The sequence below is a fragment of the Nicotiana tabacum genome, chromosome 2, assembly GCF_000715075.1.
Source record: "Nicotiana tabacum cultivar K326 chromosome 2, ASM71507v2, whole genome shotgun sequence".
In the NCBI taxonomy this organism is placed as follows: Eukaryota; Viridiplantae; Streptophyta; class Magnoliopsida; order Solanales; family Solanaceae; genus Nicotiana; species Nicotiana tabacum.
Window position 1 is genome coordinate 126,424,151 of NC_134081.1, and position 72,089 is coordinate 126,496,239.

A 72,089-nucleotide genomic window follows, 5' to 3' on the forward strand; every position below is an offset into this window, starting at 1 on the left:
TGTTCGATCAGAAAAGGTTGTTACATTGTCTGCAGAGACAACTCCAAAATGTGAAGGAGGAAGGTTTATGAGAACAAAAACAAGAGCCTTGAAAATTTATGGTGACTTGAAAAAGGTGAAACAACCTATTTCACCAGGTGGGAAAATAGCAAACTTCTTGAATTCGATATTCAATTCAAGAAATATGAAGAAAAACCACCACCACCACCACCACCACAACCAACAAGGTATGGAAGATTGGAGTTCGGTGAGGAAATCAAGATCTGTGAATGACTTAAGTAGTACTGTGACATGTTCATTGGCTTCAAGTTCTTCTTGCTTAAACAAAAGTACCCCTTCTTCGACGAGAGGTAAATCGAAAAGATCAGTTAGATTTTGCCCTGTTAGTGTAATTGTTGATGAAGATTGTCAACCTTGTGGACACAAGAGTATATACAAGAATGAGGAACCAAGAAATTGGCATGTTCCTAAAGTAGGGAGCTTCAGAAACTTCGAGGGAAAACACATAAACAAGAATCAATACAGAGGATTTTACGAAAGTGAAGAGGAAGAAGATGATGATGGTAGGAGTTGTGCAAGTTCTGATTTGTTTGAACTTGAGAATATTGGCATGATTAGTCATGTTCATGCAACTAGAAATGAGTTGCCTGTGTATGGAACTACTAGTTTGAAAATGAATCAAGCAATTGCTAGGGGTTTAGTTATGTGAGGTAATATTTCATTAGATCATCAATGTAAACACTTAAAAATGAGTGATTTGTCTTCTTGTACTAGGTTTTTCTCCAAGATTAATTTGTATCATATTTCAGATTACTCTGCCTTATTTTCTTACTTTTCCAACTATGGTTCAGAACTATGGCTTTACTAACATAAAATGCTAATTGATATGGTAATGAAGGGCACACAAACTAACAGCAAGAGGCAAATCTAAAATTGGGTTTTGAATGAGTAGTCGTAGGGGTCATTTGGTATGATGGATAAGCAAAAATTATCCTGAGATACAAATTTAGTACCGTCTTATCCCTTGTTTGGTCAGGGGCCATTATTAAAAATAGTATCGGGATAATTTATAGCTTCTAGAGGGTGGAATGTTAATCCTGGGATAAGTTATCCCAGGATAAATCAGTAAAATTGACAATTTTAGGATTAATACAACATATCAAACAGTCAATAAGAAACAATACGGGGTCGTTTGAACTCGCAGAACTCGCTCTAGATCCACTCCGGCATTATTATCTAACCGAGAGTAGTTTGATATCGAGTCTTAGCCCTATCATTAGATTTTGAGCATTCTAAATGAGTGCAATCTTAGTACTATATGTTAAAATTTTAATTTTTTAATATAAATTTACATACTTCGAGCTGAAAGTGATGTGTTTAGTTTGAACTCACGGAACTCGCTCTAAATTCACCTTTGCCTACAGTATCGTGCGTACACACTAGTCTATGAAACTCTATGGTTCTAAAGAATAGTTCCAAATGGAGTCTTAGCCCTATCATTAGATTTTGAGCATTAAATCCACCAGATTAGCTTACTTTCAGTAGAAACTAACCTTGATATGCAAATTAACTGTTAAATCAAAATCATTAAGAGAACATGTCCTAATTAAGCTCGTCTGAAGGTGATTATTAAGTTCCTTACTGTAAAATACTTCCTAGTCGAGTGTCACGAGATGTAATGATTGTGATTAGGATATGTATCTTTAAGTTGAAGAAAAATGATTTCATTTCTTCACTTTTTGAGATGTTACATTTGGACATTACTGTATTAATTAGGCCAGGGTACCCCAAAATATTATTAATTTAATCTTACCTTGAGCATATGTCACTGTTTTGAAATGATTAAAAATGTTTGAATTGCCAAAATGTCACATTTTCACAGTGTGTTTACAACTTTTGGATTCCCTCAAGAAATAGAAGAGAAGTCCAAAAGTGACATCTTTCAAAGAAAGAGCAAGAAAGATCCTTGATAACAAAGTAGAAAGTATTTTATGATGTTGTCGTCTTTAGAATTTTTGGGAGATGAGTAGGTGTGGAAAATTGAGTCGTTAATAAGAGCACACCAAATATGATCAAGTGGAAAATTATTTTATAAACAAGCATATATTGATGATATCAAATAGATAGATAAGTTAAGGGATTAGGTTCAACAGAGTTTGTTACATTGAACTGATCCAAGATAACGCTGTCAATATCAATTATTGCCAACAAAAATAGTGTAATAAGAACAAGAATAAATAGATTATATTCACAAAAATGTAGAGCAGTTAGGTGGTATTAGTAGCTGTTAAGGTATGTCTGTTTATGCCCAACAACAAGAGAAAGAAGAAAGAAACTGTTGTCGCTAGTCCTAGAGAAGCAAATGACACGAAAAATTAATAAAAATGAATGATCGTACAAAAATTCAGAATTTAAATTTTATGATTCATACTGTAATTTTAAATTAATAGTGTACAATAATTATTGAATTTACTCTCAAATATTTATAGATATTTAATTAATTTTTACATAAACAAGTCCTTGAAAAAACTACTAATTTCAAGTGAAAGTATATGCTACATCAAGAATCCGCCCGTGTGTATCGGTTAAGTCAAACCCTTTTTTAATATGGGATATAAATATAATAGAAATTATTAAAATTGGAAATCATGCGGAATTCTAGTTTTATGACCCTAAAATGTCAAAAAACGAGTAACAGTCACGGAGAAACGATGACTATTGTTCATTAGTTTGTTTTTGATGGTCCGAATTTTTTTCAGGCGAATCGGGTCCGGTCGCCCGGATGCATGCAGATGGTGTGGGCTATAGCACACGAAAATCTAGGAATCAGGATAAATTCTAGTTGTATGGCCCTAAATCACCAAAAAAGAGAAACATTCATGGCGAAGCGATGCTTATTGTACATTAGGTCATTTTTTATGGTCTGGCAAAATTTTAGGCGATTCGGGTTCAGTCGCACGGATGCATCCAGATCGCTTGTATAACACAAGAAAATTTAGGAATCAGGTGAAATTCCAATTTTATGACCCTAGAATACCAAAAAATGAGGAACGACTTTTAATAAATATTTTATTTTAAAAAATTTAAAATTAATTTTATTAAATTTAATTCTGAATCCGTCTCCCGACGGGATAGTGGTTATGAAAGAGGTCCCACAGAGGAATTTGAGAAGTCAAAATAGAGAACAGGATCAAGCATTATGGCGCACATGCAAAACTAGAACTTTTGCAAGCAAAGTTAAAAAGTAGATCTTCAAAACTTTTGCTTTTTTCAATATCCCACCACTCTCACACCAATTTGCCTCAATTCGTCCTTTTTAAGTATTGGGGGTAGTTCACCTTTTTGAAAAAATATAATTATGGGTGGCATGTCACTGTTTTCTCACTTGTTTCTCTCTTATGAGTAGAGATGGATTCACATTTAATAAAATCAATAAGTTGGAGTGAGTATCATATTATCACTTATGGTCCGCTCTCTCTCATCTGTGGGGTAAACATACCCAAATCTCTCTCTTTAACACACACACACACACACACATATATATATATATATATATATATATATATATATATATAAGTGATATTTGATTTGTATACACAATTAATATATGTCTTTAGGAAGTTCGTTGACAAGGTTAATTAGCTGATACAGTCAAACCTCTTTATAATAGACTCGTTTGTTTAGATATTTTTTTGTTGCTATAGTGAAATGTTGTTATAGAGGACATATATTATAACATAACAAAATCGATTTTAAAAAAATTTGACTTTTATAGTGAATAATTGTTATATATAGCTGTTATAAAAAGGTTTGACTGTAGTTTTATAACTTTGCACGGTAATTCATAGTGTTCTGCGTTAAGGAGTTGTTAAAGTTCAACTCTCCCCTTCTCAAAAAGTAATGTATTTGTTTTCAAGATTTTAAAGGGAAACAAATTTTAAGAAAAAATGTGGATCAGATATAGGGGTGTTCAAAATCGAACCGAAACCGAAAATCGAATCGCAAAAGTAACTTAATGGCTTATTGGTATCAGGTTAATGACTTAACGGCTTATTGGGGACGTATTATCCATTTTCTTAACGGATAATCCGTTAACCCGTTATATATATATATATATATATATATATATATATATATATATATTTTTTATCCATATGTATATTAAATAATAAAAATCCCTTCCACACTTTCACTTCCTCTATTAAACACTTAGACATTAGAAACCCTAACATCTAAAAGTCTTAATTTCATCTAGCAGCCATAGCAGTAGACTTGCTGTCTCCCTCTCGAGTCTCGCTGACTCGCATCCCCCTCTCGCCGACTCGCTTCTCCCACTTGTCATAGCCAGAGCAGCAGATGGTAAGTTTCATTTCTTATTGATGTCTTCAGAATATTCGGTCATCACTGTTGTTTACACTTTTAAAATCAGAGAGTATCTTAAAGTATTCAGCCATTTCACGGATCTCCAATCACTGAGATTTCTTCTGAAATTGATATTCCAACTATTGCCTTCTCTGCCTTGTGCTATTTTGAGATCGATTTTAACAGTTTCTGTTTAAATATCCGTTAAGGAACTTGATATTTTCATTCCTTTTCTTTTCTTGTTGCAGTGACTCATAGCATGGATGAAAATATACAAAGTGATAAGGTGATGGGTGAAAGTGGGGCTTCTAATTCAAATGCAATAAGTTAAGCTGAAACATCAGAGTCAAATATAACCAAAAAAGGAAAAAAAAGGTCTGTTGTATGGGATTATTTTACAGAAATTATTACTTCCGAAGGGAGTACAAAAGCAAAATATGACTATTGCTTTATTGAGTATTGTTTTAAGACCAAAGACGGTACGTCGACACTTCTTTCTCATATGTTTAAGTGTCCTAAACGCCCTGCTATTGTTGATAAAAAATAATCAAATTTAGACTTTCAATTTGTTCCGGGGGTAGTCAGGGTGACGTAGCTGTTGTTACTTGGAAATTTGATCAAGAAGAGTGTAGGAAGGCGTTATGTCGTATGGTAATAGTTGATGAGCTTCCTTTCAGCTTTGCTGAGAAAGAAGGTTTTAGAAACTTTATGAAAGTGGCGCAACCTTATTTTCGGATCCCTTCCCATAGTACTCTAACTAGAGATTGTTTTGATCTTTTTAATGAAGAAAAGTAAAAGTTGAAGAGGTCTTTTATAGAAACGAAACAAAGAGTATATATTACCATTGATACGTAGACTTCTATACAAAGAATCAATTACATGTGTATCACTGCCTATTGGATTGATAGTGAATGGAATATGCATAAGAGAGTAATTAATTTTTGTCCTATTATTAGTCATAAAGGCGAAGACATGGCAAATGGTATTGGTAGGTGCTTATGTGAGTGGGGGATAAATAAGATCTTCACTATCACAGTTGATAATGCAAGCTCAAATGATGTGACAGTAAAAGAATTATCTAAGCAATTAACAAAAATGGGAACTAATTTGATGAACGGTAATCACCTTCACGTGGGATGTATGGCTCACATCATGAATCTTGTGGTCCGGGATGGTTTAAAAGAATCTTCAGTGTCTATTGAACGTGTTAGGCATGCAGTGAGATATGTTAGGCCGTCTCCTGCGAGGTTGAAGAGATTTCAAGAATGTTTTGATGATGAACAACTCAATTGTAAAAAAACGTTTATGCTTGGATGTACCAACTAGGTGGAATTCCACCTACTTGATGTTGCGCAGGGCTATTGAATTTGACAGTGCATTTTCATATTATGCTTCTAGTGAAATTGGCCTGAGACATTATCTTGAGCATTCTTATATTGAAGTTGGAATTCCTGCAGGTGAACTTTTGAGTAGTGATTGGGAGAATGTAAAAAGAATTACAAAGTTTCTTGAAATTTTTTATCTTCTTACTTTAAAAATATCTGGATCACGTTATGTTACATCGAATATTCATTTTCTTGAAATTTGTGCGGTTGCTATTTATTTGAAGCAATTGATAGCAAATGAAGATACAGTTTTAAGTGAAATGGCAAAGAAGATGAAAGAAAAATTTGATAAGTATTGGGGTGATCCAGGAAAAATGAGAAAGATAATTTTCATCTCATGTATTTTGGATCCACGTTACAAGCTTGAATCAGTTGGCTATGCACTTGTAAAAATGTTTGGTGAAGATCCGGGGGCAACTATACAAACAGAAGTGGAGAAGTACATGACTTCATTATTAAGTGAGTATGTAAAGTCCAGCTCAAAAGGTGTCGTGCTTGCTTCATCTTCAGATTGTTCTTCATTGGACACTTCTACTTCCGGGCTTTCCGGCAGTCAAGTAAGCACCCAAAATACAGGACTTTTAGAATCACTCATGCAAGATATAAAAAAATATATAAGTAGGAGTGGAGGTGTGGATACTAGAACAGTGTTAGATAAATATTTTGGTGAAGAAACTGAGGATGACACTAAAGAATTTGATGTTCTTCTCTGGTGAAAATTAAACTCAGCTAGATTTTCTATTCTTGCGGAGATGGCTAGTGATGTATTAGCTGTTCCGGTTTCAAGTGTGGCATCCGAATGTGCATTTAGTACGGGAGGACGTCTTCTTGATTCATTTAGGAGTTCATTAACTCCTAAATTGGTGCAAGCTCTAGTGTGTCTTCAAGATTGGCTTCGAAATGAAAAATTAAAACAACCTGTTAGTATTGAGGAAGATCTTGATAAAATCGAGCAGCTTGAACAAGGTAATAATATTGTTACTATATTTGTTGTATATAAGTGTTGTGGATATACTTATATTTATCGCACGACTCCTTATTTTAATTTTTTTTCTTCAGATTTAGCCAGCGATGGAAAAGACCCTTCCGTAATTGACGTGTAGTGTTAATATATCTGGTAAGAATTCGAATTGTAATATAGTATTAATAAATCTGTTAATATATTTATCGCATGACTCATGTTTGTGCATAATTTTAATTCTGTTACAAGAAATCTTTTTCTAAAGTATCTTTGTGTATGTCCTAGAGCTTTTTGGCAGTTATCTATTGGTGAAGTGGAGAGCTTGTCACCCAGTCCCGTCAGTGGTGATGCTTCAGTGATAAAGAAAAGGTGTGCTTGGGTGACCCCAACTACTGGTATGTCCACTTCTATAATGTTGCAATTTCATTTGTTGAATACGTCTTCTTACAGTGTTTTTGATAAGGCAAAGGCACTGCTAAGTGTCTTACATAATTGTTTTTTTCTTAAGTTTCTTATATAATCTTGGGATAGCATTCCTGACACTGTTGTTCTTGGTTCATCTATAAGTCCTTCTAGTTAATCTTGGTTTCTGTAAATTCGATTTAGACTTAATGAAAGATACTATGCTGGTCATTAGCATATTGTTGACTTAAGGCAAAATACCAATAGCCTCAAAGAGTTTCTTCTTTATTATTTCCTCTACTAGTTGCATAATTATAATGAGGAATTCTTTACTGCACTGTAATCATTAGTCCTTCTAGTAGCAGAAAATGGAAATATGTAGGTCTTTTCTAGTATATGAATATTCATCTTTAAATGTACTACTGAAGTATGTAAAAGTGTCGATGGGCTTGGATCTCATTGTTTTATTGGGACAAAAAAAATAATGGAATAAATAGTTCAGTCGCCATTCAAAGCTGGGCTAGTTCTGCATTCAGCTGAGTTCAGGAGACTCAGTCGACTTTTGGGTATTAGCAAACTCATTGATCTCATTTTGAAAAGCCGTGTGCCCTCAAGCTGTCATATTTCAAGCCTGCTACCATCTGAGTTTTATAGTGTTAGGCTGTTGGATGTTAGCAGTTTGTTATATATTGAATGTTATTAATAATGTAAATGGTTCTACCATTGTAGAGTGATTCCAAACACTCTTATGCTGCTGTTTGAACTTTGAAGCTGCAGAAATTAGAGCACTGTTAGGCGTTAGCTGCAACAGTTGTATTTTTGATATCTCCAATTGTTCTAGATTTTATGTCTAAATTTCCATTTTATCTATAGTTGTGGACTCATTTTGACTAGGGGCATTCAAAACCGAACTGAAACCGAAAATCGAACCACAAAAGTGGCTTAATGGCTTATTGGTATCGGGTTAACGACTTAACGGATGGGGAACAGATTGAAATTTTTTTATTAACGGCTTATCGGTTTGGGGGTAGATTATTTAATTTTCTTAACGGATAATCCGTTAACCCGTTAAGAATATAATTTAATATGTATATTAAATAATAAAAATTCCTTCTTCCTCTTCCAGTACTCTATTAAACACTTAGACATTAGAAACCCTAACATCTAAAAGTCTTAATTTCACTCAGCGGTCAGAGAAGCAGACTCACTGTCTCCCTCTCGAGTCTCATCGACTCGCCTCTCAATCTCGCCGACTCGCCTCTTCCTCTCGTCGACTCGCCTCTCCCTCTTGCCGACTCGCCGTCTCGACTCTCTCTCTCGCCATAGCTAGAGCAACAGATGGTAAGTTTCTTTTCTTGTTGATGTCTTTAGAATATTCGGTCCTCACTGTTGTTTACACCTTTAAAATCAGAGAGCATCTCAAAGTATTCAGCCATTTCACAGATCTCCAATCACTGAGATTTCTTCTGAAATTGACATTCCAACTGTTGCCTTCTCTGCCTTGTGCTATTTTGAGATCGATTTTGACAGTTTCTGTTTAAATATCCGTTAAGAAACTTGTTATTTTCATTCCTTTTCTTTTCTTGTTGCAGTGACTCATAGCATGGCTGAAAATATACAAAGTTATAAGGTGATGGGTGAAAGTGGGGCTTCTAATTCAAATGCAATAAGTCAAGCTGAAACAACAGAGTCAAATATAACCAAAAAAGGAAAAATAAGGTATGTTGTGTGGGATCATTTTACAGAAATTATTACTTCCGAAGGGAGTACAAAAGCAAAATGTGACTATTGCTTTATTGAGTATTGTTTTAAGACCAAAGACGGTACGTCGACACTTCTTTCTTATATGTTTAAGTGTCCTAAACGCCCTCTATTGTTGATAAGAAATAATCAAATTTAGGCTTTCAATCTGTTCCGGGGGTAGTCAGGGTGACATAGCTGTTGTTACTTGGAAATTTGATCAAGAAGAGTGTAAGAAGGCATTATGTCGTATGGTAATAGTTGATGAGCTTCCTTTCAGATTTGTTGAGAAAGAAGGTTTTAGAGACTTTATGAAAGTAGTTATTATATATGGATAGTAAATTGGTGATTAATAAGCATATGTAAATATTTGTATAAAGTTTTGTACTCTTTGTTATCTCTGTGTATGGATTAATCAGGTACTAGCAAATAGTGATTTAAGCATGTGTAAATTAAATATATTTACAGCTTTGGATCTTTTTTATATATTATATATTGACGATAATTGATTTGATCTTTATGGAAATGGTATGTGCGTCATGTGCAATTGCAGCCATTGCTCCAATATCTGTAGTATGAACTAAAAGCAGCGTCAGTGGGCACTAGCAAATTTCTCTAGTATTTGGAGGTGTCAATTTTGGTGTAACAACTAATAGGCTGTAACATAAAGGACCAAAATAGTCCTCTGTAATACAGATTGAACTAGACCGATAAACCGCCCGATAATAGCTAAACTGATACCAATCCACCCGATATCTTATCGGGTGGCTAGCAGATTAATACATTTAAAAGCCGATAACTGATAAGACGAACCGTTAAGAGTAAATAACCGCCCGATCCGCCCAATAAGCAGCCCTAATCAGATATGCATCTTAATTACGAATTAGTACTTGAATGTTTTATTTCATTATGGGAACAAATCACTCTTACTAAAATTTTCGATGCAGAAGTACACATCTTCTAGTAGCTTGAAGATCAATAATCTTAGGAGTTAGGACCCATTTGTTCATAGATTTATTTTTCTTTTTTTCGATTTAATTTTTAAAAACATATTTGTTCATGAAATTTTGTAAGTTTTTGGAGATTTTTCGAAAATAAGTTTTTCAAAAACTAATTTTTTCAAAATTTTGGAAAAACATTTTCCCCACTCACACAACTACAATATATTTTCAAGTGAAATGTATGTCCAAATATAATTTCAAATTTCAAATATCATTTTTTTTAACTTAACTCCAAATACTAGTATTTTTTTCTAAAAATTATAATTTTTATGTCGAAACACCTACTTAGTTAATGCTAGACCAAACATCTTCTATTTATAAAGATCAGTATAGATTGACGCAATTAACAAAAGAAGACATTCTATTGAGGTAGAACGAGTATTGAGTACCAACAGCCACCCACCATTGTGACGTCCCTTTCACTGTCGTCGGACAACTCACCGATATCATGTCTGGAGGTGACACTACAAGGCCAAGGCCTAGCCTACAATTTCACCCTGGGGAACCAATCGGTCACCCTAATCGTTCAAAACCCTGTGCATCTGGCGAGGTTAATGGTGGAGGCCCTAAACAAGGCCTTGGCAGCCTTTGGCCCAAGCCTCTGGCAGGCAATGACTCTCAACGGAAACATGCAACCCAATCTTGACCCAACAATGATCAATACCTTAATCTCTCAAGCTTTCTAATCAATCCCCTTCTTCCCAGACCCAGTAGCGGAGGACCCAACAACGTCTCCACTGTTTGTGACTATCGAGCCCTAATCCCAACAAACTCCATCGTCTTCTGTACCAGTCGATAAGAACCAGGTGCCGCCCCTAGGAAACATTACAAGAGAGATCAACAAAGCCCTAGAGCTCCTGAAAAGGAAAAGCCCTTTTGAAGTGGAGGGAACATCATATGGCCCTCTACGCACAAACTCCCTCTTACAGGACTCAGTCAGAGCAATCGAGTTCAATATGGAAAGCAGCGAGGTTCTTGTGCTCCTGTGTCCCAGGGCCCTGACCAAATGTGGACTAAGCCTAGTCTCCCACAACAGTCAAGGTGTGACTAAACCACTCCTCAATCTGACTCGAGTATTGAATATGAAGAGCAGGAACCAAAAAGAATCAATGACGCCTCCCTAAGTCATGAAGAAGGCCCACAGACTACCAGTCCCTCACACGCCAACCACCCGTAATGAATTACATCATATGGAATGTTAGGAGTGGAAATAATGTGGAGTTCAGGAGACACTGCCTTGACATGGTGCAACTCTACAAACCAGCAATGTTGGTTTTGTTTGAAACAAAGATGGCTGACCATAAGAAATTGACTGAGGATTTGTATTTTGACATGCTCATCCAGTCTCCGGCAGTGGGGTTGTCAGGTGGGATTGTTATGATGTGGAAAGAGGATTGCGTCAAAGTTGATGAGGTATCTACTACCCCTCAAGGCATCCATGCCATAGTGAAGGTACTCACATCCCATACTCCCTGGTTATTTTCAGCTATTTATGCTAGCACCATATTAGCTGATAGGAATTGTTATGGGAGTTACTATCTCTAAAAATAATATTGGGAACATGTTTGAAGTCTTAAAAAGCTAGGGATAAGTTTGGGGGTAACCCTATTAACTCAAACCACAACAACCTATTTTGGAACTGGCTCAATGAATGCAAGTTAGTTGACTTAAGATACAAAGGCAATAAGTACACTTGGACAAATAAAAGATACAAAAATAGGAGTAGTCTAATCTTAGAAAGGATAGATAGATGCTTTGCTAGTGATTGTTGGATTTCTCAGTACCCTGAGGCTAGTGTTAACCATCTTCCTAGGACCCACTCAGACCACTACCCTATACAAATAATGCTAAAAGGGGATACTATCACTAACTCTAATAGGCTCTTCAGGTTTGAATCAATGTGGACTAGCCACCCTTCCTTTCCTAGCATCATCAATGAGGCCTTCACCCCTAACTCCTCTCTAATCCAAAACACCTTCAAAAACCTAGTGACCTAGTGGAACAGGCATACCTTTGGTAACAACTTCCACAAAAAAAGAAGGATCTTGGCTAGAATTACTGGAATCCAAAAATCCCCCAATTACCAATTTAGCAATTTCATGCTGAATCTAGAAAGTAGCCTAACTAGAGAACTTGACTCCATCCTCAAGAATGAGGAAGACTTCTGTAAACTCAAGTCAAGGGTCAGTTGGCTAACTGAAGGCGATGCCAATACCAGGTTGTTTCATACCTCTACCCTCACTAGGAGAATGAGGAACATGATCTTGTCCCTCAAAGAGGACAGTGGGAACTGGCTCTATGACCAAGGGGACATTAAGACCTACATAATGCACTTCTTCAAGAGCCTTTACACTTTCTCCCACACTCAAGCACCCATTCTCACTATCAGTCATCTGGACATGACCCACACTCTCTCAAATTGTCAAAAAGATAGCTTAGAAAAGCCTTTAGAGGATAGAGAAATCAAACTGGCTATCTTCTCCTTTAAACTTTTTAAGTCTCCTGGCCCTGACGGGCTTCACCTATTCTCTTACCAAAGGTACTGGAGCATTGTGGAAAAATCAGTAGTTGACTTCTGCAAGTCATGTTTTGACACACACTCCATGGATGAGACTATGAACCAAACTCTTTTTTGTCTCATCCCCAAGTGTCCTCAATCCACTATGCTCAAAAATTTCAGACCAATAGGGATTTGTAACACCATCTACAAGACTATCACAAGGATCATTGTCAATATAATCAAGCCTCTTCTCCCGGCCATAATTGGCCCTAGCTAGGCCAGTTTCTTATCTAATAGAATAGTCTCAGACAATGCCATCATTGTCCAAGAATACATCTCCCACTTTGGGAAAATAAAAAAGAACCAGGCTCACATGATTCTCAAAATCAACTTAGAGAAAGCCTTTGACAGGCTGGAGTGGTCCTTCATTAGAGACACTCTACGAGCCTTCAACTTCCCTCCTGGGCTAACTAAATTAATCTTATCCTACATTAGCTCATCAAACATCTCCATCCTAGTTAATGGTGGCAAAATCGACACCTTCAAGCCTTCTAGGGAAATCAGGCAAGGGGACCCAATTTCCCCTTACCTGTTGCTTCCAATTAGTATCAGTAGGTCTGGCCCAAAGATTTGTTATCTCTTCATTACTGATGACCTTACATTATTTGCAAAGGCAAACATCAGAATCAATAACACAATCTACTATATCCTGCAGTCCTTCAACGAGGCTTCTGGGCAAAAAATCAATCTAACTAAGTCCAGGGTTCTCTTTTCCTCTAACATAAAGCCTGACACTATGGAGAACCTTACAAATACCCTTTCAATCCAAACTACTATATATTTTGGCAAGTATCTTGGGTTCCCAATGTTACATAAGAGGCCCACCAATAGTGACTTCTAGTTCATACTAGACAATATGCAATCCAAGCTAGCTAGCTGAAAAACAAATTACCTAAATATGACTGGTAGAATCATTCTGTCCAAAGACTCCATCAATAACATCCCAAGCCATGTGATGCAATACATCAAATTGCCCACCAAGACTACCAACCAAATTGATAAAATTGAAAGGAATTTTATCTGGGATACTACTGAAAATAAGAAAAAAATGTACTTGGTTAACTAGGACAAAGTCACTGGGCAGAAATCACATGGTGGGTTGGGTCTGCAGAAAGTTGATTACAAGAATAAAGCCTCACATGCTGGTCTAGCCTGGAGGATTTACCATAACAGTTTCAGTTTATGGGCTACAGTTCTTATCTCTAAGCACTGTAACTAGAACCATACCCCCAAGGAGCTCAAATCACCAATCTGGCAATCTATACTCAAAGGCTGGGATACATGCAACAAGGCCAGTAGATCGGTTGTCCACAAAGGGAACATGGTGAGCTTCATCAATGATGTCTGGATCCCAAACCACCCAGCCATTAGGGACATGATTGAGGGCCCACTCACCCTAAATGACATGGCTACCAAAGTAGACATTATCTATAGTTCAGGGAACTGGGATACCTCACCCATCTCCATAAACATTCCCCAAAATATCACTAACTTAATCAAATTAACCTTCATCCCTACTAACTCTGCCAAGGAAGGCATGCTAATTTGGGGGCTGACTCCAAACAGGTCTTTTACTACCAAACCACCCTACACCTTCCCTAGCAACAACAATAAGACTCTGATGAATGAGGAAGAAGGTAACTTCAGTTGGATTTGGATATTAAAAGTCCCCAACAAGATAAAAAAAAAAAAACTTCATCTGGCTGCTTGCGCAGGACAGGCTCCCACTGGAGCTTTCCTGCACAAAATTGGAGTTAATTGTAACCCTGAATGCTGTTTTGCTCAACCATACCTGAAACCAGTGACCACATCTTTTTCGAATGCCTCAATGCAACCCAATTCTGGCATGAACTAATATCCAAAGGAACTATTGAAAGCTAGCAGTTGAATCCTATATTCTCAACACAACTTTGGCCAACCACTTGGAGTAAGCTAAAAAAGTTGTCCTTTAACAATGTTATCCCTTGGGAAAATATCCTTCCCTTTTGCTTCTGGCATATCTGGCTAGCTAGAAATCATAATTTCTTCAATAATAAGAAAGATAACATCTCGGTTAACAACACCATTGCCAAATCAACTGAGTACTATACTTTGGCACAAAAAGGTGTGATGAGGAACCCCTTCCATGCCAGAGTTAAATGGGAGCCCCCATTGGGGGGGGGGAGGGGGTACTATAAACTCAACACGGATGGGGCAGCCAAGGGCAACCCAGGCATTGGGGAAATTGGTGGAGTATTTCAGAATCATAATGGGGACTGGATTATGGGGTATATGGAGAACATACCACGTACCACTAACACTATGGCAGAATTAAAAGCTTTGCTAAAAGGCCTCCAAATTGCTAAACAAAATGGATGGGTTCCGCTAGAAATAGCTACAAATTCGGCTGAGGTAATAAAAATGCTACTCACCGGCAATATAACTTATGATCCTATGATTTGTGAATAGAGGTTATTGATCCAAAGGATAGACAGGGTGGTGGTGAGACACAGTTACAGGGAACGGAATATAGTGGCTGATGCACTGGCAAAGGAAGCAGCAAATTCAATATTTTGGGGAAGAACTACCACGCTAGCAGTTCCTACGATATTTGCAAATAATGTATTTTGTGTAGACATCCTAGGAACGGAAGTAGTTAGAAAACTTTTGGCATGTAATATGGATACACTCAACAAAACATGTCTGTTTAGGGAATTGCAGTACCCCATCTAACCAGTACTGTGCAATGTAGTTTCTATTTATATATATATAATTTTCCGTTGACCAAAAAAAAAAAGGTAATTATTACGCTTTACTTTTTGCTTCTTGACTTGTTCCTCATCCTATTACCTTTAGAAAGGTTTTCTATTTACATCTCGATTCAATTACTGTGCCGTAAAATATGAAATATTTATCTGTACCGATATTTACAATTAAGCCAATAAATATAAGAAATAGATCGTTCATGTACATATTTATTACAGTATTAATTATCATTTTAATCGTTAACCTGTAAGGTTGATTACTTGATTTTGGTGTAAACATCAAATTTGGTTAAATATTTACATGTATATTTTTAGTGCACCTGATTTCAAACACAAATAACTAACCCGTTATAGCTAGCTATTAGCTACCCTTATTTTTCTGTCTTCCATAAATACTTTGTGTTCTTCTTCATCAGTTAAGAGAACTATCCCAAAAGCGTATCAATGTTGTTGCTTATGTTTGTTTTAAAAGTTTTGAGGATCACATGGCAAAAAACCAAGTGTTTAAACATTGGGATTTAGCTATCCTAAATAATTATAAACTTGTCGGATTAACTCCCAGCTAATATGTGTTAAGCTTATGTGGTCATGTTCAACACCAACCTAGCACCGTCTCCTGCATATAACCTAAAGAAATATTAGTAATTTTGTTGCTATTTTCAAATAATGGAAAATTTGTTAAGGAAATGTAGTCCATATAATGAAAACATGTTATGCCAGTCCATATAATTCATATTATTTAGTGTTAGATCCAATAGGTATATAGTGACGGAGTCGGGAATTGAACCAAGATGAGAAGGAACAGCTTATTTAAATAATAGGATACGATAAATTTTAGATAAAACAATAGTGTTCACATTTTGAAGGGATAGATAAACCCCCTTAGCCTTAAAAGTCACACTACTAGAAATTCGTATTTTTTGACGAATATTTTGATCAAACGGCTATCTTTTTAAATGAAAAAAATTTCCCAATGGCATGATTAAATTTCAGTTAATTCCTAAAACTTCTTGGGATTGATTTGAATTATTAGAACTTTAAAAGTGTACTGTGAAGATATTGTAAAGATTAGGAGTGTACATGGACCGGGTTGATTCGATTTTTATTAAAATCAAACCAAAGTAACTATATCGATTTGGATTTGTTCGGTTTTGTCGGATTTTTTGGATTTTCCGGGTTGTTTTGTCACATGAATAATATGTCAATCTTACTTTATTAAATTTTTTATAAGTAAATATATGTTTAATAAAAATTTAAAAAATTGACGAACATATGATCTATTAAAATATTCTTTTGAGAGAATTTTCTTAGTAGCACACGATCTATTTTTTTGTTGTTCGACAATAACTTTTCGTTGATGTACAATTTCAAGGTTAACCGGATTTAATAATTATATATAAAAATCAATATGATGCCTAAATAATGATATGTTCTATTTAATTTTCAATTATCGAAATATCACTTCAAATTCGAAAAAGATATAAGAATTTAATTGATCTTGACGTATGACTATGGAAGAACAAAGAGATTGACGCATTTCAATAACACTTGATAAGAAAGTGATCATACAACACATTATTTAAAGTTAATAAAAATAGAACACTTCATATTCTATTAAATATTACATCACATAAGAGAATCCCAAATATTTCTAGATATTTTTTTAAAGAAAATTCTATATAAAGTCTTAAAAGTATATATAAAAATTATATATTTATATGTCGGTTTGGTTCGTTTTTTTTACTCAATACCAAACCAAATCACATCAATTTTTTTAATCGATTTGGTTTGACTTTTCGGTTTGGTGCAGTTTTTCGGGTCGGTTTATACATTCCTAGTGAAGATAAAATCCTTAACATACATTCTTGACTTGTGCATGTTTCTGATTTACGGCAGGTAAAATTTTCAAACTGGATTAAAATGGGGAAAATTTTGCGAAGCAAGGTAAAATGTGAATGATATTGGTAACTATAGGGACCAAGATACGAACAATCATTGTAATTATTTTACTGAGGATATAAAGTGGGGGTTGAAATGACAGATGTTTATATCTAACTCACACAATAATTAACAATCAAGTGCACATATAATATGGAGTCATTTTCACCATTATGTTAATCCTCCCCCCCCCCCTCCTTAAATTACCCCACCCTCCAGAGGAAAAAAAGAAGTTAAAATTGGAAGAAGAACATTAAAAAAAAAGTGATAAAGAATAAAGGTTTTGGTTACACCAACTTGTTTAATTAGGTGCCGTAACTGCGTAACATGTGGAATATATGGTTTCTAAAATCAGGAAAAGTACACACACACACACACTTTTACCTTTCAAAGTAGTAGATTGTTTCTCTCTAGCCTCTTCGCTCAAAAATAATTGATAATAACGGATTGAAAAAAAATATTAAATTAAAGAGGAGCATTGAAGTAGCGGTAAAATTATCTTTATGTGACCTATAGGAAAATGCGAAGTCAGAATTTGAAGTTTATGAATTCTGAACTTATCATCGAACTCATAACACGTCGTAGTTACTCGTTTCACAATTAAATAGTTATACATATTTAATAACTTTTTTTCAAAACAAACCCGTAAGTAGTACTCTACCTTCGTCGCTGCCTATATGTTATGAGTTCGAACCGTGAAAGGAATCACTAATACATGCATTATGATAAATTGTCTATATCATATTTTTTAGGATGCGATCCTTCCTCTAACTCTGCGTGAAAATATAATACCTCGGCTATCCTTTTTAATAGTTTGAAAAACAATTAAAAATTTAAAAAGAAAAGAAAAGGAAGTAGTAAGAAGGAATAAATGCATGGGGTGGGGCTTGCACGTGAGCAATCGAGTTGGAGAAATTAAAGCAGGTGCAGCAATATATAGCATGCCTCCAAAAAGACAAGAGAGAGCTGCTGCTCTTCGGAGACAGAACCGCACGAGCACCACTTGGCTTGTCTCTATTTGTACTAACCACAGTCCACAGGAGGTTCCCCACGTGCGCTCGTGTGTAAATTACTGTACAACTATATTAATCTTCACTCCCTTTTTGTCCGAATAATTACATGTTCGAGTCGCAAAAACAGTCACAAATGCTTACATTCGAATAGATTATCTACATTATATCGTTTTGGTAGAAGCGAATCCAAGATTTAAAGTTAATTGATTCTTACAATAATCTCAAATTAATATACAATAGTTTATGAGTTCATAATATAATATTTATAAATATTTAATCGGAAAATGTCCAAATATGCCTTTGTACTATACGAAATTGAGCACATTTACCCTTCGTTAATACTTTAGCTCAAATATACCCTTACCGTCACATAGTTGGTCCATATATGCTCTTAGAGTTACACAGTTGGCCCATATATGCCCTTTTCGAAACGGAATCAACCCAAACTAATTAGCTCTTTCGTTAATTGTATTAAAGTGTATTACAAACATTATTTCCTTTTTATTAGTACTTTTTTCTGTACCTTTCTCTTTTCTTTCTTCATTTTTCTTTTCTTCTCTTTTTTTTCCTTTTTTTCCTCCCTTATCCGATTTCCTCCATTACTGATGTCTTCTCCATTTTCGTCACCAATTTTACTTGACAAAACTCATGAATTCCAATTACTAAGAAAATTCTCCCATAAGAATATTTTTATAGATCATATGTTTGTCAATTTTTTAATTGTTACTGAACATATATTTAGTTCTAAAAATTTTAACAAAGTAAGATTGAAATAATATTTATGTAACAAAAAATCCGAAAAATCCAACAAAACCGAACAATCCAAACCGATATAATTGATTTGGTTTGGTTTTGATAAAAACCGAACCAACCCGTTCCATGTACATCCCTAATTTACATAGTTAATTAAAAAATAAAAAATGTCCAGTTGAAAAAAGATGAAAAAAGACTAACAACTAAAATTTATAACACTACAACTTGAATTCTGGCTTTTAATCATTAAATTATCTTTCCGAAAATAATTTAAATATTTTGGTCTTTTGAGTATTGTTAAAGGTTGAGATATTTTTATTATGCTAAAATTTAAACCATAATTTTTTGAACAATTTAATTTCGTTTATTTAGAGGACCGGTGAAATTGGAACTTGATTATCTTATGAGAGAATTTTCTTAGTTATTGGAATTCATAAGTTTTGTCAAGTGAAATTGGTGACGAAAATGGAGAAGACATCAGTAATGGAGGAAACGGATAAGGGAGAAAGAAAAAGGAAAAAAAAAGAGAAGAAAAGAAAAAAGAAGAAAGAAAAGAGAAAGGTAAAGAAAAAAGTACTAATAAAAAGGAAATAGTGTTTGTAATACATTTTAATACTATTAACGAAAGAGTTAATTAGTTTGGGTGAATTTCGTTTCGAAAAGGGCATATATGGGCCAACTGTGTAACTCTAAGGGCATATATATGGATCAACTATGTGACGGTAAGGGCATATTTGAGCTAAAGTATTAACGAATGGCAAATGTGCTCAATTTCGTATAGTATAAGAGCATATTTGAACCTTTGCCCATATTTAATTAATTTCTTAGTATATATATACAAGATATGAACATAAGTTATTGGCTTATGGTGATATGAACCCGGTTTTCATGCTCTAGATGTGCCCCTGTGCTTAGGGTGCGGCCGATGCATTATACATCGACTGCCTTTTTTCTTTTTTTCTGCTTTATTTCGCAGAAACAAATTACTACACAGCTAACGCAGCTTTCACAATGCAAATTCCCACAAAGAGAGAGAAAAAAAAGAAGAAGGGTGGTTTTCCTAACGAAGCTCTTTGTCATTGCCAAAAGGCTGCTCTACTAAAATAGTTAAACAAAGTTAAGTACGTCATTTTTTACAAAGTATGATAAAGATTGCTCGACTATTACATTGTTAAAAATTGGTGCGAGTGCACCCACTTTATTACTTGGTTCAAATTATATTTACACAAATAGAGAGACAGAGAAAGTTAAAAAAATTCTAACATACATATTTTTGCGTCGTCTACATCTATTGTAAACAACGAATAAGCTGCAGTGGTAGAATGCGTTAAATAAGGTAAAGCACTCGCTTTAGAAATTAGGTTTTTGTAATTACAAATGTTCTAGTTAATACACAGGAACAAATGCTACACTTATGCTATATTTGAAACAAAAGGCCGATTGAGAAAGGTGCAAGTGTAGTACTAGAGAGTAGTTGTCATTATGGTGTTCGACAATTCAAAAGAGAAATAAAAAAGAACACATTTCACTATATGTTTGAAAGAGAATCCGAAAGAAATTGCTATAAAAAAATGAGTTTAAGTTTTTTATATACTCATAGTGTAAAAAATATATAGAATAAGACATGTTTAAGATAAGTATAAGTCATTTTTGGAATAGAGATGTTGAAAAGCTAGTAGTATCTCAAAAGGAAATGTTCATTATTTGTTTGAATTTTTTTTTTTTTGAAATATTACTTTTACACTTACTTATTATTTAGTAAATTATTTAATCTTATATTTAATGGAGTCAAACTAACCATTATTTAACTAGATATTGGGACAACACCTATATATACTTAGTACTTTGCTGAATTAAGGGTTCCGACTCTCCTTTTTATTTTTCTTCCTTGAAAGCTGAATTTCTTTCTTGAATGTTTTGCTAGTTCTGTTCTCAATTTATAATCGGACAAACTTATTGAATCCTGAGAAATACACCTAATTTTATTCTTCACTATGTGGCTGAAATATCCTCAAGGACAACGTCCTTGACACGCCTCAAGCTTTGCTATATATTCCTATTCTCTATAATTAATTTTTCCAAACAGAGATTAATTAGTAAAGATAGTAATCAATATGCTATATAATTTAAACTACACTATAACGTAAAAAGGAATTAAAACTAGTAATACATATATCTTTAAATCCAAGAAATGTTGCTTTATCAAGGAGACACGAAAGGATAGCTTATCCCAAGTGTAATTCCCGCTTCATGGACTCCTCTTGGGTAGAAATATTCCAAATTCTTTCAGCCCATTTTGGCGTAAGTTATGTGAAAGATTGGTTACATCGAAGGAGGAGGTAGAAATGACACTAGGTAGCCATTCTAAAGGATTACTATTAAGGAATTAGTCAGCGCATCCTGAATTTTAATTTTTCAGTTTTAAATTTTTCTGGACAAAAATATCTTGAATTTAAGATTTTTAGTTTAATATTTCGGGATAAAATAAGTACTGACTAATTTCTAAATAGCGTCCACTAAAATGGTTATATGTGCACTTGCCCTGAAGGAGACACAAATGGGCCACGAGATCCATTAATTTGGAACCTAGTCCAGGGCCCACCTAAAGCCCATCTCCCATACACCAGGGTAAAATTCAAAAATAGCCAGATTTACATGTGGTAATTGAAAAATAGCCACAGTTTCAAAAGTAATCGAAATTTAGTCACTTTTCATGTAAAGATAAATCTGGAAAAAAAAATACTGTTCTAAATCCGAAAAATATTCCAACATAATATACTGGAGTCCGAATTTTTTACATGTGAACTTTCAGCATAATATACTGGTCCAGTATAATATGGTGGAGTTCCAGCATAATATGCTGAAAGTTCATACTCAGGTGCACTAATCTCCAGTATATTATGTTGGAACTTTTCATGTTACAGCAAAATAGTGGTTATTTTTGAATGACTTTACAAACGTTGACTATTTTTTAATTACCGGTACGAAAACTTGCTATTTTTACTCGGTCAAAAGAATACATTCGGATTCTATAAACCACTTTGCCGCGTAGTCTGCAACTCTTCCCACCCAAAGGCCAAAAACCTCAGCTTTACCCTTCGTTTGTTTATTCCCCCCCCCCCTCTTCCATAACCACTTTGCCGCGAAGGAAGAGGAATAACTTTTAAATCATACTTATATTCAAGAGCTGTTGTGGACTGATCGATCAGCCATGAGTTTCCTTTTCGGCAAGAGAAAAACTCCCGCAGGTTCGTAGTTCTCTTAATTATTAATCAAATTTGATATCTTTTCGGTAATTTCAATTTATTTATCGCGTGAATTTTATTTGTTACTGTCTAACTTTGATGATGTACTGTGAATTGTGATTACCTGTGTTAACTAACTCGAGATCACCTCAAAATTTATAAATATGGTTAGGATTGATATATACACTTGTAATTGCACATTCTGTTTCTTTTGGCTTATTAGGTTTAGTTAAAAAGGAAATGAGGAACAATTACTGAATAAAACATTCAGCTAATGGTTCAGTATCAGGATAATGAAATAAGATACATTATTTGGCATTTGCTAATTGATGAGGTTGAAAAAATTAAGGCTCCTTTAATACAAGTATAGAATTATCCCACTAAATCATCTCTTTTTAGCATAAAGTTTGAATTTTTCACCAGTTTAAGACTGTAAGTACTGAATGACTCGTTACATGGACGTGTCGTTGGTGTTCCTGCTTGTATAATAGTGAAAGCTTCACACCTTCAACATGCCTAAATAGCAATTGTAATCCTACATTGTGTGTCAGGCATTTGCATATTGATAAATCATTATCTTGTTGTTTTTCTGGGTTGTGAACAAATCTTATTAGTTCAGTTAACTTGGAAAAGTTTTTAATAATTATTGTTGTTGTTGTTGTTGTTGTTGTAACTTGTTGTTCATGCTGCCTTTTTCTTCCAAGCATTAATTTTTGCTAAGATAACTTTGTCCCTCTAATACAACTTGGCTTTATAGTTCTATCGTTTACAGCATCTCTTTTGGATTTTACTTCCTAATGCTTCTAATTGTAGCTTTGCTACGTGGCACGATAGGTGATATTTTAACCCTCTCCTTCTGTAGATTTTCATGTTCTGTCTTTAATTCAGAGATCCTGCGTGAGAACAAGCGAATGCTTGATAAATCCATCAGAAACATAGAGAGGGAGAGACAGGGGTTACAGACACAAGAGAAGAAACTTATTGCAGAAATAAAGAAAAGTGCAAAGCAAGGGCAGATGGTAGGTCTTAATAGTAACATCCATTATCTATCTTTTCTCCTTTTTTATTTCAATAAATTGTATGCATGCAGATGCATCTATTTGTTGAAGATGCATATTATTCTATTGATGATTGATTCTAGCTCACAGCTTCATTTTTATTATTGTAGCTTCTTGAAGTAGCTGTAGTATGTTAACTGTTCATTTAATATTAAGAGATGCCACCAAGACATGGTTATTAGACAATACAAAGAAAATTACAAGAAATAGTGTGGTCTTTGGGGTTTGGTTCGAGCTTTGAGTCAAACTGTGGACAAAAGATCTAGAAAACATACTACTACTAGATTTTAAGTTTATAAACTCAAACAGATAAATGTATTAATACACAGTCACTGCATCTACTGTGAGCTGCTGAAAAAGTGGCAACTATTTTATCACTTCTGCTTCTTGAGATCAAGTAATGAATAATGCTGAAGATAGTACAAGTATGCAACAAGGAATAATTGGACTTAATCCTGTGTGATTTGAAGTTCTTTTAATGCTAGGGTGCTGTAAAAGTGATGGCGAAAGATCTTATAAGGAGAGGCATCAGATTGAAAAATTTTACAAGCTTAAATCCCAACTTCAAGGTGTCTCCCTCAGAATTCAGGTACTTATGAAATTTGTACTTCTTATTGGTTAGTTCTTCAAAAATTTTGCTGTTCATGAGAATAAGCACCTTGTTATATGTGGATTGTTTGTACCAAAAGCTTACTACTTTATAAAACAGTATTCCTTGATTTCATTCCTGAACAGTCCCTTCAGTAACTTCTGCAATTTTGACAACTAGTTTTTGACTCTACTTCAGGGAAATTGTGTAAAGTCTCCCCACCAGTTCAATTTTATGGAAATTCTGTTGAAGGAGTACTTAGTACTACTATTAAATATTTGGACATTTTAATGCTATTTTGCTGGAAGTTCATGAACTTGTCTGTTTGCATGCCCAAGTACCAAGTACTGGTTGCCGCTCTAAACTAAAATCATTTACACATTCTATAACAAAATTTCAACAAGATGGTTCTCCCCCCCCCCCCAAACCAAAAGGGAGAAGCATTTTCTTTTGGGGGGGGGGGGGTTGATTTTTCCCCATACTAAATAATGAGTTTCTTCAATGCTCTAGATTCTTGTATCCTTCAAATGGAGTGGCAAAGCTATTTCTATGTGATGATTGGTTAATATTTCTTGATGGACTCTTTTACAATTGCAAATATTGTTGTCTTGAAAATATGTCCTTGTTAAGAAAGTAACCCTTTGTCTTTATCATGAATACCAGACTCTGAAATCCACACAAGCCATGGGGGAAGCAATGAAAGGTGTTACAAAGGCAATGGGACAGATGAACTTACCAGCACTGCAGAGGATAATGCAAGAATTTCAGAGGCAAAATGAGAAGATGGAAATGGTGAGCGAGGTAATGGGAGATGCAATTGATGATGCTTTGGAAGGAGATGAGGAAGAAGAAACAGAAGAGTTGGTGAATTATGGATCGCTCGTCTTTTCTGATGCTAATTTGTTCGTTGTCCTCGAATTGATACATTCTAAATGCTCCTTCTTCCACTGTGGCTGCTCCAGCAGCAAAGAACAAGGTTGCGCAAGCTGAGGCAACTGGAAATGATGACAGTGGGATAGACAGTGACCTTCAGGCAAGGTTAGACAATTTGAGAAGGATGTAAGTTGTTAACTTGTATAATGATCTGGAAACTCTTTTATTGGCCTTGTAACTTTTCGAAATTTAGAGCTAGGAATTTTTTAGTCAGCCGCCTAGCTAGATGACAACTTACTCCATTTACAAGCCATTGGGAAGGAATGCTGGCTTTGCTAACTTCGAAAATAACAATTTATTAGGAAGTCCCTAAGGCATGACATTGGACGGCATTCTATTACCTTGACATATTACGAAACTCATGTAGTTGCTTCCCATATTGGGGGAAAATATTATTCGCTCCGTTTCAAATTTAGATGACACACTTTTCTTATTAGTCCGTTCTAAAAAAAAATGATCATTTCTATATTTAAAAAAAAATTAACTTTAAACTTTTCATTCTACTTAGTTACTTTTAATAAGAAGTTTTTATAGTCACACAAGTATAATATCCCACTAAGCTTTTGCCCCTTAAGCTTTTACATCACATGTTTCAAAAATCTTCCCTTTTTTTTAAATTTTGTGTCAATCAAACTACATCATCTAAAATAAAACGGAGGGAGTAACTAATAATAAGAATGATGGCACCGGAAATGATATTAATTAATTCCATAATAGTATAGACCTGGCCTGAAAAAGGAACTGCCTTTAATTAAACTAGCAATCCTTCTGGAGAATTATCCTCTTGCATTGTGAAAATATTCCGGCGAAGCACCAGCGGCTCCACCGGCGAACGACAAAGGGGGCAATCCAAGTGAGAATAAAGCCACATATCAATACACGAAACATGAAAAGAGTGCATACATCTCGGTAGCTCTCTCACTTCTTCTCCTTCTTCAAATGCTGACAAACAAACCGCACATTCTTGATCATTATTAATATTATTATCTCCTCCTTTTTTGTACCTAAAGCTTGACAATAAGCTCAGATCAGAAATTCGGCTGGAATTAGTTTGTTCAAGTGACGACTGATTATTATTATTATCAGCAGCTCCTCCCATATTATTCCGGCGGTTGTTTTCATGACTGCGCCACCGCATGAGGAGGAGGTTGTAGATGCCGAGCAAAACGGCGGTGGTTCCGACTATGGCGAGGCCGTAATATAATATGTGCAAGTTTGGTTTTTGTGGAGAATTATTTGGTGAAGATATTGGAGCTTCTGGCATCGCCTTTTTGTTTGCTAAAACATACATTCAAAAGGGGTTACGTTGGTTTAATTAAAGTAAAGACGACTTTGTTTTGTATTACCTAATTAATTATTTTTCGTAATTACCTATGTTACTACTGCATTATTTATTATTATTGTAGTGAAAGGAATTCTATTAATGTTTTATCCATCTTGATAATTTTATATTATGAGAACGTAAGTTCACATATTATAAATTGGAATACGACGTGGTATATATATATATATATGTAAAATATTGCACGAGTATAGTTGGTAAAAGACGAACTTTATTCTGAATAAAGTAAGAAAAAGAAAAGATGAAATACAGTCAAACCTCTCTATAACTGTTTTGCTTGTTCCAAAATTTTTTGGCTGCTTGCTATAGTAAGTGTTGTCATATAGGACATACATTATAACATAATATAATATTCGGTTCCGAGAAAAACTCAATTTTTTATAGTAAATATCTATTATATAGGGATGTTATAGAGAGGTCATGTAAAATAAAACACAACTATATATAGAGGCCACTGAGGCCAGCGGCACTAGATTGTCTTTTTTTCTATTTTCTTTCCAAGTTTAATTTTTATTTACTGATGACAATAGAGTTTTACAAAATTAAATCTGTAGCCGATTACATGAAAGTGTCTACTGTGTTGACGCGAAAAAAGATTGTAGGTAAAAACTTTCAATGTTTTATATCTCACTTATAAATTTGGTACCTTATTAGTTTCGTTACAAAATAATTACCCCTAATCAAATTACGAAACATGAAAATTTACTACTCCTAATTATTCTGAGAAAGAATGCTATGCCAAGCATATCAAGATCCTAAAAGAAATAGAAAAAGAATCCTCTTAGCTGTCCGTTTCATAAATAAAGAATGATTACAGTGGGGAAATAATAGTAGTAACTAATTACACATGAACTAAAGCTATAAATTTTGAAAAAATGACATTGTATAGTCGCTGTAAAAATAATAGTCGAAAAAATATATAAAATTTGTATATTTTTGTATGTATATACATTCTGAATGTTATATACAAATTTTATACACTTTTCGACTACCAGATATAAATAGTTTATGGTGCATGCTTAAAGAGATAATATACCCCTACAATTTTAGGCACAGAATTTAATAGTAATATTAGGTATTTAAAACCTTTCCATATTTTACATGTCTCTATTTTGTGTTTACCTTTTTTTTACTAAAATTTATTACCCCTAAACAAATTAACAAAGTTGAAATTTTACTATTCTCCTAATCGTTAGGGAAAAGCATTAGCAAAACAAGTTAATTAAAGAAATAGTTTCCCAGTTAGTATTGAATTGTACTAAACCAAGAACAGACTTTCTCTATAAATTTTCTTCGTTTATACCTAAATAACACCGTCGAGTTTTCAGACTTTCTCTTCCCTCTCAACTCAATTCGATGGCTTTCTCTTCTTTTTCTTCTTTTTATATAATTTTCGAAATATTAACTCGAACTAATTTCTTAAAAACATTAGACACATGCAAAACAGTAAATAAAGAGTGGCATAATTTAGTTTACGAATCAAATTTGTTTTGTGAAAAAAGCAAAACTATTTCAGGTTTTTTTGTTTAATCTTTATCAAAAACCAAGTACGTTACCGAGTTCGTATCATTAAATGGATGTTCAGTTAAAACTCCATTATATCTTCCACATATTGATGTTAGGCCAAAATGCTATACTTTTAGCACATTACTCGCCTTATATTTTGTTGGTTTAGTGATTTATTGTGCGACATTTGAACTAAATTGTGTTGTTTTATGTGTAGGAGCATCGGAAGACAAAGACGAGTGAAGGTTACACAAAAAAAGGACAAAAACGCAAGAAAAGAGCCAAAAGCATCAAGTACCCAAATCGTGCTACAGACCAGGCTTCGCGAGATCTATAGCCAGGTTGACCGTGTTATAGACCAGGTTTCGCGAGGTCTATAGCCAGGTCGACCGCGCTATAGACCAGGCTTCGCGAGACCTATAACCAGGTTGACCGCGCTATAAACCAGGCTTCGCAAGGTCTGTAGTCTGGTCGACCGCGCTATAGACCAGGCTTCGCGAGGTCTATAGCCAAGTCGACCGCACTACAGACCAGGCTTCGCGAGATCTATAGCACGGTAATTAAAAGTCGCGGATTAAAAGACCCAGACCCGAATTTGGACTCTAGGACTTGAACCCTAGCCTATAAATACTCCTTAAACAAGGAGAACCGTTTTTTAGGGTCAGACTCCACCAAGGAGGACGTTTTTGGAGATGGATTCAGCCTAAGGATGCAAGAACACGCTAGGAGCAAGAAGGCGAATTCTTCTATGAGTTTTTCACTTCCTTCTTCCGATTTTCATTATTGGTTATGAATTCTAGTATTGTAATTTTGCATACTATTATGAATAGCTAATTTGTTATCTAGAGTTTTGATAGAACCTTTTGTAGGATAAATTCTTGTTATGTTTTTATATAATTGAGCCGTTGGATTCCTCAACTTATTCAACTACGTATTTATTGTTGTTGATTGAATGACCATCAATTAACTGTGCATATTTAGTGTGTATATTGCTCGAGAGAGAGTACGCATTTAGGTAGTTGTTGAACAACATCACTCCTAACGTATGTGAGAGATCAATACGGAGGGTTTAAATGTGGGATTAGAGATAACGAAACCTTGGTGCGATCGTAGTGAGCAGTGAATTAGTGCCAGCTAGCGTAGTTCGAGAGAATACGTCTAGTAAATTGTGGTAGTTGCTCGAGAGAGAGCTACGACACTCAAAGTACTCACGATCGGTAGAGAATACTTAGGCGAAATTATAGAAGGCGTAGCGGGAACGATTCCGACAATCGGGGAAATCGTAACTCTAGACCTCCTTAGGCCTGTCTCCAATTTCATCCTTGTTAGTTGATAATTTTATTGCTTTATAACATTTGCTAGTTAATTAGTAGAAATAAAAATTAAATCTTTATAACTAGGAAATTGTTTGGACTTGTGTTTCTTAGCAATATTGAACAACTGTAGCTAAGCCTTAGTTCTATGTGGGATTCTACTCCGGACTTGTAAACCGGATTATATTTTCAACGACCGCTTAGTCCTTTTTATAAGGAATAGTTGGGCATGATCAAATATATAAACCCCGAAAATATTTTCAAGAACGACTTTGATATGAAGATTGAGGCATCTTCAAAGCAAGGGATTGTGTTGTGTTAGAAGAACAAGGAAACAGTACAGATACCACATATGTAAACCTAGTACTAAACAATGGATTAAACTCCCTAATCCTAGGATACGATATTCTACAGTCAAAGTTGCTCTGATTGTACTTAAATCAAATCCTTTGCAGTTCAAGATCATAAGGTTGTCGTCGCCTCGGACTCTTTATAATCATCATTATAGAAAATTAGGGTTGAATTATTATCGTTGTGAAATTTTTGATTCAGAAGCTTGGGTTTGGAGGGAAGCAAAAAATTTATTACTACCTCCGGAAGTGTATTTTGACATGTTTGCTCCAGCAGTTAATGCAAGTGGTTTGGTTTATTTTAAGTTAAGAAAAGATGATCAAGTGATGTCTTTAAACTACAATGGAGAAGAAGCTTTTCCAAGATTTTCTCTTCCAAAATATGCAATGGAGTATAAAGATTATGGATATAACCAACTTGTGGAGTATATAGGGAAGTTGGGGTTTACTTGTTTGTCACCAAAAGGGATGGAGCTTTGGGTTTTTGAGAATTGAAACCAAAGTTGGGAGTTGAAAAAGGAAGTTGATATTGAAACTTTAAAGAAAGTGACAAAATATCCAAGTCCAATTGGTTTTTATAATGCAGATATTGCTTTGATGAAGGATTATTATAAGGTTATTTTCTACAAGTTGCAAGATAAGTAAAATTGGATAAATGTCATACAATTGATGAAATTTTCCCTTTCCGATCAGATTTGGAGCCACTTGACCCGAGGTTGCAAGACGCTACCAACACTGTTTCAGCTACAAAATATCTCGATCCCTTTTCCATTTCTTTGCTACTTATTGTTTTCGTTTTTCTTTTTGGTACTTATGTTTTCGTATACTTGAGACAGTTGTTTTAATTATTTTTTTATCTGCTCAAATGTACTTTTAGATAAAGTAGAAAATTCGGATGTCTAATGTTTTTGCTGTAAATTTTATATTCGTCTGCTATTGCCTTCTTAGTTCCCTTTGCTCCTACATTTACCCTCTTTTTCTTAGAGCTTGTGCATTCTGTAAGAGATTACTGAAAGAGGCAGTAGTTATTTTTCATTATATCAACCAGGTTTGTAAGGCTGGAACTTTGTCTAATTTTGCTGGAATATTATTTAACCACAATCAAATACCCTACTTTTTAAAGTAATGAAATATGATCTACTCGTGCAACCAAACATACATCAGAAATACGGCCTTATTGTTGTTGTTGCTTATAAGTTCAAGGGAGCTGATATCAGTTTATATGTGTCCACATCTATCATAGGGCCAATGATTTTGCAGTTCACCAATGGGAAGAAAAGAATCACAAACTTTTTTGCCTTGATAATTTTGACACTTATACAACACAACCTTAAACTGCACTTTGCTAAACACTACAGCAAATAAGAACCTAAAATTGACTGACAACTTTAGTGACTTTACAACTCAGAAAAAAGGCAAGCAACAAAAAACCAATGCATCTGCCTATACCTGCATATGATCACACTAAAAGCCTTTTGGCCTAATAAAAATACCTCTCAAGTTAAGCACGAGAGGAGAAAAGAATAAATTGAACGGGACAACAAACTGAGACAGCTGTCCAAAAACAAGTGGAGAAAAATATACACTAGCCATTAAATGCAACAAGCGATGTAATTATATGCACAAGTTTCTGCATGTTCCTTGATGTGCAGGAGAGTCAGCTGTCTGGAGCTACGCGAACATTCATCAAAGTCCATGTTGAGTGATATTCGGAAACCACCATCAACTAGAGCGTTGATGTAAAAATACAAATGCTGAATTCTCACGAATTAATGGAGGCGGTTCAACATCAGCAATGTCGACTTGTTGGATTGATTTGGAGATGTCATCCACGGAGAACGGGATGCTGCATCATAATTTAAGACAGGATATGAATTTGAGATGGTCAGTAAAACGTACATATATGCCAAATATTGAGAATGAGTTATTTAATAAACGATACCTCGAGTCATCATCCAACAAAAAGGAACTGCTAACAGCATTATTGGAGTCCTCTGTCATCATAACTCTCATACTTGAAATAACCTATCAGTGGGACGGAAACAGAAACCATACAGGGAAATCAGGAAACAAGCAAACTGTACTATAACAAAACAAAAACTACTGAAGACCTACATCGCATTAAAACTGTAGGTGCAAGATCTTACATCTGAAGAAACAGTGTGGGTTCCGTATTTGTCATCCCAGTACATAGTGCTGATCCTATACAGTTGCTGTATGCTAAGCACCTAATAAAAAAAAGCCATGTGAATTATAAAAGAAAAACAGCGAATGAGAAGTCGATAAAGAAACAGGAATTTTTTTTCTTCTGATAAGTAAAAGAAACAACCATATTTAATGAACAACAAACTGGAACAAGAACAGAAGAGAAATATAGAACAAAGTTTCCTTACTGGACAAAGTTCATTAGTGATCTCATGCAATGTCTTTTTGGGCTTTTGATGTATAACCTGCAAGAAATTGAGGGGAGAAAGAGTCAGATAAAAGCACGTGATCATATGAAAGTTCGTTTTGCACAAAGCCACTAAATTAGTTCTTACTAGGAATCCAACTGCTTGTCTAATGTGCTTCAACTCGTCCCATGCTGAGCCTACATACTGGACATGAAAATACAGAAGTAAGATACTGGATAGCACTAAGAATTGAAAAGATACAGTGGAACATGCTTACTTCTTCAGTTGCATAGCAGCACCACTGTTCCAATTCAGCCAACCCCGCTTTCACAAACTCTCCATTACTGAACGAGCAACACTCACGCCGCAAAAGGAGACTGTTTGTAAAGAAAGTTAACACACAGATACATAAGAAGGTGCCAATGTGCCAAATAAAATATACTTAACGTACAGAATGCACACAGATTTAACAGTCCTTAAAGGCCTGTAGTTACCTGTTGAAAAGTTGAACATTGATGAAGGAGAATATTTGAGTGAAAACCTTCCGAACTAAGAAAGGAGGAGCCTACATGGGTGGAGCAATGGAAACACATAAACGTCAGGAAGACAAAAAGACTATTTCTATTATATAGCTCTCCAATCTTTAACTTACATAGTTTGCTTTCATCATCATCAAGTAGTTGTTCAAACTTTTCACAATGCTTTGCCAATGAGCAAATAGAGCTTGCTGGGCAGCAGCATTAGCTTGGGATCTTCCTTTGACTAAACTTGCACGAGATGTTCTCGGTGCCTGCAGACATGATGCAGATAATGTTCATACAAATTAACTCCTTCCCTCTTTCTCTCGGCAGCAAAAATATTCTCACATGGGGAGAGAAGATAATAAACATAGGTAGCACAATGACCCAAAGAGAAAAGTGGTGCCTTTATATAAATTGTTCAGCTTCAAGGCATAGTACTAAACCTGGAAAGATCCACTTGTTCCAACACCCTAGGCTTGAAGAGAAGTATCCTCACTAGCCATTCTCGGGAGCTCTACTGATGATTGGGGATTTGTCTGATTTATTACTTTAGTGATTTTAATAGATAATAGAAACTAATAACTCTGCCGTGCAGAGACATTCAAGAGCTCGTGTGCTGCATAATTTACAACACATTAACTTTCTTAAGTGACAATCAATCTATAAGATTTTGTTGCTTTAACACGTTGACTGGTTCAAGCATCAGAGAACTTCTCAGTGGTGCATCAACCAATCCAAGTCCTAAAACTTCCACAGTTATCACATCATACTACATTAAGCGTAGGGACTTGCTGAAACTACACATTGAGCATTAAACATTCTATTTCGTAAGCTTGCTTGGACTTGTGGCATAAGTAGCACACAAAATAATGTACCTGAATACATAGCCCAAGCAATGGGGAGATCTCTTTCTTCAGATTGTCTCTTATCATTCCATATATTTTCTCCAAAAAGGCAGTAAGCTGCTGCTTGAACAGCAGTGCAGGATATTTGGCCTCAACATGACGTAAGTCATCCAATCTCCCAAGCATACGCCCATTGAGAACTGAAAGTCCAGCACTCTGGGGAGAACCTCGTAAGCCCTACATAAATATTAGAGGTAGCAGAGGAGAAAAATAACTAAGACATGACTTATAAATTGGGCAAATAGCTGAAACTGAAGAACTTAATATAAATCACAGAGCTCATACTTGGGACATCCTCCCAAATAAAGAAGCTGAACTGGTTCTCCGCCTCTGCGGAGTCAAATTAGCAGCCCCGCTAGCTTTAAGTGTTTGTTGAAGCAGCATCAATAATGTGGACGTATTGCATAACCAGTATGCTAATACATCATTATTATCTGGGACCTTTAATGAAGAAGTTTCAGAAATTAATTGTCTTAGATTTATAAACACAAAGTCAGAGAAAACTTGAATGGTACAACATTACCAGAGTAATAAGCTTTCTACCTCTATGGCTGAAGCAATGGTTTGTATTATACGGTCAAAAACACTAGTTCTTTCAACTTCGAAGGACCTCCAGTGGAGCAGACATTTGTATATGAGACAAGCTGCAATTGGTTTGCCTCCAGAAAAGCCCAAATCTTGTGAAATGCACTTAATCAGCAAGTCTTGGTTCTCCTGTAAAAAAGATAAAATTGTACAAAAATGATTTCTGAATTTAACTGTAACATTATGATATCTGGTAATTCTTTGGGGCAAGCAAGCAGACCACGCACCTGCTGCTTTTCATTTAGAGACTTCTGTGGTTTCTCCTCAGATGCAGGCTCCTTTGGACTTGCTACAGCAAGACTCATATCCTATGCCATATAATAAGCATATACATTAAAATAGGGCATATGTTTAATTCACGTCAAAAGTGAAAATAACAGTCTGACTATTGAACTTACAGAATTAGGCTTTGATTCTCCGTTTATAGCATTTCCATTCTCCGGAGTCCTCTGAAATTTCATCGAGAGTAATTATCTATAGCATCTACGGTATTAAGAAATTCTACTCCCTCAAATAAACTCTAATAAGATAAGAATTGGCAACTATTAGTGCACCTGTATAATAGTAGTCTTTGGCCGTGCAGATAAAGCTTTTCCAGTTGGTGACATGGTCAAAGCTTGTTGACGAAGCACTTGGTTCTCTGATTCCATATTGGAGAGCTTCTCTTCAAGCCTGAAACAAGAGACAAAGAAAGAGTAGATGAAAGAGACAGCGACAGAGACTTGTGCATGTCTTACATTCTCAAAGAATGCAGAATCCTATGTTTGGGAAGTCCAGTTCACAAAAAAGTGATAATTAAGGATGCAAGTCTACTATTATACTGAAAGGTTGGTTGTTCATAGCTCAGAAATCGTAAGAGCAATGCTCATAATAATTTTTAGGTTCAATCAGAAACCAAAAATGACCAGAACTGTGGGAAAGCTATGCAACTTCTGCTGTATGTTTGATCAGAAGACTCTTAACTATCAGGGTCACACTAAGGCAATCAACCCATAACAGGAGGCTGATAAGTTGATTCCCTCACAGCACAGTCAATATTCATTTACAAACCTCTGCACAGAATCTTGAAGCTGATCTACTTTTCGCTCAGCATCTTCTAGTTTGTTAGCCAGCTCTGCATTTCCGGCCACTGCATCCCTGGAAGAATCTCTAGCCTCTTCTGTAGCTTTCTTTTCTGACGCAAGCAAAGCCTGGATAATTCATGAAAAAACTTTTCAACCAAGAGAAACATAGAGATAATCTTTATGTGTTCTTTTATACAAAAGTATGAACATTTTAAAATCAACGTTTTATTATTGGTCTATTATTAGCATATGCATGGGACTCATTTTTAGGTTAATCCCTCCTCATAGGCCAGCTCAAGGCCAGCTCAAGAAACTATGATTCTGAGTATTCTGCAACACTGAAGTCAAGCACATTCAAGAGATTCAGGGTTTATCCAGAAAGATGGATCAAATAACGGCACTCCAATTATCTTCTCTTTTTTTTATGGTAACCGAGAAATCCTCGAGGGCAAGAGGGGCACTGTAGGGCCTGCCCTTCTACCCTTCTCCACTTAAATGCCAGGGTTCAAACCCTTGTAGCTTGCTATCCTGCAGGCACATTTGCGTTGAGGGGGCGTGTTGAAGAGACAATTAAGTAAATAAAGTGTGCTCTCTTTGAAGGGGAGCCTTGACGTAACTGGTAAAGTTGTTGTCATGTGACCAAGAGGTCACGGATTCGAGCCGTGAAAACAGCCTCTTGCAAAAATGCAGGGTAAGGCTGCGTACGATAGACCCTTGTGGTCCGGGCCTTCCCCGGGGAGCTTAGTGCACCGGGCTGCCCCTTTTTTTTTAAAGTGTGCTCTCTAGAAGCTTAAGCTTTTAGATGAGATGGTCACGCACTTCAACATGATAAATGGACCTTCAACCCCAAAAGCTAGCTCATAAGATAAGAATTGGCCCAGACCATATAAAGAGACCAGAAAATCCTCATCCCACTGATGTGGGACTCAACATCCCCCACACCCAGGCTTGCAAACCGGAGCGTGGACAACATAAATGGGGGCTCCAACATCGCTAATAATAAATTGAGATGGGTCTGACTTTGATACCATGATAAATGGACGTTGGCCCTAACTCAACCTCAAAAGCTAGCTCATGAGGTGAGAATTGCCCAAAACCACATAAAGAGACCACGAAATCCTCATCCCACCGGTGTGGGACTCAACACAAACTACTTGTAGAATTGGATGGTTTTTGCAAGGGGGATTTACTTATCATAGTCAATGAGTCACTCAAAGAAAATAAAACAATTAGTTGGCATGTTTTGCTAAGTTTAGCATCCAACTATGCAGATTATAAACCTTGGGATATTGGAAATCATACCTTCAAATTCTCTACTTCAGCTGACAGGGCATTTATTTTTTCTGTGTCTTGAACTATAACTGGAGTCTCCTTGATGATTGGAGGTGCTTCTTCAATTGCTCTCCGTGCTGCTTCTCGCTCTTGGACTACTATAGCATTTGCTTCTTCTACTTGCTTTTGCATTGCATGCAGTGCCTCCTGTAGCTTTGCAACTTCTTGGGCTTTAGCCTCCTCCAGCTCAGTCTGCAGTAATCCAAAGTACAATGGTGTCATAGTCAAGGAAATGAACCAAGAGGAAACTTTGCAAAGAATAAGAAAAACTTACCCTGAGTCGTTTCTCAAATTGCAACCGCCATGTAAGTTCTTCCACTTTCTTCTCGAGCTTGTCCTTGGCTTCTTTGAGAGCACCTGTTTCCCTTGCAGCCTGCATACATATATCTCTCATTGACAATGATCTTCCTTCTCTGAACGATATGAAGACATTACTAAAGAAATTATCACAAAAATGCATAACAAACCATTTTGAGATTTCGAAGCTCCTTCTTGGCAACCCGTCGCCTCCAACCACACTGAGTGATGATGGCAGCTCTCTGAAGACTTCTGTAATAAAAATAAGCGGCATGGCAACGCAAATGCGCCTGCATGATAGCAAGCAAATCATGTATCAGCTATTATTTTCTTGAAAATTTCAAGACTTCATGTATCTTCTTCACTAAATTATAGGGAAGATCACAAGAGTGACAATAGCAGTAGAGAGATTAGTACCTGTATTTTAATTGCAGCTTTGGTGTGCTTCCGGTATCTAAATTCATTGCGAGAAACCATGGCTCTCATGCCTGTTTGCAAGGTAATTGCAGAAGAATGCAGTGTTGCATACGCTGTGTGCGCAACATGACATCTGAAGTTCTTCTGAATCTTCAGAGCAGCTGCTTCACGTCTCAGTTGTTCATACAGTTTGCAGGACAGCATAGCTGACATTTTCGACATAGGAATCACGATAGCACTACTAATTCATTAATAGTTACAAGAAAAAATATTGACATGTCAGCTGATAAGAGAGTAAACAATTTTTCCTCAGACAAGACTAGCAGAGTAAAGATGAAACCTAATATGCACTTTTAATAATAATTTGGAGCAATTGACATATGTTTTCAAAGTTTCCTTGCCAAGAGAACTCTTGAAACCAGTTGATTTCTCAATGCTAGCTTAGTTTTTGTATCAACTATACCAAATTAGAGCTTTTGAAGAGGTGGGAATAGGATTTTATGCGATTAGGGCGTGTCTTTTTTGTTTTTGATTAACTTTTGGAGCACCCACGATGAGCTTCCTGTTAGTATAGATGGCTGGTGTCTTTAGTAAACAACCATATTTTTGTGTAGGTCCTCTACATTTTTTTATATTTCTTTTATCCGAGGTTTTCCCCCTCATCAACAATAAACTATTAGTACTTACAAAAACAAATGAGTAAATAATAATGTGTAAATTGAACCATATTGGAAAAGCTTTTGAAGCTTGAATAAAGCACCAGCGTGAATATACAAGCATCATAAATCATATAATACAAAAAACTTTCCTTAAAAGTTGGTTTCAAAACACCATAAAAATGTTAAATGTATGTTAAATATTAGAAAATCAAAGTCAAAAATGTAAAGGGAAGCTAAAGCTACTCTCCCATAGGCCAGCCACCAGTCCTAAAAACATGCTTCTCAATGAAGTAGGGAGTCAGATGAAAGAAGTTTCAGCAATCTGAAATGTAGGATTCCAAATGACTGATATTGAAACATACCTCGCCAACATGATTGCAACTGAATAGCAGCATGACGCAACACAACAAATTCTTTTCGCGTAATATATGTACGGATTTGTCTTTGAATAATTCTTGCTGCATTTCCAAGTACCTCAGCTCTTCTGGCATCGAGCTCAGCCATCTGTCCAGCCCGCAAAAAGACCTTTGTCTTTCCTATCTGTAAAGACAGGCATTCAGTTAATGTAAAGACATCGAAATGTCTCCGCACATTTCATGATGCCATGAACGGTATATAAAGAACTTGTCTATTACTTCTCTAGCCTAGATATTCTCTCAGCAATCCAATGACAAACCTACTCTAGTTGGAGGATGAGCACATCTGGTTTAGCACGATATCCAAAATTTACCTGATAGCCCATCAGTCCCATTTTGTCTAGAATCATCTGGCATGCAACCTTGTCATCATAGCTGGAAAAGGGATTATTATAGATATCAGAAAGATCAGAAAGAAACTGATGGGGAAGAAGGAAATTCACAAATGAAAACAAAAGTTTCAGTTAGAATCGACACAAGACGAGTCTGGAAAACTTGCCTTCCAGCTAAAACTTCTGGAGCCAGAACACCAAATCTAAGAAGAAACTCATAAAATGTACGTCTAGTGGGATATCCAGCACAGCTGATTCTAATAGCTTCTAAAACACCCTAGAATAAAAAGAACAACTTAAGTAAGGGCAAGAAGAAGTAATGAATCCATTACATTTGCATGCACAATGATGAAGCATCAGTAGACACTTACACCACATCGCAATTGCTGGATCACGTTCACATTCTCGAAAATACAAGGCTTAAGGACATTATTAGGCTTCACACATCTGATGTAGTGAGGCTCTGTTGAACTTAATGTTTCCATTAAAGATTGCAGTTGTAGCTGCATTCACGTAAGAAAAGGCTTCAGAAGACTGAAAAATATCTTTATAAAAAATATATACTACAATTCCACATACTCTGTAATGAATCATTTTTGCTAGAAACAGGGACAGGGAGAAAACAACAAAACAAATACAAAAGCACTATAACACAACACCATAGAAGAAACATGAATCGTTTGGAGATAACAAAGGGAATATTGCGGGAAAAGAGGTGGAGATGGAGGTGTCCAAGCATGAAAAACCACAATGTGCTACGGTAAAAGGTAGCATACGAGTATCAATCAAATGATGCATGGACCTAGTACTTACTCTAATAGGAAGTAATACAATTGAATAAGAACGGACAGCAAAAACGTCAGAAATTCCACGGTAAAGCACAATTTATTCAGTTACATGAAACAATACATTTACTCTGTAATTCCACATGATTCCTGTACATATCTGAAGCTCCTAGTTCGCAATAAAACCAAAAGCAAAAGCTTCTCTTAGACATTTTTTTATAAGTAGCTTCTCTTAGACATAAACATACATTAGTTATTTTCATCCTCAAGAACCCCACTTGTGGGAATACACTGTGTTTGTTGTTGTTGTCATCCTCAAGAACCTTAGTCATGACTGAAATGTTTGCCAAAATAGAAGTCTTGCTTATACACTAGGCAGTTCTGTCAAATTAGTTTTTGATTTTACAGGGTCAACATGGATCAGCCATTTGTTACTTAAAGCCATCAATAAAGTAAGTATACTCGTCAGTCAGAGAGAAACGAAACTCGCAGAACAGGAAACCTAGATAAGAAATCCATACATCTAATTAAGCTTAATAAAGGGCAAGAAGAGAGATTTTTCTAGCGGTGAGACACACAAGTTTTTAAATTGTTTCTAAAATCAATATTAGCCAAAATACTTGATGGAGAAAAATGAATTAACCTTGAAACGTGACCCAATGGAGGAAAATTTGGACGATTTTGATGATTCTTCAGGTAGAGGAGGAAACAAACCCACCACAAAAGGACACTTTGAGGCCGTTAACAGAACCTGATGTTCTGCAACCACATAATCTTTATTCTTATCCAGAAACAGATCCGCTTGATATGTCACCTGCATATCATCTAGGACGCTTTAGCATTACATTGGAAAGATGAAAGTATAGATATTTCCAAAAAGACGAACTAGTCATCACCTCTCCAGCATAATGAGATATCGTAAAACTCGTCCGTGAAAGTTTAGGTTTGATGAAACGCTTGTTTTTAGTGAATGTCTGGTACAACTTCTGAGCAAATGTTTCGTGAGTAGATTTAGGAAACATACTGCAAGGACCAGTTATATGAACATAAATTATATCATCAGCTGGAGGACAAAAAACAGAAAAATAAATTACATCAGATATCTGAAGTAATTGATGACTAAGAAAATCAAGCACGCTTACCAGGCTTCATCTAACAGAGCGATAATTCCTCCAGGTTTCTGCAAGTTTTCAACTTCAGCTGTTACGATTTGAAGTAACCAAAAGACCGGCTAGAAGTCTAGAACTAATAACATACTAAAGAATCGCATAACAAGTTACTTTGTTCCAGACAAACGAAAGAAAAAAAAAGCATCAATAAACAATGAATCAAGCAGTTGCAGACCTTTTCGATCAGATCCAGCACGTCTTGGTTGTCAACAAACTCTATGTAGCTCCAGTTAATCTTTTCTTTTTCATATTCTTCTTGTTCCATCTTGAACACGTGCTGAAATCATAAGATGGAATAACATTAAAAAACCAAGACAACCTCATAAGCAAAGAGGTGCTGGTGCAAACGCATGACCATTATAATCATATAGCCTTAACAGATTGAAAAAAATAAGAAAATAGTTTTTAAAATGCAAGAATGAGATATAACCTGGTTAAAATGTTGTTGCAACTTTTCATTTGTAAAATTGATGCAGAACTGCTCAAAACTGTTTCACCCGGGGAAAATGTTAAATAGGCACCAAGGTTTCAAGTAAGCAGCAGCAGAGGATATACCATACTGAAACATTACCTGTTGGTTTTAAAACTCTCAAACCCATAAATATCAAGAACTCCGATTATGGACTTGGAGTTTGGATCCTGGCCGATGGAGATGTTTATCTTTTCCACAATCCTGGAGTCGATATACGAATTTTCTAAGAAACAAAAGAAGATAAAAATATGGAAAACCAAAGCAGTATATGTATATGTGTCTATACATGTCTTATGACAGTAAAAGTGACAGTAACATCAGGTATTTGACTTGCTTACCAGTCAAAAAGGCGAGAATACACGGTTTTAGCCAAAGCATCCCGGCTACCCAGAGCAGCTTCTGGATCAAGAGTCCTCGTAATAATTTCCTCAGGTGTGACCATTACACGTGTAATTAGTGCATCTTCCAAGCTCTTGGCATCACACCTATCAATATTAGTCATAAGATCCAGCAGAATTAACAGATCCAAAATAAAAACATGCATTCAAGTTCAAAAGTAGAAAATAGACCTACTTGAGCAACTCTGCCGTCATATTGAGATGAAACCGAGACTGCTCATCCTTAATCACAGAAGAGTCAATCTCCTCACCTTTTGCAAATTCGACATTACCAAGGTGAAGAATTGCGGCAACCACCCTGAAAATAGCATCCTGAACAAATTCTTTAATGCATTAGCAATATTCATGTTATCCGCTTTACAAATTAGTCCGGAAGAAAACTAACCTGCTCTTCCTCACTGATTCCCACTATATCCATAGCCCTTCTTGTTGCAAGATATTCATCAGCATCATTTACTCCATCCAATGCGTAACATTTGGACTGATTAAGATAGTGGAATGATTTTGGGTTCCCTAGTTTATATCTCTCTATCTCCTGCAAAGCGAAAGAATATCATAATTACGTGCGTCGTTAACATTAGATCAGCTAAACAGTTAAAGACAATCAAAAACAAAACAAGAAAACAAACATAGATACCTCAGCTGGAGCAGCACAAAGAAGATAAAAACAGTGGTAGTTTCTCTCAGGATTTGAGATTTGGCAGACACGGGATCTCTCCAGAAGGTAAGTTCGTATAGCTGCCCCAGATATTCTCCCACTCTTATCAAATTGTATCTCGACAAATTTACCAAAACGACTGAAAGGATTACACCATTTACATCACGACAAAGGAACAGTCACATTTAGAAACCATTAACAAAATTGCTGAAACAATTAACATCTACTGTGGCTTCAATTACAGAAGTGACTAACCTTGAGTTGTTGTTTCTCACAGTTTTGGCATTTCCAAATGCTTCAAGAACGGGATTGGACTGTGTGTCAACAATAACATGAATTTTAGACAGTAATTTGATAGACTAAGCCCAGTTTCGTCAGAAACTACCAATGGTAGATTTAAATTAAATTGAAAAGTCACTCTTACTTCTAGAACTTGTTGTTCTACAGTTCGACCTTCGACGCCTGACCGACCCCCAAGATATGCAAGATAACGCATAAGCATCTTTGTGGTTTCAGTCTTACCAGCACCACTTTCTCCACTAACCAAAATTGAATTGCTTTTTCCCTCGTTGATCATTGCCCTGAGACCAAAATGAGAATAAATAAATGTGAGATATCATACCAAAGCAATAATAAGAGGAACACACGTCAGAAAAGAACTCGACCTATATGCAACATCTGCAACTGCAAAAACATGCGGACTCAGCTCCCCAAATGCTGCTCCTTTATATTGCTCCATCATGTGAGTGTCATACAGATGAGGCAATCTTTGGAAAGGGTTTACTGCAATCAATATGTTTCCAGTGTACGTCTGGACAAAAGATTAAAAAAAACTAAGAAAACTTTCTCCAAAGGATGATAAATTCATGAAATACAACTAGTGGGTATCAACGATCAATTTGCATGATTACAAGGAAAATCAGATCTCTTACATAAATTTCATTGAGCTCATATCTAGTAGCCAGGTTTTGCAGAACTCCAGGTTCATGCAAATAGGAAAGCTTGGTCATATCATCTACACCTCCAGGAGGGGCCTCAGTATCTTTAGGGAACACTTTAGTGATATTTGCAACAACCTGGGATCAATAGTTCGAAACTATTACAACCTTAGATTAAAAAAGAACTCCTTGTACAACCAAAAAAAAATGCAAGAACTGATTTGTTGGTTGAAATGAAAATGTTTAAGCTTCAGGGACCGGCAGACTGCAGTGATCTGAAATGGTCCTCGAGAAAAGCTATTCGCGTTTTGAATAAGTTAACGACTGCACGACTAGAGGAAGTACAACATAACACTTGACACTACAAGAAGAACATGATTAACAAATACAGTCTAGATGAACCAAACATTCCCCGGAAGCCAATACGACGATAGACAATCAAAATTAAAAAATTTACACCAACTTAAATTAGAGAACAATGATACTTTTGGTGCACAAAGGAGGTGACATGCAAACGTTCATGCAAACTAGAACTAATGCATGAAGCAACAAGCAATAATATTCAGAGAGATATTCCTGGTGTATATGACTATATGCAAGAGAAAGCCACAAGGTCAATATGAAAAGTTGTTCATCAGCTTTGGCACCCTATATATATTTTCTAAGTCATTTATAGTTGGATCATAACAAATAAAGGATTATAAGAAAGTAAAGAAGGGTCAACTCATCTCGGGACATGTAAGTAAATTGATTCATGATGTTAGTCAAAAAGGTAAACTTCTACCATAGACCTGCCTCAAATTTCTCTCACATGAAGCGTTTCAGTCATTCTGGTGAACGGCCGCAGGGATTAAACTCAAGCATTCCTAGACCTCTTGAAGAATATAACATATTGTTTGCATAGCTAAAATTAGGAAGGTGTTAGTTCTCAGTAACATATATTGGTCACAGTTCATTCTAAGAAAGGCTTTAATATGTTAGATAGGGCATCCTTGGATATATTGCATGCATGCATAGTACATACAAATATGCACACATACAACAGTAGCACGTCATATTTTATAAAGTACCTCTAGGAAAAGGAACCAATAGGCAGGAAATATTCCTCCCCAAATATAATACAAGAACCGAGTACTGAATACTACAAAATATCTATTGCACTAGTGAGGTCTGGCCAAATCCATTAAGAAGAGTAGAAAATATAAGCACATTAATTGATTTTCCCTTCAAACTGATACAAAGTATAACCCTTGAATAAATATAGCTGTTATAAAACCAAATACTCACTTCTTTCCCATTTGAGGTTTTAACATGAACATCTTGACCGTGTATTTTGATAACTTCTCCATCTGACCATGCCAATTTAGGGTCTTCCACCCAAACATGCGAACCGACAATTATGTTGACTGATGCCTGCAAAAAGGTATTTGCATGAGATACCAAGAGGACAATGATTACCACGCAATATCTCAGCCATTCTAATAAGAGAGCAGAAAATTTAATCTTTATAAATTGTATACGAATGAAATGGACCTGAATAGAGTGAAATGGATAGAGAGGATTCATAGATCCAATCCCAACTAATTTGGGATTGAGGCATCATTGACTTAGCAATCGATACACCAGATTAGAGAATTCTTCAACAAAAGTCTGTAGAGAATTCTTCAACAAAAGTATGTTCATGCTAATGCGAAGAGATTGAGAAACAAGGGAGGAAGGGAGAGGAGGGGGTAAGTCATCCAGTGTTGACTTTTTTTTTAATATCACCTTTGTTTCAGAATCTAAGAGACGGAATAAAACAGACAAGAGAAAGCAAGACAAACTTGTGATTTATGCATGAACTTAAACCTCAGAATCCACCCTGAAATGGAATCATGCATCTAAAATAATACTCTCCTTCAGTGTTAGGCGTAGAGGCCGTACTCCTATGCTCTATCACAATACAAAAAAAAATATAGGAAATTTGAAAAGCAATATATATAGCTAAATGGACAGGAGTCGCCCCAAGAATGGAACTAGCAGTCTAAACTTCAACTTTGAATACAACTTTTTTCTTCTCTTTGAACAGGTAAGGTAGGCTTAAATTTGAATACAATTAAGCACCTTACATGTCAAAAAGGACATATCGTGATTATCAAAGTGAAGTTAGAAGAGAAAACAATAGCACAACAAAATATATTTTGTTTCATAGAGAGAATGCCTCCACAAACTGAAAGTTGAAATGAAACGCTTCAGCTACAGTATGCCATCTCGGCCACACAAACTTAGATTACATGGTTAATATAAGTTACGAGATTTTACATTGATCACCTTGAAACAAGCACGTCATTGCCACAGTTTCAGTTTAAAAAGCGCTATTATTTGGTTTGCACGACAATACTTCCATCAAAAGAATTTATTCCAATTTTATTCTTTCAAAGAAGAAATATCTTTGACTAAGATTTCTAAATGACATTTCTTGTCAATTTGAAATGAAAGCATTTCAATTTGTAGTATTCTTTTCATGTAGTCTCTAAATATCTACATGTTGTCTTCAACAAGTGAATCAATCCACGCCCAATTAGAGACAAAAACGAGTCAGTTGACTATGAAAAGTAAATAAAGAACTAAATTTTTTGGGGAGGGAGTATAGTGATAGAGATTGACTAGCATATAATTCAGGAGGTTGGGCTGAAGACCAGCAAAGAAAAATATATCTAGGAAGCAGATAACTGATAATTTACCAAGAAACAAAAGTATTCAGCCAGAAGTGAACACTAGGGTTTTTAGTCACTTTCAGTTGTCTCTGATTAAAGTCAATCGTGGCCCCAAAAGATGCAGCATCAGTTAGTGGTTCTAGGCACTAGAGAGAGTGGAATATGCAGCAATTAGTTCTGAAGTACTATTGAGTTCTAAGATGGCATGATATTGTGCACCATATTCCATGCATGTGTCTTCTACATGACCAGACTGATCTCTAATACCATTTGAGGAAGGGAGAGGGACTGAATTTAACATTTTCATTGAGTCATTTGTTCTCATAACATTGTTTGGTAAAGGGTACGTATAACAGAGGATGAGATTTACTTCCTTCCTATTCAATTTTTGAGGGTTCAAAACCTGATCATTTACTTCCCTCGTCTTTCAATTCCTAGATTAACAAGGGGAATGACTCTTGCACTTCCTTTATTTGTCCCTTTGCTTCCCTTTCTCTTTGAACCCTAAACAAACATAATGTAGTTGTACATGAAATTGTCATTTTTGACATATCATCCTAAAATGGTGAGATATACCTTATACCATCAAGGCATTATACAGTATAACAAATTGGACCAACTCCATTTCTAGATTATCTTGTCAACTAAACCCATCATATGAATAAGATAACATGGCTAAGCTCCGGGATGTAACTTCCTATTTACAAAGAAAACTGGAATCTTAAAACAAAGGATGATATTTCTAGAAAAAATCCCAGGAGAGGCAAAAGACTGCTGGGTGATTTCGTCTTATCTATCTAAACCTTGTCCAAATCTTGGTGGACAGAGTTACCTGATACTTGTGTTAATGGGAGATAGCAGGTACAAGTGGACTAGCGGAGGTGCATGCAAGCAGGCGTGGCCACCGCCATAATAAAGAAAAAATGGATGATATTTCATGACAGAACATTAAAACTGATCAAATGTAAGAAAATAGCGAACCTTCCACTGCACTCAACTGAAGTATTTCAGGAAAAGATAGAAGTTGAACGGAAACTTCAGAAATTTACTACTCGGACTACTTTCTCTTCTTCTTTTTTTTTTGAATGGGTTCCTTTATTTGACAACCTATTTAAATCCTCTTTGAAGCAATGTTATGTTGTAATCTTCTTCAAAGCTAACGCAAAATTCTTTCTACAATGCAAATGTTATATCAATGATAAAAGTATAAAAGAAACATAACTCTTTTAATGTTGTTTTCTTTAACTTAGCATCATATTATATTTATGCTACCTTGTTTCATTTATCAAATATTTCTGAAAAAATTAGTTCCACTTGGTCTTGTATGCACAAAGTATCTGAAAGATCACCTGCTCGTACTAATTTGACCATAGGAACTTTTGGTACTTAGAGGCTAGAATGACGTCGAGGGCTTTAGACTAGTCGTAATGGTCGCAATCTTCCACACAATAGGCGATTGGTTCGATCCTAACGCAATGGTACTTAGAAGCAATGTTATGTTGTAATCTTCTTCAAAGCTAACACAAAATTCTTTCTACAATGCAAATGTTATATCAATGATAAAAGTATAAAAGAAACATAACTCTTTTAATGTTGTTTTCTTTAACTTATCATCATATTATATTTATGCTACCTTGTTTCATTTATCAAATATTTCTGAAAAAATTAGTTCCACCTGGTCTTGTACGCACAAAGTATCTGAAAGATCACCTGCTCGTACTAATTTGACCATAGGAACTTTTGGTACTTAGAGGCTAGAATGACGTCGAGGGCTTTAGACTAGTCGTAATGGTCGCAATCTTCCACACAATAGGCGATTGGTTCGATCCTAACTATCTCCTTCACCCTTCCCATTTTCCTACGTGGGCAGCCCGGTGCACTAAGCTCCCGCTATGCGCGGGGTCCGGGGAAGGGCCGGAACGCGGACCACAAGGGTCTATTGTACACAGCCTTACCCTACATTTCTGCAAAAGGCTGTTTCCACAACTTGAACTCGTGACGTCCTGGTCACATGGCAGCAACTTTACAAGGGTCCCATTTCTCTACGTAAATAGAAAAAAATAAAAAATAAAAATGTTGAGTTGACTTCTATATGTCCTTTGTGTCAGAAGCATTGTGAACATATCACGGTGCTTTTACTTCGACTAGTACACAACTACACATTATTCTAATATTGTTTTACTATATCGAAGTAAAATAGAAATAACTCTTTGTGCAAGTGATCAATACACATAGTTATTTGCTTAGTGTTTTTCTTTTGTTAAACAAACACACACTTTTTACATTCATATTAAAATGTCTGTCCTTTTTTAACTGGCAAATGATATTTTAATCAATTTCTTCCTTTTCTGCTGCCTCAAGAAGTCCCATGATATATATCTACAAATATTTCATCTTATCACCCATGCCTCACTCATTTTCACAACTCAATTTAGGACCTATGCGATAACACAAGGAGACTCTGCAAGAGATCACATGCTGTAGCTGCATGTGACATTGGACAACCTTGATTTCAAAGCAATGAGGTGCTACATACGTTGATTTATTTTGGGTGATTCAAAATTTTACTTTTTGATAAAAATAGCACTACCTTGTTTTGATAAGGATAAAAAGCCGCACTACCTTTTTTTGAAAAGATGTAATCCATTCTCTTTTTTTCATAACCGAGAAATTCCCAAGGGCAAGTAGCGCAAGGTTCGAAACTCGGTGGATAATGGGCTTGTCCCTTTACCTTTCTTCACTTAAATATCATACTTTTGTCGTGACGTACACCTAACACACACATCACCCTAGAGCAATCCATTTTTTAAAGGACTAGTTTCTGGACACGTGCAACAGTTGGTACAAAAAATTTAAAACGATATAAACAATATTAAAACTTGTGCATAATTAGTAACTGAAAATTTGAAAGGAAAAAGCACAAGTGTATATATAGTCAGCCTATTCGTATGACTCGATGTCACTATTATATTTTTTAGTTGTAGACACTAAACTAAAATGGTATAACTTTTTCTTATGCAGCTTGGCAATTTTCTGGAATTTTGATATTTCATCAGTACATAGTTTAATGTGAATATAAGCAATGTCAGCTATGTTTGCAAGTGCTTCACATCTTAAAGTTTGTGCCTTGTCTTTTAGAAGTTGTAGCCTCTTTTTGACAGCCGCATACATATCAAGAAGTTACCGAATGAAAGTACTCTCTACGTCCATTTTTTAAATAAAATATCAATTATAATGCTTTTAAAAAGATTTCTCGCATTAATTCGGCTTGACTTCAAGCTATTGGCTAGTCTTTTCATCTTTACCTAATGCATTGTGTATCCATTTTTTGTGTTCAATTTCAATTTTTTTTGGTGAAGCACGTAACATGAAGCTTCTAATTTTGTCGTTGATTCTAGACCTCATAGATATATTGGAAAATGACTTTTCTTCACTATTCCTTTTTTTATTCGGCGATTTTCTTCACTATTTCATTTCTCGAAATATTAAAATATGCAATTGATTGCTAGAATTTCTTTTAAAACAAATCTTTCATCTTTTCTTTCTTTTTGTCTAAAGATATTCTCCAGCTTTCATCTCATTGAATTACAAAATACTTATAATTTAACTCTATAAACAAAGATAAATCCTAAGCTACATTGATTATCAGAAGGAAACGATTAACAAAAATAACCCATAGTCTTTGAATGTTTATCGCAGATAAAAGGGAAAAAAATAGCTCTAGTAATGGAACCAGTCGTTTTCATAATTAGTCCGGAAAGCAAAGCGTAAATTTATATCCAAAGGAGAAAAGAAAAAAAGAAACCAAACAATCAAAATAAAATATGTTAATCAAGAATAACTGCATCAGATTTAAGATCGCATGCGTATAAATTATAGTCTACAGATATATGTGCTGAGTTTCCTTTAAAGACCGGCACAATGAGACTTTGATCACATATATGATGAGGATAAGAACAATAGAGCAGCCCACCATAAACTAAGTTCACTGAGATTTCTTTACATGGGCGTTGTAATTGGAGTAGAGCAAAATTTTAAAAAAAAAACAGAAAGAGCATGTTCTTCTGGGAAAAAGGGAGTTTCTAACAAAGAAGAGAAAATGAAAAAATGATGAAGTAATTTGACACTTTGGTGTCTACTTTTATAGTGTACTAAAGTATGAGTAAAGACTGTGCATAAATGTTAGTACTATAATCGGTAGAAGCTCATAGGACCAAACAAATAAAAGTTGGAATGTGAAACAATGCAACTGATTTTTCATTTATTTTAATTTAATAGAAGGCAGTTTCTTACTCATGGGCAAAATTGTCACTTAGTTTTTAATGGTATATTTGTAAATCAACTTTTAACTTGGGGTCTTCCCACTTTTAGTATAATATATATGATATATGATGATATGATATGCTATGATGATATATCTAATCTTTATTAAGAAGTTGTGATCCAATCCTTTAGATATATCTAATATTTATTAAGAAGTTGTGATCCAATCATTAAAGGATACACCTGTTATTGGAAAGGCATGTTAGTTATCTCTATGGATACCTATTCCACTAGCCAAAATATCAGATATCTTGTGTTTCCATGTCTTCATCTTTTTGACTCTTCATATTGTCACTCTTTTCAAGAGTCTCTTTTTTCTTAATTCATCCTAAATTCAAACAAAAGCTGTTGAGAGATTTAAGAGTTCTCCGGAACTTCCATCCGATTGCATATTAGAAGATTTCTGAGTGGTTTGCTGTAATTTGGGAGCAGGACGTCACTTTGTTATTTGCGTCTTGGTAGCGACGGTAATCTACTCTTAAGAAAGCACCTTCCATAGCGTGCCCCGAACCATTTTTTCTTTCAATTGTTACATCTTATTTATATTAAATGTTTTTCTCAATAGTACTTTTATCTCTAATATTGTCCAAAGACATATGAAACCACTAACCAGTTAAAGTTTAATATTGTAACCCAAAGTTGTATTTATTTTGCCACATTCACTTCTAAAGTTGAAACTGCATTTTCTATAAATTTCAGCTCCTCAAAGTAACACAATAAACAGCCTCCTCATTAACACTTTATGAAACCTCTTTTTACTTGCCGATTGCTACTACGGTCTGCAACCTCTGTAATTCAATACTAGTAAAACAAATTATTACTAATCAGTAGTTAATTCTACTGTTTATCTTGTTCGGACATCCAATTCTCGGACTGGGAAACAAAGAAAGGATAAAATCAAATTTCAGAAATTACTTCAAAAAGTGGCACCTTTAAACTAATCCACATATATAGCATAAATTTTTAGTCCTAATAACGTAAATCTCATAGACATACATACACACTATTTTCAGTCCATTTCCAATATATTTCACGCATGCACCAAAAAATACACTAGCTCCTATAATTAAACTTCGTCCACGCAATAACATCAGAATAATCAATTAATAATCCGCATAATTGACTTTGCGCTGAACAGATTTGACTAGAGCAACAGCAATTAGACTATACGAAATGAAACATAGCAAAACGCACGAAACTACAAGTAACCGAGTCGTTTCAACAGAGACTTACCATTGACGAGTTTTGAACTATCGATCTCTTGCTCTCCAACTCATCAAGGCAAAGAGTAACGAAATTTTGACTCGGTGAGTCAGATCGGACTTCTTAAGCTTCAAAAATCCCAGCCGAAGTAGCAACGACGTTTATGACGATAACAAAGAGGAAGAAGAAGACAAAGCTTGCCTCCGATGAATCAGCTTATGGAAAAGCGAAAACCTTTCCCTTTTGGTCCTCTCTATATATATAAACACAAATCTTATACGTATATATGTATATGGCTCCGTATTTCTGTATGTATATATGTGAAAATGAAAGTTGAAAGAAGAAGAAAAGGGATAGTCTTTCTCTCTCTAGAAACTTTTTTCTTTTTCTAGCTTCGCAGCTATGGTATCTCTCTTTCTCTCTCTAGAGTTTGAAGTTTTACTTCTTTTGTTAATTTTTTTGTATTTATTTGGAATGAATTAATTTAATTTGCAGTGTTTCCGATCAGTTGGGGGGTGGTAGGGTGGTGGGACCCCACTTCTTCCTATACGCAGGCTGTATTTTGGAAAATTTGTAAGAAGGGGGCTCTAAACACAAAAACCGACAATTTAGGGGGCGGATTTCTGACACTTATTTGTTTGTTGTTTTTGGGCATCGTATTCCACTCATTTTACGGTATTTGCCATTTATTTGGGACAAATTCGAACGTACTACCTACTATAATTTGAATTTTACAGCTTGATTTGAATTATTTGTACTACTACTTCCTTTTATCTTGGATTTTGAACACACATTTGTAAGTAAAATGCACTCACATACTACTACATGAGGTTTTGAATATCACTTTCTGGATCATAATATCAAACGCTTTTTTTAGCATGAAACGGACATAGTAGGCTGTACCTGATACCTACTCATGTACGGGCACTTGAAATCCTAACATGAGTACTCAAAATCTCAGTGTAGATATTCGATACGTACCCGAGCACGCGTACTTAAGCTAGCGTTTGGCCATAAATTTTCAAATTTATTCTGAAAATTTTGATTTTGGTGAAATTTGGTTTGAAGATGAAAATGTGTTTGGACATCGGTTTTGGGTGAAGTTTGGTTTGGAAAAATATGAAACATGACTTATAACCACAAGTTCTAAAAACTATCACAAATACCCATCAGTACCATTATCAATAACATTCATTATATTATCGCAAACCATAGTCCTGAACATAAATAAATTTGATACAAAATTATCATTTTTATAATGAACTACATGATACACTATCAGATGACCGAGAAGACAAAGCAATATCATTACAAAATAATAAATGGTGGGCTCTTTTATAAAATACAAAAGTTTGGGGCAATTTTTAAAAAATATAATAGTGATATTTTTGCCCAAAAACAGCTATTGAGCTGGTTTTGGGATTTGAGATTTAGGACTTGAAATTTGGCCAAAATATAGTCAAAATCTATGGCCAAACGGATCTTAAAACTTCAGTGGGTACTTGGAACTTTCATATGATACTTGAAACCTTAGCACAAGTACTCTAAGGTCGGTATGTATACTTGATACCTACACGTGCTCGACACGAATAATTGAAATCACAACATGAGTATTCGATACATATCTTGCTCAGCATGGCTACTTGGAACCTCATCACGGCTATTCAATATATGCTCGTGTTTAGCAACAGTTCTTAAAAACTCAACACTGGTACTTGAAACCTCAACATGGGTACTTGGAAACTCGACAAGAATACTTTGAACCATAACATGTGTACTTAAAACCTTAACGCGAATACACTGAACCTTAATATAGATATTGGTACTTACCTTGCGCAGCATGGATACTTGAAATATTAGCAGCGATATTTGGAACCTCAACACGGGTACTCTGAACCTCAACGCAAATAAAGACTTTCGAAAAATTTGTCAAAGTGAAAAAAACAAATAATAAGGAAAAAGACTAGTACTAGCATTGCAAATATTGCCAACTTGGAGACCATAGTTATGCAAACAGAGTAACAAACAACACATAATTTAGACCAGAAGGGATCGAATTAAGTTCTGGAGTGGACAAATTTGTAATAATAATAATAGAAAGTTGGGAGTTGCCGTTTTTCTAGGGATGCTACAATCGGATGTCAGCACACAATTTGCTGGCAAAGAACAACTTTCGTATAAAACACTCGCACCATTTTAAAAGTGCTCTTCCTTTTTTCCACATTCAATTTGTTGCTTATTATTTGTTCTACACGTTAAGTTGCTACACATAATTGATCAGGATATTCTTATAAGGAACCTAATTCTAAAACAATTTAGTACGATCAATATAATTTCATTTATTATAGAACGCTAGTTACTAAGTTACTATTATATTTATAAAGTAAAAAGTAATTACTTTATAAATCGCAACAGATCAAAATCTCACTCTTATTGAAATCACAACACACTCCATTGAGGTAATTCAAATGCTTAGCCATGGAAATGTAATTTATTAACTTATTGTCCATGAACGCAGGCAATTGATGCAAGATCCGGGGAATCCACAAATCAAGTACGACTTTAGTGGGCAAGCTGATTGTTTATCCGGAAAATCGGATATAGTTAAATTTATAAGTAGTTCTAAGGACATGTGATATAGCTTGACATAAATCGTACGTAGAAATGAAAATGTTTAGATTCTTGGCTATAAAACGGGAGATAAATTATTGAACAAGAAGAGTGAGTATGTTGAGTAAAACAAGCTCAAGAGATTTATTCTTCAATAAGAGAAGTAGTCTTTTCTTACAATGTGTGCCTCTCCTGTGCTTACAAGGATTCTCCCTTTTATAGTAGAGGGATCTTACTTTATTTATAATAAAAAAATATATAGTGGAGAACCCATGATGAATTGTCTCTTCCTCGATTCCCGCCAAGATTCTCTCCCCTAGTGCGGTTGCAACGGCTCTTGTCTGCGAGCTCGATACTGGCTCGAGCTCGGTATTGGGTCGAGCCTTCGGCCTTAGTTCGAGTTCGACATTCGGGGTGAGTGTCAATCGGTCTGTGCGTCTCCGACAACCTTCACGTTGCTTTGCGGTTCGATTTGGTCATGGGCTCGATAATGATACCGAGCTGATTCCTCGATCGGTCTTGGAGCTCGAAGCTTGTTTGTACTATCTTCGGAATTCGTCTCGAAGTCTCACTTCGGTCACTTACCATTCGAACTCGATCAAACGTACGAATGCCGAAATCTATTTCGACCATATACACTGATGTTCTAGCTAAAGAGGGTGGAAGAAGAAAACTTTTTGAAAATCATACCATTTTGGTAGCTCTTTCCGTCTGTCTGCGTCAAATGAAGTATGGACATATATTTTAGGAACTACATGTAGACAATAAATTTGCGTCAAGAAAATAATAGAGACCGAAAAATATTGCAACAATCGTAGTATTTGATTTTGAGTAATTTGAGTGTTACAATCTCTATGAATCCTCTCATTCTTCTTTCCAATAGTAAATAAATTCAAGGGTCTTCGAACTTGATCTTGAACCTATATTTGTTGTCACGAACGATGATCTTGAATTCAACTAGCATGAACTTTGATTTGAACTCGTACTCCTTGAATCTTGATTTGTTCTTCGCTCTTGAGCTTGAACTTGATTTGTTCTTCGTTCTTGAGCTTGATCTTGATTTGTTGAACTTGAACTTGATTGCTTGAAGCTTGAAACTTGTGGAGGAATTTGCAGCGTTTGATCCACGAGTTCTTTCTTGCTTTTTGTTATAACTTCTGGTGTCTTTTCTGGGTTATGAAGACCCCTATTTATAGTTGTGGGAGGGAAGAGTTATGATAAGAACAAACTCTTTCCGACCAATCAAATCTAAGTGTGACAAGGCCGCATTTGATTGGCCAAAACATGTCACTTGCACATGTGGTGTGGTTTCAATGTCCTTTTAATGTGACTTGGCATGCCTTGTCATTTTTACACATGGCATGATTCTATTGGCTATTCCATTTGACTTAGCGTGCCACGTCATTTGACACATGGCACTGGGCCTCTAGGAAGATGATATCTTGGGCCTAATGAAATGGGTTCATCGCTTGTAGCCCGATTAAATGGGCTAGCCTAATGAGTTTGGACTTATTTATTTAACTCATCTACATTGGACTTATTTATTTAACTCATCTACATTGGACTTATTTAATCAATCCAATTATATTAGCCCATAATTTTTTAATTTTTTTATTTGGACTAGTATATTTAAAATATAATCCAAATTATTTATTGAATTTGAATCCGATAAATTTTGCGTGCCTATAAATACCCCCTATTTCAAAACTTGTCTACAATTTGACTTCTTGAATTTCAAAGACAAGGTTTGAAGTATTTATAATTGAGCGCTTGAGCCAATTGCAATCTGCTCGCCAAATGGCGAAAGCTATCAAACTTTATACTTTCCAACATTTCTTCATGAATGAGTTTGTGCATTTGTAAAGTACGTTTATTCTCAACATATGTCGTTTTCCTGTTAAATGTACAGTAACCATGAAGACTCCAACTTTAAGCTCACAATCTTTGTCCACATAAGAACAAGTGAAATTTCCTTTTCCTTTCCAAACAAATGGTCTTTCCTGTTCTTGAGCCAATAGCCTGTCACGACCTAAAATTCCACCACAGGCGTCGTGATGACACCTAATCTCTAAGAGTAGGTAAGCCGATTTCAATTACATTTTTAAGCCATTCTTTTTTTGAATTAAATAAGTAATCAAAACTAACAATGGAACAAATACGAATATACAACCTCCCAAGACTGGTAGTATTGAGTCACGAACTCTAACTGAATACATGGAATGATCACGAGAACCGAATATACAATACTGTTTGATTAAAAATTAACAGTACAATGAAATGAAAAGACTCCAAGGGACTGGGACGACCAAGCAGCTCTACCTTGAATCCTTACGATCCCGCTTTAACTATGCTCAAGTCCGATATCTCCAATAGTCAAGACACTCACTAGTCTAGTAGCATGTGTAATATAATATACAAAATAATAGAAAACGGATAACAATGAGAGCAACATAGAACAACCAGTAATATGCACAGCAAGACAACAAGAACACCATAAATAAATACGATTACACCCAATTAAATCAAGTCCTTCAAATAATTGTCTTTCATATATAATTCTTCCAAATAACTCTCTTCCAAATATAATTTTCTCAAATAATTATCTTTCAAATATAATTCTTTCAATAAATCTCTTCAAATATAATTTCCTCAAATAAAAATCTTTCAAATACAATTCTTTCATATAATACTTTCAAAATAAAAATCCTTTCAAATAAATATTTTGAATATAATTCTTTCAATTTAAAAAATCACCATGTGACACCTCATTTCATAATCATAAAAATACGGGTCTCAGCTTATTTTTATATTTTTTATAAATACGGGTCTCAGCCCATTTTTTATATTTTTACGGCATCTCGTGCCCATAATTAAATCATCATATTTCCCCGGCACCTCGTGCCCTCATTTCATATCACAACTGCACGGGCAATTCACGTGCCAAATATCATTATCATTTAATCACAGCACCTCGGGCCCACATTTCATATCACAACTGCACGGACAATTCACGTGCCAATATTCTCATTATTTACTCACGGCACCTTGTGCCCACATTTTATTTTATAAACTGTCTGGCAATAGCCATAGGCTCTCGATTTCAACATAAATCATATTGTTATCAATTCAACAACAACAAGATAAATTGCACGAGGTATAAAAATAAACACGAGGAAAATCACAACATCATATAAAATCATCAATGCAACCACTCCACATCATCACATATCATTCATGACAATAGCCACCATTATCTCTCATATAGTCACCCTTATCACTCATAATAGCCACCCTTATCCCTCCGCCCTGACAAAATTAATAGCCACCCTTATCGTTCATATTGTCACCCTTATCGATCCACACAGACAATATTCCAACAAACACAACAACAGTGAAATGCCACCCTTATACCAACATAATATCAACAGTGGAATGCCACCCTTATATTCTCAAAATAACAACTCACACAACACAACAATTTATACGAAAAATTATCATGGCAACATAACAAAATCAATTCATATCACAATTTGCCCAATGGCCACAACCAAATTCCAAAGATACAAATAAATTAATTAATTTCATAATAAATAGCCGAAGGCTCCACACAATGTGTATATTACCCTAAAAATAATCAACAGAGATAGAAATTATTCAACATAAAGCAAAGCATTCATTAATCCAAATTTAGATAATTATATTAACACATCTTCTTATGCTTGCTTAATTAATTATTTGCAGAGGAAAAATTCATAATAAGATTAAATTCCAAGAAATATCAAACCAACGAACTCACGGAATTTCATAAATATTCAAATAACAATCACATCAAATTGTCATATAAAAACAAGTTCAACCAACAAGGATTTAGGCATGGCAAATAGATGATTAGATAAATGCCAATAATTATCTAATTTACTACACAATATGCCTAAGACTTAAACCCAATATATTTTACACATATAAGCCCGAGTATGTACTCGTCACCTCGCGTACACGGCTTTTCACATTTCACAAACGGCATATAAGACTCGATGCCTAAGGGGTAATTCCCCCACTCGAGGTTAGGCAAGACACTTACCTTTTTGAAATTATGCCGATATTCCAAAAATCGCCTTCTTGCTTGAACTGATCTCCGGACCGCTCAAATCTATCCAAATTAATTGTATAACTTCATTAACATTCATCGGAAATAATTCTGGATAATAATATGTCGACTTAAAAATTTATTCCAAAAAGTCAACAAAAGTTAACGCGGGGTCTGCCCCTCGGAACCCGACATAATTTTCATAAAATCCGAATACCCATTTCGATACAAATTCAACCATACCAATTTTATCGAATTTCAATAACAACTCGACCTCCAAATCTTAAATTTTTGTTTTTGGAAGATTTTACAAAAATCTTGACTTTCCTCCATTTAAATCCGAATTAAATGATGGATTCAAAGGCATAATCATGGAAATTAATCAAAACTGGATAAGAATCACTTACTCCAAACACTCACGCAAGAATCTCTCCAAAAATTGCCTTCTACCGAGCTCCCAATTTGATTTTATGTTATGAACTCAAACCCCCATTTTTGTGACTTTTAATTCTGCCCAGATGTGCCTTCTTCGCATTCGCTACCATTGGTTCGCGTTCGCGAAGCACAACCTCGACTGCCTGGAATTAACCATTCACGAACATGACACAAGCCTCGCGAACGCGACACACACCACGAGAACGCGAAGGCCAAACACCTATGGTCTCCAGCTGCTTCCTTTTTTCTTCGCGAACGCGTAACACCTCTCGCCTTCGCGATGCACACCCTGTCCACCTTTCGCGAACGCGTTCTCATCTTCACGAATGTGAAGAGTAAATTTTTTCCAGCTTCCTAGTTCCTCTTCGTGAACGCGATCACTCGTACGTGAACGCGAAGAAGACTTGCCCCAACTCTACGCGAATGCGGACCAATATTCGCGAACGCGATGAAGAAAATACTACTTCCATCCAAATACACTATGTATTCGCGAGCCTTGCCTCGCGAACGCGATGAAAGATTTGAGGCACGAGATACCAGCAGATTACAGCAGTGGAAAATGAAGGAAAAATGGTCCGAAATTAATCTGAAACACGTCTGAGCCTCTTGGGACCTCTACCAACAAGTCTTAATACAATATTCAAACTTAGTCGAATTCTCAATTCACATCAAACAATATCAAAACGACGAATCGCACCTCAAATCAAAAATCTATGAACTTTGAACTTTTAAATTCTATATCTTGTGCCAAAACACATCAAATCAATTCGGAATGACTTCAAATTTTGCACAAAAGTCATAAATGACATAACTAAGCTATTCAAATTTTCAAAATTGCATTCCAACCCCGATATCAAAAAATCAACCCCATCGGACACGCTCCTAAGTCCAAAATCACCATACGGAGCTATTGACATCATACAAATTCCATTCCGAAGTCGTCTTCACACATTTCCGACTACGTTCAAAATCCTAAGACTTAAGTTTCCGTTTTAGGGACCAATTATCCCAAATCACTCTTAATCATCCGGTAACTGAATTCAACCACGCACGCAAGTCAATACATGTAATACGAAGCTACTCAGGCCTTATGCCATCGAACAGGACTTAAATTCTTGAAACGACAAGTCGGGTCATTACATGGCCATATTTATTTAATAAATCTAATTCAAATAGGAATTTGCTCTCCACGTGTCATGCAATTGACTTGATTTGGAGATAAGTCGTTGAAGGAACCAAAAAAATCACCACATATTACTAAACCAAAAAAATATTGGATTTGGCTGCGAGGACTCCTACTGATGTCGGCTTCTTCAAACTCGTACAATGATTCTTTCTCCAATTGAATTAGGATACCTAGTTCTTCTTGAACTCTAATAATGTGCAGTCCCACATCGATATTAATTTTCTAGTAATCATATCACTGACTCTATAAATAGCCTTGTGCCTTTCATTCAGTTGGTATCGAGCGGCAACGTTTGCAAGCTACTTCGTCATTTATAGGTGAATTTTTTTTTCTGCATTTTTTGTCTTCTTTTTTCCTTTTTTGTAGGCCAAACGAGAAGGATATTTTCTTATTTAACGAGATGATCCATGCATGATGAAGACAATCTTAGGGTATTAGGGGATGAGTACTCATTCCCGCATAAATATCGGAGAGATTACTCTCAATGTGCCCCGACTATTGGAGAGATTACACTCAATGTGCCCCTACTATCGGAGAGATTACTCTCAAGAGACTTACGTGTCCACCTTAAGATTGGAAAATATAGTTTCTTTTTAAGGACAAACCCATGAAGAGGCCAACTTAAGGTGCAAAGGGACTCATATGTCCACCTTAAAATTGGAAAGTTATAGTTTCCTTTTAAGGAAAAACCCACGAAGAGGTCAACTTAAGGTGCAAAAGGACTTATATGTCCACCTTAAGATTGGAAAGTTATAGTTTCCTTTTAAGGACAAACCCACGAAGAGGCCAACTTAAGGTGCAAAGGGAGTCATATGTCCACCTTAAGATTGGAAAGTTATAGTTTTCTTTTAAATACAAACTCATGAAGAGGCTAACTTAAGGTGCAAAGGGACTCATATGTCCACCTTAAGATTAGAAAATTATAAAGCTTCAACTCAAAAACTTCGTGGACTTGACGACATTGACTTGAATATTTGGAAACTTTGAAGATTTGACGGACTTTGCAGACTTCAACTTGAAGAGTGGTTGTCACACTTCCTTTTTTTCCGGGGAATAGGGGATAGGAGAGTTTTTACAATTAAAGTGACATAATCGAAATGGGATTATTTATTTAATTCAGAGTCGCCACTTGGAATAATTTATGGTATCACAAGTCACCGGTTTATTTTAAATCTCAAATCGAGAAAATTTGACTCTATTTATGGTCCGCGAACACAGAAGATCGGATAAGGATTCTGTTAACCCGGCAGAAGGTGTGAGGCACTCCCGAGTACCGTGGTTTTAGCACGGTCGCTTAACAATTAATACTTGGCCTAATTATCTGACTTATTACATATTTTAAACTTATTGTGCTTTTTACCTTTTGACTACTTTTAATTATTTGCTTAACCACTTTTAGTATTTATGGAATTTATTTGAACAAGCTACGATGTCGTACACTTGTCGTTTTGGTACACATTGCAAACCGCGCCACGTGAAATGCACTCGCGATTTACAACATGTTTATTTTTATTATTATTTGAAGTTATGATCAAGTCGTGTGAAATGTGTACTTGAATTGGGGTTTACGTATCATGACTATGCCACGGGAACCGTACCCACAATCACGATGATTTGTTATAAATCGCGCTTAAAGCAAGCTACGATGTTCGAAGCTTATTCAATTACTAATTTTGAGATTATTGTATGGTCATGAGGTATGGATATTGTTGTGGAGGAAATGAAGTAAATTAATTATGAAAAAGTTGGCTAGCTTGTGAATGTTTATTTATTTTTGATCCTGGGCAACAATTAGCCCATAAATACGCCGGAAAAGTCCAATTAAAGTCTTACACCAATCATGGCCCAACCTAATCTCTTATAATTTTACTGCTAACCAATATTTGAAACTAAACTAAATTTATGGTAGGAATAGATAGATACGTGCAAAACCAATTTAGCTACTAAGATAGGAGATCAAAATGAAACTAAAGCATACTAATTAACATGCTTTATTCATGAATTAATCTTAACAAATACTCATATGAGAACAAATTAATCTTAGCACACTCAGATGCAAACTCGATCATATCATACTCAAAGTTAAATTAAAATAGAGTGACCCAGAACATTAATGAGAAAATAAAATAGAAAGAGAAGTGAACCTTTGTATTGACCCACTTATTTTACATTTCTTTTTTTTAATTTCCACTTACTTTTAATTTTTTTTTTTACAATTTTCAGCTACCTTTACTTTTATTTTTTAATTCCAACTTTCTTTTACTTTTCATTTTTTAAATTTCCACATTCTTTTACTTTTATTTTTTAATTTTCCATTTTTTTAATTTTTATTAAATAATTTCCACCTACTTTTATTTTTACTTTTTTTAATTCTATATTTCTACTTTTACTATTTTTTTTATTCCCATCCGAATTTTTTTAAAAAAATATTTAATTTTTTTCGGTTTTTTATTTTATTTTATTTTAAAATAAAGATAAAAATAAAAATAAAAATAATATTAATAGTAATAATTGACCTTTTAAATTATTTTTAATTTTTATCCTATATAAAAAAATATTATAACAAAGCTAAAAAATATATATTAAATTTCTGAAAATATTTACATAGTAGAAGGTGATAAAAATTTAAATATAGTCAAAAATTAGGTGCTCACATTTGTCCCTCTCTCTTTGCTTGGAAACATGAAGAATTTTTAGGCAAAGACTAGGTTAGCTATGTGACTAATTTTTTTACCAAACCATTATTCAAAAGGAAAAGAAATAAAAGATAGGGTGCAATCGAGTCCTGATTTTGGACAGCCTACATATCCCGGGTTATAGGAAAATCAGGTCATGTGTAGTTCAAGGAGAATGGTGGAATGATGAGTTGAGGAGTCGAGTGAGGTTCCGTCAAGGCTCCGGTCCGCGGTCATGCTATTATATCAAAATAAAATAAAAAACTAAACAAGCCTATCAGTTATGAGTTACAAGATTCCTATCTATGAGTCTTCTGATACTTGATCTTGAGTCTTGACTGGTTCTTCATGCAGACTCTGATCTAAACCTTGATGCTCACTAGATGTGGGTTCCAGTTCATTGTTCTATAGCTTCTTCTAATCAAAACGGGACTCCAATGCTCGTGGCTTCAATCATGTCTTGAGCATTCCACATCTTTTCAACTGCTTTTGCATTTTGGATTCACTTATTTTTTCTTTTCTTTTATTCTGAATTGAGACTTCTTCTTCTGATCATCTCGAATCTTGTGCCTCGAGATAAAACCTACTCAGACACCAAAACAAACAAACAAACGAAATTTTTCTGCCCCAGTTTGCACTAGGAAAATTTCGTGAATCATTGCAACAAAATTCTAAACTACTTCTTTATTGAAAGCAATAAAAGGTCGGGAGTGGTGTACCCCAAAAAAGTCATGTTTTTTTTATGGCATTCCTTTATTGTCAAAAGGATGTCTCAACTAAGGATTGGTGTACCTTATGTTGGGAAATTGTGGCCAGAGAATAGGATACCATATATTGGCAAAGATATCAGGGAGTAGTGTACCCTGCATTTAAGATCAATTCAAGTAGGGAGTGAAAAACCCTATGTTGGAAAAGAGACTAGGGAATGGAGACCCTATGTCTAAAATAAAATCAACATGGGAGTGGAGACCCTATGTTGGAAAGGCGACTAGGGAGTGAAGACCCTATGTCTAAAATAAAATCAACTAGGGAGTGGAGACCCTATGTTGGAAAAGAGACTAGGGAGTGGAGACCCTATGTCTAAAATAAAATCAACTAGGGATTAGAGACCCTATGTTGGGGAAGAGGCTAGGGAGTGGAGACCCTATGTTGGAAAATAGACTAGGGAGTGCAGACCCTATGTCTAAAATAAAATCAACTTGGGAGTGAAGACCTTATGTCTAAAATAAAATCAACTAGGGAGTAGATACCCTATGTTGAAAAGGGCGACTAGGGAGTGGAGACCCTATGTCTAAAATAAAATCAACTAGGGAGTGGAGACCCTATGTTGGAAAAGATGACTAGGGAGTAGAGACCCTATGTCTAAAATAAAATAAACTAGGGAGTGGAGACCCTATGTCTATAAATCCTCAATTAGGGAGTGGATACCTTATGTTGGAAAAGCGACTAGGGAGTGGAGACCCTATGTCTAAAAATAAAATCAACTAGGAAGTGGAGACCCTATGTTGAAAAGGGCGACTAGGGAGTGGAGACCCTATGTCTAAAAAAATAAAAATAAACTAGGGAGTGAAGATCCTATGTTCGAAAAGGAGACTATGGAGTAGAGACCCTATGTCTAAAATAATATAAACTAGGGAGTGAAGACCCTATGTTGGAAAAAAGACTAGGGAGTGGAGACCCTACATCTAAAATAACATCAACTAGGGAGTGGAGAACCTTTGTTAGAAAAGAGACTAGGGAGTATAAACCTTATGTCTAAAATAACATCAACCAGGGAGTGGAGATCCTATGTTGGAAAAGAGACTAGGGAGTGGAGACCCTATGTCTAAAATAACATCAACTAGGGAGTGGAGACCTTATGTTGGAAAAGAGACTATGGAGTGGAGACCCTATGTCTAAAATAACATCAACTAGGGAGTGGAGACCCTATGTTGGAAAAGTGACTAGGGAGTGGAGACCCTATGTCCAAAATAACTTCAACTAGGGAGTGGAGACCCTATGTCTAAAAATATCAACTAGGGAGTGTAGACTCTATGTTGGAAAATCGACTAGGGAGTGGGGACCCTATGTCTAAAATAACTTCAACTAGGGAGTGAAGACCCTATGTTGGAAAAGTTACTAGGGAGTGGAGACCCTATGTCTAAAACAAAATCAACTAGGGAGTGGAGACCATATGTTGAAAAAGCGACCAGGGAGTGGAGACCCTATGTCTAAAATAAAGACAACTAGGGAGTGGAGACCCTATGTTGGAAAAGCGACTAGGGAGTGTAGACCCTATGTCTAAAAAATATCAACTAGGGAGTGGAGATCCTATATTGGAAATGCTACTAGGGAGTAAAGACCCTATGCCTAAAATAACATCAACTAGGAAGTGGATACCCTATGTTGGAAAAGATACTAGGGAGTGGAGACCCTATGTCTAAAATAACATCAACTAGGAAGTGTAGACCCTATGTTGAAAAAGCGACTAGGGAGTGGAGACTTTATGTCTAAAATAAAGTCAACTAGGGAGTGGAAACCCTATGTTGGAAAAGCGACTATGGAGTGTAGACCCTATGTCGAAAAAACATCAACTAGGGAGTGGAGATCCTATGTTGGAAAAATGACTGGGGAGGGGATACCCCATGTCTAAAATAAAATCAACTAGGGAGTAATATCATCAACTAAGGAGTGGAGACCCTATGTTGCAAAAGCGACTAAGGAGTGGAGACCCTATGTTTAAAATAAGGTCAATTAGGGAGAGGATACCCTATGTTGGAAAAGCGACTAGGGAGTGTAGACCCTATGTCTAAAAAAAATTAACTAGGGAGTGGAGATCCTATGTTGGAAAAGCGACTAGGGAATGGAGACCCCATGTCTAAAATAAAATCAACTAGGGAGTGAAGACCCTATATTGGAAAAGCGGCTAGGGAGTGGAGACCCTATGTCATAAAATAAAATCAACTAGGGAGTGGAGACCCTATGTTGGAAAAGAGACTAGGGAGTGGAGACCCTATGTCTAAAATATCATCAACTAGGGAGTGGAGACCCTATGTTGGAAACTCATCAACTAGGGAGTGGAGACCCTATGTTGGAAAATAAAATCAACTAGGGAGTGGAGACCCTATGTTGAAAAATGCAGCTAGGGATTGGAGACCCTATACTACCATGATTATGAATTTTCTTTCTTTTCTTTCTTTTTATTTTTATTTTTTTAAAGAGTGAGTAAAATGCTGGAAAGAGTTTGGAGAAGACTTCCCTTTTGGAGTTGTTGCTGCTGCAGAGCTGTTTCTAGCTCCCGCGCGTTTCTTCTTCTTCCTTTTTTTTTTCCATTTCAGAGAATGAGTAAATGCGAGAAAGAATTTTGGAGGAAACTTCCCTTTTTGGAGTTGTTGCTACAAAGGTGTTTCTAGCCCTTGTGTACTTTCTTTTTTATTGCACCTACTTCTAGCAAGGTTGCTTTTGGATTGCACTTGTTTCCTATTTTATTTTTGAACAAAGAACAATTTGTTAGTTTGAAATGACGGTTGGTTTTGTGGCCTTGAATGTTTTGGTCACTTGATATCGGCCCTTTCAACTGCAACTGGTTATTTCCTGAACACCAATTGCATTTCTGACCCTGGAGAACCACTAGCTTTTCCAGACTTTGCCATGACGGTTAGTCACGTGGGACTTAACATTTGAACTTTCTTTTGCCTTTGTAGGTTTTTCACTTCTTTCTTCTAAATTTAACTTCAGAGCATTGGGGAACCTTTTGCTTTTCAAACTTTGCCAAGACGGTTAGCCACGCAGGACTTAACCTTTTCAACTTTATTTTTCCTTTGTAGGCACTTCAATTTGATATCCTCCTTCTAAGAGCTTTTGATTTTAGAGCATCGGCCGCCATGGCCAGTCGGGGTTGACTTGATGACCTTGCCGAAGCTGGGTGCCTTTTGCATATATTAGCTTGTATCAAACGAAGGCCCTGTAAATCAGTCTTGCCATCCCTTCTTTGCCTTAGTTTTTTAACAGAGTTAGGCCGAAAGGGATTCAAAGAAAAACAAATAATGGAATGGACAAATTAATTTAGACAAGAGGTATCCCTTTCGGGGAAAGGGAAAAAGGACTTATCTGGAGTACATGCGGACTTCAATGAACATGACATGCCTTTTGGACTGGATGCTAGATTTGTGTAAACCGTCCGACTCTCAGAAATTGATCACAACTTTTGCCTCGAAACCGAGAACCTTGCCCAGGACTGTGTCAATGCCAATGGGTATGAGGATCCTCTTTTCGATCGGTGGCGCCCTTTGTGGGTTTTCACCAACTGACCTCTCTCATTTCTCTTCTCATCATCGCCTTATAGTGCTCTTTGCGAGTTTTCACTAACAAGACTCTCATTATTTTGATTTCTTTGCTTACTGTCGCCTCACGGTGCCCGTGTGGGTTTTCACCAATAAGACTCTCTCATTTTATTTCTCTCATTTGATTGCATCAGATACAAGTAGATGTATCCTCAAATTTTGGACATCTTTATCGATTGATTGATCGTAAGTACTTGAAAGGATTTGAATAAAAAGGATCTGGATTGTATTACAACTTTGGAACCTATCGGGCGAAACCATCGCCGAACCATTATAACTTCTGCCCCAGTTTCAACATTTGGGGGAAATGTGGATTTTTATTTTGGTGTTATTGAACCCCACAGAGAGGCTGCCTACGTATCCTTTCGAAATCAAGTCGAACGTAGTTCAAGCAACCCTTTTGTTTTTTGGTTTTCTTTTCTTTTTCTTTTTCTTCTGTTTTGTTTTCTTTCTTTTTCCTTTCCCTTTTCCTCATTTTTCATTTCATTTTCTCTTTTTTTTTTCTTTTTTTTTTTTTTGCAATAACGCTTTCAGGTTCCAAAGAGGGTAATCAAAGAACAAGTAACCGGCTAAAAGGGTTTATAGTGTTTGGGTATCAAGAATGAAAGCATTCGTCATCCCAATCAGAGAGCATTAAAGTTGCGTAAAAGGGTCAAACATAATACCTTTTGACCGCGTCTGCATTGACAGTTGTCTTGGGGTCATTTCCTTCGATTCTTCTAGAGAGATATATATAGTGTAGTCTTGTCCTACATTGGAATAGAAATAGTATGTCCTTGTATAATATAGTTATAAATAAAAACCTTTTATATTGTATTGATCATCTAATATCAATAACATATTTTCTCCCGTGCCTTCTCACATGGTATCAGAGCAATTATGAGAGATTTATCGCTGTGCATAAATTCCAGTGATTCCGGGAAGAGAAATCAGTCAACGAAAGTCTTTTTCCGGCAACTCTTTTTATGGTTGTTTTGCGTCTGCTTCGTCTCAGTCAGTGTTGTGCAAAATCAAACACTACCACAAGAGTCTTCACTATCCGGCGATCAAACCCTAATGAAAATCTCCAGCAACAGCCTCATCACGCGCCTCCATGCACCACCAGAAGCTCACGCGCCGGCGCGTACGACCACTTCCGGCCATTTTTTTGAAAAATATCCTTCAGAACAGTTGGGTCCCCTGGTAATTCCGATCCTACCCTTACTATTTTCATTTCATTCCGACTACTTTGAGTTTTTTCCGGCAGCTACCGTGCTATTCAAACAACTACAGTACTATTCCGACAGCTACAATAAGATTCCGGCAGCTACAGTATTTCCTTATTGGGTTTCTGTGTTCCCTTACTCTGTTTTAATGGATTACAGTTGATTCTTTCTCAAAGAAAATATGATTTAGACATTCTTGAGAAGACAGGGATGATAGGTTGCAGACCTGTTGACACTCTGATGGATCCGAATTCTAAACTTCTGCTAGGACAGGGGGAGCCACTTAGCGATCCTGCAAGCTATAGGCGGCTGGTTGGAAAACTAAATTATCTCACATTGACTAGATCTGACATTTCTTATCCTGTGAGTGTTGTAAGTCAGTTTATGAATTCTCCTTGTGATAGTTATTGGGATGCAGTTGTCCGCATTATTCAGTATATAAAATTGGCTCCAGGCAAAGGGTTACTGTTTGAGGATCGAGGTCATGAGCATATCATTGGATACTCAGATGTTGATTGGGCAGGATTACCATTTGATAGACGTTCTACATCTGGATATTGTGTTTTAGTAGGAGGCAATTTGGTGTCCTGGAAGAGCAAGAAACAGAATGTAGTTGCTCGGTCTAGTGCAGAAGCAGAATATCGAGCAATGGCTATGGCAACATCTGAGCTAGTCTGAAATCAGTCGGATGGAACTTGTGTGCGATAATCAAGCTGCCCTTCATATTGCATCAAATCCGGTGTTCCATGAGAGAACTAAACACATTGAGATTGATTGTCACTTCGTCAGAGAAAAGATACTTTCAGGAGAGATTGCTACAAAGTTTGTGAGGTCGAATGATCAACTTGTAGATATTTTCACCAAGTCTCTCACTAGTCCTCGTATTGGTTATATATGTAACAAGCTCGGCACATATGATTTGTATGCACCGGCTTGAGAGGGAGTGTTAGTTTACAACTATGTATATAGTGTAGTCTTGTCCCACATTGGAATAGAAGTAGTATGTCCTTATATAGTATACCTATAAATAAGGACCTCTTGTATTGTATTGATCATCCAATATCAATAACATATTTTCTCCCGTGCCTTCTCACAGTTGTCTCGGGGTCATTTCCTTCGATTCTTCCCAGGTACAATGCTACCTTTTGCAGTACTCTCGTTACAATGTATGGATCTTTCCAATTTGGAGCCAATTTTCCTTTAGCTTCTTCATGAGGTGGGAGGATACGTCTTAGAATGAATTGTCCTTTTTTAAATTTCTTGGGCCGCACTTTCTTGTTGTAGACACGAACCATTCTTTGTTGGTACAACTGCCCGTGGCAAACTGCGACCAATCTTTTTTCATCAGTCAGTGTCAATTGTTCAAATAGGTTCTTGACCCAATCTTTATCCTCAATCTCGACTTCAACAATGATCCGAAGAGAGGGAATCTCAACTTCGTTCCAATTATCTATTTATTTTCTTATAAGCCTTGTCTTCAAAACATTCTGCTTCTTGACTCATTATTTCGAGAACTGACAGCGTTTTAGGATCTGGGCATGAAGTCCGCAAATATGTCATGTTATTAAAATCTGCATTAACAGAACTGAAAAGAGAATAAGAAAAAGTGACAAAATTAAGAAAAGAGACATTCTTGGACAATAAAATATTAATTTTTTTTGAATTTTAAAGATAGAAGGGTTTACATCGAAAAGTAAGACAATAAAGTAAAACATCTGGATCACACCCTGAGATAATCCACACGCAGAAAGGATAGCAAGACTGGCTACCGAAACTCCCGTCTGATGGGGAACTTTCAGGCTTGGCGACCGTTTTTCGGCTTTTCTTCTGTCTCGGCAATGGCTGCAATGACCTTCAGTGCCGGATCAAATTCCTCATCTCTCCAATTTTTGTTCATCAAACCCTCTGAACCACTCTGAACGGCGTGTGATGTGGCCTTAAAGGCAACATGACTCAAGATTCGGCCCGTTTTTAAACCATTTTCGACCATCTCCCCAATTTTGATAGCCTCGACGAACGGTCTACCCATAGTAAACATCATGTTCTGGAAGTAATCCGCCTCTTGGGCCTATAGGAAAATCGTAGCCATTTACGCTTCGTCCATTTGAGGCTTTACCCCGGCGGCTTGCTCGCGTCATTTGACAGCATATTCACAAAAATATTCTGCGATTTTCTAGACACAAAGTTCTCTTTTTGGATTTTTCACTCTAGCTTTCTTTCTTTCTTTCTTTCTTTTTTTCTTTGTCTTTTCCCCACTATTTTCTTTTCTTTTTTCTCACTTAGTTTATTTAATAGCTATGATAGAATCCGATGGGTATTGCCTACGTATCATGACGCCGCATGAATCAGATCTTGCGTAGTTCGAGAAGATCGGGAATAGACTGACCCATTTTTTTTTAATAAAGACTTTTAAATAATATATTCTTTTTGAGTTTTTTCTTTTTATGAAATTTTAATTTATTTTTTAAAAGAAGAAATTCTAAATAATGAAGAAAATATTTTAGATTTTGATTTGAATTTTTTTTTCTTTTTTTATCGAATGAAAGAATTTGAAAAAAAAAGGAAAATATTTTTGAATTTAGTTTTTTTTTTTTAAAGATTTTCTAAGGAACGAATTCTAAAGATGGAATTAAGGAAAGGGAAAAATATTTTTGATTTTTTTTTTTGAAAATTGTTGCCGGAACCGATGAGGTTTGCCTACGTATCTCATATCCGGTGAGAATCAGACTCGCGTAGTTTAGTCAGATCATGAATAAAGTAACTGAGCTAACTCTTTTTTTTATTCACCATTTTATTTTTATTTTATTTTTAAAAAAATAAAAAATTGTACAACAAAATGCTCCTAACAAGTAAAATATTTTGAATTTAGAATTTTCTCTTTTTCTTTTATTCGAAATTTTTAAAAGAAAGACTTCTAAACAAGAAAGAAAATATTTTTGGATTTTTAGTTTTTATTATTTTTTATTATTTTATTTTTTGATAATTTTCGAAAGAAAGAAAAATATATTTTTTTTGAATTTTGATTTTTTTTTGGTGAAAGACTTAAAAAAAAAACATAATTTTGAATTTTGATTTGTTTTTGTTTTTTCAAATGAGAGACTTCTAAAAAGAAAGAAAATATTTTTTTGGCTTTAAAAGCTTTTTCTTTTATTTGGGATTTTCGAAGGAAAGACTTCTAAAGAAGGAATTAAAGGAAAATATTTTTGGATTTTCTTGAAAATTTGGGGGCTGAACCGATGAGGTTTGCCTACGTATCTCATATCCAGTGAGAATTAGACCCGCGTAGTTCGGTCAGATCAGAAATAAAATAGATAAACTCACTCTTTTTTTACTCATATACAAATAATCCGACAAAATCTCCTAGCAACGAAAATATTTTCAATTTGTTTTTTCGATTTCGATTTTATTTTTTTATTTTTTTATTTTTGGGAATTGATAAAAGAAAGACTTCTAAAGAAAAAAAAAATTTAGAATTTGAATTTTTTTTCCTGTAAATTTCAAAACAAAGAAAAATATTTTTTTGGATTTTGATTTTTTTTTTTTGAAATTTTGGGAGAAAGACTTCTAAAAAAAGGTAGAAAATATTTTTTTGGATTTTGATTTGATTTGTTTTCTTTTTTCGAATGAAAGACTTCTACAAAGAAAATATTTTTGGGTTTAAAATTTTTATTTTATTTTATTTGTTTGGATTTTTCTAAAGAAAAGACTCCTAAAGAAGGAACTAAAGGAAAATATTTTTTAGATTTTTAAAAATTGGGACCGGAACCGATAAGGTTTGCCTACGTATCTCACATCCGATGAGAATCAAACCTGCATAGTTCGGTCATACCGGGATTAAAGTATGTAAGCTAGGGAGTGGCAAAAAAAGACCTCTAAATAGAATATTTTTGAATTTTAATATTTTGGCCTTTGAATTTCTAAAAGAACTACTTCTATAGACGAAAGAAATTTGTTTTTTTTTCTTTTTCTTTTTCTTTTTTTTCGAATGAAAAGCTTCGAAAAAAAATGAAAATATTTTTGAATTTATTTTTTTTAAAGAAAAGAATTCTAAGAAGTAATTAGGAAAAGGGAAATATTTTTTTTGATTTTTTTTCGAAAATTGGGGGCCGGAACCGATTAGGTTTGCCTACGTATCTCACATCCGGTGAGAATCAGACCCGCGTAGTTCAGTAAGTTTTGACGCACGAAAAATAAGACTTATTTTGAAATGACTTTTCTCTTCTTTTTTTTTTTCAAACTTTCGGCATAGTTTCAGGATAATTTGAATACCGTAATTTTCAGAACCGGGTATTTTTTCTCTCCTACCTCACTCTTGTTTTTTCTTGATTTTATTTTCCTATTTTAGAAGCCAATCAACATGCAAGCCGAAACAAATAAATACGCAAGTAGCATGTAAAATGCATTAGGATGGTTTTTTAATTTGGGTACACATGTCCTAGACGGACCCAACCCATGTGTTGATTCCCGAAAGTCAAATGCACGTGATGCAAACAAACGCACCTACTAGGGATCCGGCATGAGGTTTTGTCATTATAGGTTTGAACCCTGGGTGTATTGTTCTAGACCTGGCTTACCCGAGCAAATAACTCGAGCCGGGGGGAGGGAGGGGGCAACGTACCGGTAACCAAAAGGCCATCCGGCTTTGTAACTGATCCGATCCTCGTTCTAAAATTAGGGTATGACTCTAACAGAAAAGAAGTCACGCCAGCGTGCACTTCCCAGAAGATTTAGAAGACTCGGAGAGAAGAAGGGTTTCCTAACAGTTTATATACAATACAAGCAATATCAAAGCGGTAAAAAATGGCACTTAG

At 35.6% G+C, this 72,089-nt stretch overlaps 3 protein-coding genes and 1 pseudogene across 3 annotated transcripts in view; 2 read left to right on the top strand and 2 right to left on the bottom strand.

Moving 5' to 3' along the window:
* LOC107771473 (protein BIG GRAIN 1-like A) overlaps positions 1 to 770 on the top strand; it is a 1,304-nt gene extending 534 nt beyond the window's left edge. Inside the window, exon 1 of the mRNA XM_016590836.2 lies at positions 1 to 770. This exon is cut by the window's left edge and continues 534 nt beyond it. Coding sequence (XP_016446322.1) covers positions 1 to 709 — 709 coding nt within the window. The 3' untranslated portion in view covers positions 710 to 770.
* Positions 771 to 22,003: 21,233 nt separating this feature from the next.
* LOC107771472 (vacuolar protein sorting-associated protein 2 homolog 1-like) lies at positions 22,004 to 25,117 on the top strand (annotated as a pseudogene).
* Positions 25,118 to 25,435: 318 nt separating this feature from the next.
* LOC107771476 (RING-H2 finger protein ATL52-like) lies at positions 25,436 to 25,948 on the bottom strand. Its single transcript, XM_016590839.1, has one exon. It carries the CDS (start codon positions 25,946 to 25,948, stop codon positions 25,436 to 25,438), a length of 513 nt encoding a protein of 170 aa, XP_016446325.1.
* Positions 25,949 to 30,465: 4,517 nt separating this feature from the next.
* LOC107771471 (myosin-17) lies at positions 30,466 to 51,214 on the bottom strand. The gene is made up of 39 exons (XM_075239199.1): positions 50,789 to 51,214; positions 43,824 to 43,949; positions 42,531 to 42,674; positions 42,264 to 42,409; positions 42,023 to 42,179; positions 41,854 to 41,912; positions 41,578 to 41,737; positions 41,326 to 41,475; positions 41,116 to 41,252; positions 40,881 to 41,027; positions 40,642 to 40,743; positions 40,501 to 40,558; positions 40,246 to 40,347; positions 40,044 to 40,081; positions 39,798 to 39,924; positions 39,545 to 39,715; positions 38,488 to 38,619; positions 38,284 to 38,393; positions 38,099 to 38,159; positions 37,731 to 37,908; positions 36,710 to 36,915; positions 36,463 to 36,582; positions 36,270 to 36,368; positions 35,966 to 36,187; positions 34,650 to 34,789; positions 34,154 to 34,271; positions 33,998 to 34,048; positions 33,827 to 33,907; positions 33,558 to 33,728; positions 33,300 to 33,455; positions 32,985 to 33,191; positions 32,241 to 32,378; positions 32,083 to 32,153; positions 31,866 to 31,965; positions 31,736 to 31,792; positions 31,589 to 31,645; positions 31,343 to 31,423; positions 31,138 to 31,220; positions 30,466 to 31,041 (listed from the first exon to the last, which is right to left on the bottom strand). The coding sequence occupies exons 1-39, from the start codon at positions 50,789 to 50,791 to the stop codon at positions 30,918 to 30,920; spliced, it is 4,590 nt and encodes a 1,529-aa protein (XP_075095300.1). The 5' UTR covers positions 50,792 to 51,214; the 3' UTR covers positions 30,466 to 30,917.
* Between the last annotated feature and the right edge of the window lie 20,875 nt (positions 51,215 to 72,089).

Coding starts and splice junctions, on each gene's coding strand:
- LOC107771471 (XM_075239199.1), bottom strand. Junction 41,476..41,577: donor TTTGTGCTGCTCCAGCTGAG/GTATCTATGTTT, acceptor TTCGCTTTGCAG/GAGATAGAGAGATATAAACT. Junction 33,729..33,826: donor CTCTAAATGAAAAGCAGCAG/GTGCGTGGTCTG, acceptor TCTTTTTTACAG/GAGAACCAAGACTTGCTGAT.
- LOC107771476 (XM_016590839.1), bottom strand. CDS start 25,948: ATGCCAGAAGCTCCAATATCTTCACCAAATAATTCTCCACAAAAACCA.